The 52,069-nt window shown below is 40.3% G+C and overlaps 2 protein-coding genes across 4 annotated transcripts; both read right to left on the bottom strand.

The window, feature by feature from the left end:
* Nucleotides 1-5,234: 5,234 nt before the first annotated feature.
* On the bottom strand, nt 5,235-7,607 carry LOC148879785 (WRKY transcription factor 22-like). The gene is made up of 3 exons (XM_088961444.1): nt 6,837-7,607; nt 6,604-6,717; nt 5,235-6,490 (listed from the first exon to the last, which is right to left on the bottom strand). Exons 1-3 carry the CDS (start codon nt 7,259-7,261, stop codon nt 5,950-5,952), a joined length of 1,080 nt encoding a protein of 359 aa, XP_088817570.1. The 5' UTR covers nt 7,262-7,607; the 3' UTR covers nt 5,235-5,949.
* A 5,935-nt stretch (nt 7,608-13,542) lies between these two features.
* Nucleotides 13,543-44,094, bottom strand: LOC148879786 (uncharacterized). 3 transcript variants are annotated; one of them, XM_088961456.1, is made up of 10 exons: nt 43,278-44,048; nt 41,292-41,410; nt 40,968-41,062; nt 29,415-29,494; nt 26,829-26,870; nt 26,635-26,762; nt 16,522-16,699; nt 16,164-16,342; nt 14,491-14,736; nt 13,543-14,402 (listed from the first exon to the last, which is right to left on the bottom strand). In XM_088961456.1, the coding sequence occupies exons 3-10, from the start codon at nt 41,047-41,049 to the stop codon at nt 14,096-14,098; spliced, it is 1,242 nt and encodes a 413-aa protein (XP_088817582.1). In that variant the 5' UTR covers nt 41,050-41,062; nt 41,292-41,410; nt 43,278-44,048; the 3' UTR covers nt 13,543-14,095. The 3 variants fall into 3 exon arrangements, with proteins under 3 accessions (XP_088817582.1, XP_088817580.1, XP_088817581.1); XM_088961454.1 differs by lacking the exon at nt 41,292-41,410 and having other exon boundaries at nt 43,278-44,094; XM_088961455.1 differs by lacking the exons at nt 16,164-16,342; nt 16,522-16,699; nt 41,292-41,410 and having other exon boundaries at nt 43,278-44,094.
* Nucleotides 44,095-52,069: the final 7,975 nt, after the last annotated feature.

Genomic DNA, 52,069 nt, shown 5'->3' on the forward strand with positions numbered 1-52,069 from the left:
TGGCCATGATGTTCCACTTGAACTCTTTGTGGGTGATTCCTTTGCACGCTGCAGTGAGACATACTGTTGGGTCAAGGTCTGGTATCTGTAGGCATGTCTCATTGAAGCATTTGATGTAGCTCCGAATTGACTCTCCTTCCCTTCGCACCACGTTTAGAAGGATCTCCTGTGACTTTGGACACTTCTTACTAGTGATGAAATGGGTCGTAAACATATTTACGAACTGCACCCATCTTCTAATGGAACCTAGTGCAAGGTTTATGTACCAGGTCCGAACTACTCCTCTGAATGTGGTGGAGAAAGCCACGCACATACAAGCGTCTACATGATCGTTAGGATCAAAGGACCCATCGTATTTGTCTACAAGCGGCACCTTGAAATCTTTCGCCATCGGGGCCTCTAGGAGCTCGGGTGATATGGGAAGTCTGGCTCAAAAGAATAGGCGTTGTTCCTATGGCCACCAAGCTCACCTCCTTTATTTCTCGACCTTGATCTGCTGGATGGCTGGGATTCGCTGGTGGATAATTCCTTGCTGATGAATGGCAAGTCTTGCGACATCGCCACTGCTGCTTCTTTGGTGGAGCGGCATTTGTGCTGCCGGCCTCTATGTTGTCAAGTGCTTCGATCTTACTCTGAATAGTAGGGCGAGGTGGTTTAGAGATTCTCCTCACCACTTCTTCTTCGTCGCGTGCTCAGTGCTGGCTGTTGTGCGGAACTGAGGGGTCTCTTCTCGAGCCTTGCCTCGGGCCCCGAGCTGACAATCTCCATGAGAAACTTGCTAACTGTGCCTCTCGGGCTGGCTGGGTTCAAGCCTATCCCTTGAGCTCTCTCTTTGAGAAGTAGGGGGAGTACGTCAGTCGCCTATTGTACCCCATAGCGGGCTTCATCCCAAGGGAGGGACCGGTACCTGCAAAGTTCTCTCCCCGCGGGGGGGAGACCGGCGGACGTTCTGGTGAGTCCGGTGTTGATTCTAATTCTGGATTTGCCCTTGATGATGGTTTGTCGGTTGGGTTGGTTGTAGTGGTGGGAACTGATGTTGATATTGTTGGTAAAAATAGTACTGCTGGAACTAGTGGATCTGCATCGTTCGAACGCTCTGGACGAGATCATTGAACTGGGAGTGCCCGACCCCAAGGGGAATCACAGAAGGCTTCGAGAACGTGGCGTTCACCTGGGGGAGCGGGACACTCACCTGTTGGGTAGTGTGCGGCACTAACAGTGATGGGACCCCGGAGGCGGTCGGGGGAATGGTGAACTGGTCGATAGTCACCAAGGACCCTTGGGGAGTGACTATCCACTGCTCTTGCCCCCCAGTAATGTTCATGTTACTCTTTCCGTTGTGGCTGAATGATGCCATTGAGGTTGAAACTGAGTCTGAGACTGTGAATAGAATTGGGATGACCTTTTGATCATTCCCACAGACGACGCCAATTGATGGTGTGTGATTTGGGAGCTCCTAGTTGGAGGATTGCCTGGGCGTACTCGCATGGTGACCTGGATCAAACTATAAAACAAGGATCAAAGTGACTAGGGTGGATGACCCGGGGAGGTCGCTCCGATGCTTAAGTCAATATTCTTGTTGTGGTTGCGAGCTAAAGTTTGAGTGGTAGAGAACTTGAATGTAAGTAATCATGCGTACTTGAACCCTAGAGGGATTGATGCCCTTATATAGTTGAGCTATCGTAGATCTCCCGGAATGGTTCCGGGATCTGCGGCCTAAGTGGATGAGATCCGTTTCTGCTTTAGTCAGGGAGTAACCTATCGGTTAATGAAGTTTATCGTCGCCGCCCGATCTGGGCAAGGAGAGGATAAGGCCTGCCGTTACATAGTGTGATCTTGTGATATTCGAAGTCTGCTGGGAAACTTCTGGAATCAATTACGTGTCACTTCGATTCCTGGGCCCCGAACTTGATTAGGCACCGAGGTGACTCTATGCTGAGTTGTCCTCATGTCAAGGTGACTTTATGCCAAAGTGGCATTATGCCGAGGTGACCTTATGTCGAGGTGGAATTACATCCGAACTCTATAAACTGTTGACTAAGCTCCCCTTGCTGAGTTGTCATTCTACGGGTAAATCGCATCACGTGACCTTTACTTACTAGGTTGTGCCAAATTACACCTCATCAAGACCCAAAGTACAATTAGGGTAGGTGCCAACTAGGAGTTGATGCCAATTCACGGGCAGGCATTTCTGTATAGAGTAAGGGTATTTGAAATTAGGGTTGTCCATAAGAGCGCCCAACCCGACCAAACTGACCAACCCGGACTGACCCAACCCGAGTAGGCCAGGTTTTCATCAGCACGGGTTGGTTTCGGGTTGTGCAAATTCCTAAACCGATGATTCGGGTTGGTTTCAGTTTTCACACAAGAGAACTGAAACCAAGCTGAACTGAACCGACTTAATTCTTAGTTCAAACATGAAGTTCCAAAGCCCATCAAGCCACCTAGTTTTTGAATGGTTGCAAGAAACTTTGGATTAGTGAATAGTGATTAATGAACAACTTTTGTGATTAACTTTTCATTTAAATTTTATCATAGGAGATGGCTGAAATGATGCTCAATTTATGACCGTTTTTAAAATTAGAAAGATTTTATCACAGGGATGAACTTAGAACCGAAACTGACCCAAACCGACCCAACCTGATTCAAATCGACTAGGTCGATTTTGCTTAACACTGGGTCGGTTTCAGTTTCTATGTCAGGTAACCCAAGATAACCCGAACAGGTCGGATCGGTTGAAAAAACTGCAATAATCAATCCAATCCGACCCGTGAATAACCATATTTGACATTTTGAATGTTTATAGGTCTACTAGAATTTAAAAATCTGCATTGAACTATTCATACTTTTTTGCATAAAGGAATTATTTCAATTGGAATCCGAATCACCTGCCAACAAAACATATTCCAACCCTCTACCAAGATAATCTAAGACGGCACATGTCATACATGATGGATCCCAATTTTATAGTAAGATGTGCAATGTTACATCAAATCAAATTAATAGAGAGTATGGAATATGTTTTGTTGGCAAATATGTCAATTCCTTCAATTGAGTATGAATCTCCGATAGGGTGTCCTTATTTTTTACAAATAGTATAACATCACATCATTAACCATTTTTAGCCATTTTGATATTTATACATAATTCCTTTTTTTTTTTTTTTTTTCAAACGGGGCTCTCTACGGTTCTTTACTGGGACAAATCATCCAATATACCAATTGAACCACTCTTAGTTGACAATCCAAAACGTTTATGATGATATGATATGACAAGTATTTGACAATTCATATTTTAACACCAATTTCTATTGATGAACTCCAGATATTTCATGAAGAAACAGTAATGCCACCAAACACATCCCTACTTTGATATCTCCAAAATACGACCCCCAGATAGCTAACAGGCGATGCAAAGGGGAATGCATCCACTGGCTGCATCGCCCCTTTCCTTGACTGAAGCGCCGGAGTCGGTTTTAGTTGGACGGTGTTCCGTGGTTTCAATGGAGAATCGAAGTCAATGATGATTAGACGAATGATTTAAGAGATAGGACACTCAAAACGAATCAGATGTCGGTTTGGACATTTTGACGCAATCCTTTTATACAATTGACACGTGTACAAGCTAACGAGATGGATCCCATCTTCCAATATTTTTTTATTTGTTTTTTCCCCTAAACTGACTAAAGCAGTTATAGATTCTTAAATATTGAAGATGTCGTGCGTCTGGCTATCACCTATGCCTACTCCCGGTCATCACCACATCCATAAAATAAATGAGAAACGAGAAATACAACTATGCTCACGCATTTAAAATATAAAATTAACATTTTACAATTATAAATTAGAATCTCCAAATACCTTCACTGAGATAACCTAGCTAGCTATTTGCATTAATAATTTTATTATTTATTAACCCACACCGGCCATTCTTAAAAGAAAACATCTTGAATTATTCAAATGACCACATGAATATAACAATTTGTATTATTGTTTTGCTTTTTGCACCATCAATTCCTTTTCCTTTTAGAAAACAACACTCCTCAGATTATTCGAATACTCTTCTTACTCATGATTTTTCTTTTTTGTTATGCTGATTCCTCAGCTTATTAAGATATTCTAGGATTTCTATAGGGGATTGATTTCAGCACAACTCATTTTTTTATAAATTGGGTATTTAATCCGTAGTGGAAAGAAAAAAAAAGGACCTATATATCATAAAAGTCAAAATATGGGGATATTTTTGTCTTTTCAAATATATTTCTTTTTAGGGTTGTCGCTGTATTTTAATTTTTAATCGTCCAAAACCCGGTCCAACATCTATTTCGATTTATTTCGAATTCAGATCTTAAATTCTACATCCATTTCAAAATCAGATACATAGTTTTTGGACTGTGTTGATTCAAGCAGTTAGACCGTTCGACATGGAAATTATGGTTTTTAAAACCAAATGGATCGGAGGGCCAGACTGGAAAAATCGGGAATTGGTCACTTGATCAGTTTCATTTTTCCCCAAAATTGATTTTTTTTTCTCAATATCGTTGATTTTGGTCAACAAACCGCTAAACCGGTTGATTAGTTGTTCGAACTGTTCAAACGGTTTTGACCGTTTTTTAATTTTTTTTATTTTTTTTGTCAAAATGAGCCAACTGTTCGAACCAATAACTGGACCCCTGACCGGTTCAATCACCAGGTCAGTTTTAAAAACCATGATGAAAACTGGTCAGGAGATTAGTTTCATTTCGACCCTAAACCTTTTTTTTTTTTGTCAAAAAACTATTGAATTATTTAGTAATGTATGACTAGGCAGCGTAGAACTATTAATCCATTTGCCCTAGACAATAATTTTTTTGTGTGGTTTTTTATTTTAATCAGTTTTTATTTTTTTAATTTATCATGAAGTAATTCATTTTGTCAGATGGCCGAGCCGCTGAATCAAAAGCTGGTGGCCAAAGTGATTCAGTTCCAGATTGTTTTTTAAAATATTGATCAAATAGGATGAATTTGACACCCTCATAAAGATTTAAATACAATTGAAATTTATCATTTTTTTTATTTGACACTTCCATAAGGGTTGTTATTCTTTTAAGTGAATAATACGCATCAATAATTTCTTGTAATAATAAGATTCAAAACCACACCACTGATTTTCGAAAACAAAAAAAAAAAAACCACACCACTGTTGGTAATTCGTCATAGTAACCTTGTCTTACACTTACATTCTTAAGCCTTAAATAATCATCACTCATAAGATTTGTATATACATACATTTATAATTAATAAGTTCAATATTTTATATTTATATTATATATACAAGTTAAAAATCCGATCCGATTCGGGTTGATAGGAAATCCGATCCGATTACAGTCATAGTCATGAATGGGGATATACCCAAAATCCAAATCACTCACAATTGAAAATTCAAATTAAATAATAGTTGACTTTTCACCACTCACAGTACAGTACAGAGTGAGCAGGAACAGTATGGGTGTGCTGGGAGACGTGACAAAGCGACAGAACCGGAGTGGGTGGCGGTCTTGAGCCTCTGAGACGGGTAACCGACAACTGTCACGCATATATAGATAGTTCCAGGTTAACAGTACAGGTTTTTTAATAGAAAAGTAACCGAATAAAAAAATTGGAAAGAGCCAGGCAGTATCTTCGTTGACCTTGGATGTACAGAGAGAGATGATGATCAAAGGAAATATGCTATGCTACTATCTCATCATATTAGTATGAGATTGGGAACATGGAATAACTCTTCTTTTCTAAGACTCGGTAATGGTGGTGTCTATGAAACAAGTGTGGTGGTGGAGAGAGAAGAGATTCTCTTCTATGTTTTCTCTCCTCTCTGTTTGGCGGACAAAAAGAGAAAAAGAAAAATAAAATGGAAAGTTGGGAAATCTAGTATCCAATGTCGGGGCCGGGGGTGCGCATCTTTTCCGGCATGTCAGATGCCACCGGCGGCGGCGGCGGCGTTTTGGGCGTGCCAAGGAACGGGAGAGGGCTCCGATAAATGCTCGGAAAAACAGTCGTCGAAGGCCGGGCCAGTGGAGGGTGTGACACTGGTGGGTCCGGCGAGTTCTTCTAAGCCCATGAAGAAGTCGTCGTTTATCACATCTGGGATGAGTAGCTCGTCTTCGTCGTCGTCCTCCACCATTTCTTCTCCGTCGTCCTCCCGGCTTTCTTGCTTCATCGGTTGTTCGTCTTCAACGGAGGTAGTTGATGGGGTCGTTGGTGAGAGACCACCTGTTGAAGTTGGGGAAGCGCAAGACGGTTTTGTGGTGTTTGTGTCGGGTTCGCCGGTGGTGGGTCGTTGAGGTGTAGGGAACTTGTGTCGGGTGCTGCCGGCGAGGGAGTTCCGGTGGGTTGGGAGGGGATGGTTGTGCTCGGCCGTATAGGTTATGATGAACATCCCAGGGTCGGTGCGGCTCCGCTCGACTTGTTTCCTCGCCAAACATCCTTTTGAGCTGCTACATCTGTAATAGCCCCTGTTTTCCGAACAAGCAATCCATAAGTACACGAGAAATCACAGAATAATTAGCGAAAGTAACAGGAAAGAAGAGAAGAAAAATGCGTGAAACCCTAGAGACTAAAGACCCACCTGGGATAGGGCGAGCCCTTGATTGGCTTCTGGCCGTACTTTCGCCAAGCCCACATGTCGGAAGAGAGGCCTTCGGCGGGCACCTGGCACACAACCCTCTTCTGCTGGTTCTTCCTGTAGAAACAAAATAGAAAATAAAACAGATTAGCTAAAGGAAACGTCTTAAGACATTGGTATCTGCAAAATTTTCAGTTTTAGCTTGTTCGTGACAACAAATCCAGAAAACGACTAACCTTCTCTTGGATCGAGGGGCCTGAAAATGTGCAGTGGTAGTAGTGGCTGCAGCAGCGGGAGCAGTCCCGACGACAGAGCCCTGAGGCTGCTTTCGTTGTTGTTGTTGCTGCAGTTGTGGTTGCTGTTGTTGTTGGTCTTTTAATTCGCCGAGAGGAACTTTGAACGAGGTGGTGAGGTTTTGTGCGGAAAGAGATTGAAGCTTGGGGAAGAAGGGCTTGTACAGTTCCTCTAATTCTTCAATAGCCGTCCGCGATTGAAAGAGATCTGGGGAACGAAGGAGATAATCGTCTTGTTCAAGAGCCAAAGGAGAAAAGCAAGAGAGAGGATCCTCCGTGAAGGAAGTGGTGGCGGTGGTGGTGGTGGTGGTGGTGGCGCCCATGGTGCAGCCTCTCACTACCGCTTGTAGATCCCAGTCGACTTCCATGCCTGTGAAATATCCGGATACGCCTTGAAACTTGCGCGATTGATTATTAACCCCACTAGCTCTGTCTCTGTCCCTGCTTCTGTCGTCGTTGCTGCTGCTCCCGTTTCGGCATAGAAAGAGAGATGAAGGGGAGAAAGGACGGCGCTGACTTTACAAGGAAAGAGGGATATACAGAGAGAGAGAGAGAAAGAGCGATGAGACAGAAAGAGCGATGAGACTTGAGAGGTGAAACTGAGCCGGGGGTTTTATATTATTTGTATGAGAGAGAGAGAGAGAGAGAGAGAGAGCAGAAGAGAGAGTTTGGAGAGAGAACGAGGAAAAGCAGTTTTTGAGAAGCTCTCAAACCGCTTTTGCTTTCGCTTTTCCATTGACTTTTAAAAATGTCAAAGGGGGGGGGGTCTTGTAATTCCAAGCGAAAGGACAACCCCTCGAAGGCTTGGAAAAAGTCCACACGCTCTAATTTCGTTGTCACTTGTGAGTTGTGAGTTGTGACCGGACCCCTCGTCGGTCGAGTTGTTTGGGGAGAGTCGAGTCAGACTACTCGTGAATTATCAGCCCCAAAAGTCCAAAAAGGGAGAGAGAAAGAATAAAATAATCCGGTAAGGGTTCCGTCTTCATGGACGTGAAGAACGTCGTAATCCCAAAATAAGAGCGCGTGAGAACGGGGATGAGCGTGGGCGGGGGAGGGGGGTTGAGAGGGCTGAGGACTGAGGGGACCATCGAACCATGACGAGGCAATGACGCCTTGTTTTAAAAGACAAAGGCAGAAGAAGTTATTGTCTTATTGGTGTTAGGCGCAGTCCACCGTGGCCCGTGGGCACGGGACGGCGACAGATGGTCGGCCGATCGGACTCCCATACTCCAACGGCAGCAGATGGCCGATAATGGCAAATGAGGTCTCGCCTGAAACTGCTGGAATATAGGAGATGAGAGGAGAGCTAAAAGCCTAGATAAGAGACCGCTACCACAGACTACAGTGTCATACTACTACGACTACTATTACTAGTTTACTACCATAAAAAACGATCAACGGAGCAGCTCAGCCGCATCAGCAGCGGCTGGTGGTGGGGCCCACCATTTTGTGGTAAAGAAGAAATTAAAAAAAAATATATATATATATTATATTATTATATTATTATATTATTATATGAAAAAAAGGCTTTTCCTGGCCCGGCCCTGGTTGCCCCGAATCTCCGCTTACTTTTCGCATGCATTGCGATTTAATGCAAAGCAAAGCAAAGCAAAAGGCTTTGGGTGCTGTGCTGTGATTCCCAGTACGGTGTCGGAGGATCCTGAACCGTTGAACAAAAGAATTGGTCAAACATTATTTTATCAGGAAAATCTGCCCTTCTCTGCTACCGACGGTATCTGATTTTGCGTATCACGGACTCACGGTGTGGAGATGGCCTCCCCCACTCGTTTAACCGTCTGTGGCGTGGGGTCCTCTCTATAAAAGTAGGACGATAGGATATTCTCCATTTCTTCCCGGCCGTGTTGGATCGTGTTTTGAATTTCTGGTTTTGATCTGGGGGCCCGAAATGCCCCACAAAGAGGATCTGGATCTCGGCTTTCAACTCTCTCACCGTGAAAATGAACGATCAATCTGACACAAAGAGTTCGACTGACACATTGGATTTGGACCGGTATCAGATCTAATATAAAATAAAAAGGGTTCTATACTTTATTAAATATAAAAATCCTTATAAAGTCCGAAATGCTGCACAAATCATATGATAGCAAAAGTCATTCATCTACCATTAATGATCTTGCTGTAAACCTGTGTAATCTCTCTCCTATGTGGGCCCACCCTTCTTCGATCAGAGAGAGAGAGAGACCCAATTTCTCAATCGTTTGGTTTGGTTTTCAAGTCCAAATCAAGAGAAAAGAAGGGCACACCCAGTTTGGATGACGATAGAAAATGGAAAATGGGATTAACCATAGATCGTTTCGTCCAAGAAACAAAAAGAAAAGCAAACGAAGAAGAAGAAGAGGTGAAGGGGGTGGACCACCAACCACTACTGCAGATCGTTTCTCATTCCATAGCCTACAAAGTGTAGACATGTTGATTGAGGGCTGAAACAGTCTTTTGGTGGGGAGTTTGGCGTGGAAGTTGGCGTGTTGTAGCTTATGGGAGGTGCGGAGATCATTCTATATGGACTGTAAACGTAGTTCAAATCTCCTGGTTGGTCAGTCAAATATTTACACTCCACGCTTTTCCATTTTGATCTTTGATCATACCTGCTCTTTTCCAGTTAAAATTGATGCATGGTTATAACCTGTGTTTTAGGCTCAGTTTGGAAAGAGTATAAGACTATAAATACAAATATACATAGTACAAATGTAAAATAATACAAAACACAGGCATTAAGTTTTAACCAATGTTTTAAATAACAATTCGGATAGGAATCATTTTATTTATTATTTTTGGATTAATAGTTTAAATGGATAGTCCGTTCTGATAAAAAAAATAAAAAATATTTGAAATAAAAACAGCCAAAATTATTGAATAATTGAACAGATCAATGGATTATTGACCAATTCAATGATATTTTTACCGATATCAAGTTTAGAATAAAATGAAACCAATTGCCTGAATGATTTCCGGGCCGAACAGTCCAGCCATCTTGATCAACTGAGGTTTGAAAACCATGGTTTTAACACATGGGTTAACTTAGACATTAACCGATGGAAAGATAAGTGCACAAGGTATGATGTACTGGTTCTAGTGGCTATTGTGCTTATGACATCATCATCAACACAAATATTGTTTATTCTCTTCTTTTTTATTCTTCTTTTCCTTCAGCTTCGTATAAACTCAAGGTTGTTTGATAACGGGTAAATGGCTGAACTGAATGACTTATCACATTGTCTATTGTCTATGATCAAATAATTAAATAACAATTCAAGGATATTGTAATCAACCCAGTTTCAGCTTTAGCCATGAATGAGCTCACCACCCTTATTCTTTATTAACTTATTCAGTGTTCAATAAATCATTCAACTCAACCACTTCTATCAAATTGTTTGAGAGAGAGAGAGATAACAAGTTTAGGTTTATATGAGAGGAGTGTGGATCCCCTACTGCAAATCTCGGCCAATCAAAGTTTTGCACCCTATTTTGTTAGAGGCTTCAGCAGCAAATCCACCTATCACATTACTCCAACAGCAAAAGGTTTAACAAACAATCAATGGTTACAACAAAGAAAACTTTGGCTGTTCATGTTAAGACAGTCACTGCTGTCCCACTGTCCATAAGCTCTCTCTAGAGGTGTAAAGTGGGCTGTGCCGGGCCGGTACACACTTTGTGTGGGCCGTTCCGTGCTGTCCTGCAGGCTATCATGGGATGTGCCGCACTCCCCAATGAAAATTTTGGGGGTCGGCCCGGCACGGCCCACGGCCTAGGCCCATGTGGGCCCGTGGGCCAAGCCTTGGGCCAGGTCGGGCCATGTATCAGTCCAAAGCTATTTAATTTTATATGAATTTTGTGTATAAAATTACTTATATATATGCAATAATTAAATAAATTAATATAATAAAATTAAAAAATATTTATTTTATTAATATATTATATATTATATATTATTATATAATTATAATATATATAAAATATAATATATATATATATAATATAATATAAAATATATGGGTCGTGCCAGGCTATGCTGGGCCGGGCTGTGGGCTGGGCTGTGCTGTGTCGTGCCGACCCGTGGACCTAAAATCCCAGGCCCATTACGACCCGCATGGTCGTGCTGGGCCTGGCACGGCCCACAGACCGTCGTGCCAGGCTGTGGGTGGCACGACCCAATTTACACCTCTAACTATCTTTATGACAAATTAGTCCATAAATCTAGCACTGTTATCTTGCATGGAATTTATAGAGAAAACCTTGGCTGCTTGAAAAAAAAATGTCTGGCCTGTTTCAAAGCTTCTTGCGGATGGCACATTACCCCATCTAGTTCTTCATGCACATGAAGCTTCAAACAGCCCAGGCGGTTCGTTACAAACAGCCAAGCCTTTCCCAAATTTTTTTGGTAGAATGAAAGATGAATGGGCCACACACATAATGGGCGTAGCCCTTCCCCAAGCATCACAAAAACAAATCTAATGGAACTGCCACTCCAAGAGAGTTCGAATCGAAAACTTGAATCCTATGACCCAAGTTAGCAAATCTATCAACTGCAAAATTATCTTAACACATGCATACAAGTCATGCTCAAACAAAATCTTTGGGAAAGGATAGAACACTGCTCCAAAAGTCTTGATACTTCATGAGGGTTATTCAATACCTCTCAGAACATTGATGGCCAGCTTTAAGGCTATGTTTGGTTTGAAGGAAAAGGTAGGAAAACCTAAACAAGCTTTGTAAATGTTTCCCTACCTTCCCCTTTCTTTCCCTACTTTTTCCTCCAAACCAAACACAGCCTAAGTTTCCGGGCTTCATATACCACCCACACATTCTCCATGTTGATCAAACACAAATTCACATCCTTACTTACAACCAAAAGCACCTTAGTGTCACCACCCCTTGCAATCACCCAAACATGTAATCGCATTGGTTCCCATAGACAGAGCACGCCCACAGTACATCCCAACCATGCATTGGGAACATCTCCCCATGACAAGTAGAGAAGATGTTACCAATGCATGCTGAGATGTACTATGGAGCACGTGGGGAGTCAATCCAGGCTCCAACAACACACCTCTCATCCTTTTTTGATGCATCAAAGTTCATTTTGATCTCACCTTCACATGTTCATTTGACAAGAAAGGAATTGTCTATAGAAGGAAATGCAGAAATGAAATAAACTCCAAGAAATTTGATCTAGCTCCTTCAATTACTAGAGAAAGGGACATACTAGAATTATTAAATATCTTATTATTCCTATTTTTCCAAACTTGCCACAAGACCATACCCACATTTTCAAGTAAGAAGTTATTATCCTAATTTAATACTCGCACATTATCCTGAGGTTTGGGGATGTATAGATCCAAAGTTAACCAGACTTGTTCAGCTATAATTAATTAACTTTTAACTCAAGATATGAGAGGGTTTGTCCTTGGCCACACTTCAAGTACAATAAACTTTTGCATGAGAAGACATATTAGAGAATAAAAATCTATTCAAAGACCTTACTCAACAGCTTAAGCTTTTAGGTTGAACAGTTCCTTGTTATTCCTACCTAAATATTTCCTTGAAATTAATATTCTTCCCATTACCATTTCTCCACGCAATCCCTTTCTTTAACAACTCTAGTTAGTGTAAAATACCTTGGAAAGCCTCAAATGTATTAATTGTGGGTGTTTGGCATGGATATCGTTTTCTGAGAAAACAACACCATGGTGCCACATTAGAGAAAGACAAACAACACCCTTTTGTCTAGTACTGCTTTTCTAGAAAAATGTTACTCCAAATCACACATTGAAAATCAGGAAAATATGGTCTAAAGCAATGTCAAATTCAATGTTTTCTGAAAAAATGACGCATTGGTGCCAATGGTGCAATGATGTAGCATCATCCTAGACATTGAATGATATACTTGATTTCCAACACTGATGCCAAATTCAATGTTTTCTGAAAAAACGACACGTTGGATGATGTATATAAGCATGGCCCATTTCTTGATAAAACATTGCTTACAATTCCACATGACTAACACCATTTTTATGAGAAAATGGTACTGCCAAACAGCTATGAGAGAGCATTGGTCAATGGGTAATGCTTGTACAGAGTTGCTTAAAGAATATGTACTTGATAGATACCGTTGCTATCACAAAAGAAATGCCATCTGAAAGCATCTCACCCGCACCTAAAATTCCCTCCTTTTTATCCATCCATCCATCCCAATCTTCAGATATCTTAGTTGAGAGAGAGAGAGAGAGGGGTCACCCCACTTCATAGTGGAATGTGGGGGAATAGAGGTGGAAGTGGTACCACGCTAAACGGATAGAAAGAATGGGAACAGGCATCCTCCCACACTAGCACTAGCGCTATCACCGTCGCCACCACCCCAGTAGCACCACCACCACAACTACGTGTCTCAATCACTTGTCATTTGTAAGTTGATGAATCAGGAACGAACCCTTCCAATTCCAAACATTTACAACCCTCATTTGTGGCCTTATCCATTATCGAGGCTTTTAAAGATAAATATGAACGGAAGGTAACCGTCACATGGGCCATAGTCCCATTAAAGAAAAGTTTCCACGTGGCAAAAAAATTAAACGGAAGAAACAACAGAAAGATCTAAAAAGAAAAAAAAAAGGCCAAAAAGTAAACCTGATTAGACGGCAAAATTCTTGCGTGCACCATTATCATAATATCATCACCTCCTTTTATCGCCTGTCAACTGTCAAAGTAATAAAGAAAGAAGGGATAGTTAATTAAACTCCACTTCTGAAGTATATGAAGTCTGAAACTCTGAACTACCAGATATTTTTTCTGCTTTGCGCCTTTATCGGGAATCAACAATGTACCTAATGACGGACTAGCCCAACCGGTACGCCACATCGGCCTGATACACGGGGCCCATAACCCATTTGCAATCATTCCCAGCACAGTTCCATAATTTGTTATTAATAATTTTTTTATCTTTTTGGTAAGATAAATTACATGCCCCATGAAGAAAATCAGCTCAAAGAAAACGACCTTCGCCGTCTCATAATCAGATTTTACCTCTTCTGAACAGTGACCGGATCAGGGGACAGATTAATAGATGCCTCCACTGCACATCTCGGATGCTGACACGTCTTTGCCGCGTTGAAACGGTGCAATTTACCGAGTCGAATTATCTCCCGCCTACAGAAGAATCGGATTTTCAAACTTTGTGCAGTACATCAACTGTTCCCAGCACGTACCCATCGGGCAGATCCTGTTTTAGCCATGCTGGAGTAGTAATCACCAACATTTGCCACAAAAAGGGGATCCCTATCTTCATTGCAGTGCTCGGTGCTACTGGTACTATTGCTTCTCTGATTGGTCTGTTCCAATTCCCTTGTCAGATCCTCCATTGTCTTCTTTAAACTGGCTCTGCTCATCTGCCCTCCCTCCCCTGTTGAGATTCCAACCATCGTGATCTTCGGGAGAAGAGGGCTCAGTGGCGGTGGTTCTTGCTTAATGCATTCTTGGCTCAAACCCTCCCTTCTGTGAGCAAAGAACAAAAAGGTTAGATTGAAAACCAAGTATCATCTACTCGTAAAATCAAGAAAGGCCATTTATTGGGTGATAGTACCTTGTGTCTGATTCCTTCTGGCTTTTTGGTTTTTGCTGTTTTCTCGACCATGGGTTTTGGAACCAATCTGCAAAAGGAAAGCGAAAATCTGTATGATCTGTTGTTCTCTGGCCTCGAACCGCTTGGTTTCTCTCTAATTTCAGGGAACTCCCAGGTTGCCATTCAAGTCCATCGTTCTCACATCCTCCCTTTGCATCGGAAACAGAATTAGCAGACTCCACGGCCTTCAGAAAAGAAGCTGCACTCCTGCAGTCATCCCTCTTCCTCATGAATATCATAAACAAAATGGACACAACATATATAAGCCACATTGCAAGTTCTTTTTTCATCAAAAATTTCCTATATTTTGTTTATCAATGAAGCCACAATGCAAATTCAACATTTAAGTATCATGAATTTGGAACCACCTCCCCCTAGTTGAAATGAAAATAACACCTCTACTCTGACAGTCATCCACAACACCAGATATACATCTTACTGTTTTCAGTGCTTTGTACAATTAGAGGTTATTTATAGTGAATGGTAAAACCTCGGGCTGGCAAGCATGACAACGTGTGTTTGAGTCTGTAAACGGCCACTTTGTGCATAAAAGTGCCAAGGGTAGACCATCGAGTCTACTCCCAAGATCGCTGGGACCAACCAACATTGGGTAATGGCCTTTTTTTTCCCTTTGTAGTGAAATTAGGCCACTATTACATTAATGGCATTCAGCTCATTTTTACAGTATTTCTGAGCTTATCAATTCAATAGAACGTAAGTTGCAGTGAAGACACAGAATAGTCTCTGCAAAACGACAGAAGACTACGACATAAAATATCAAATCGATTATTTCCTGGCAACAAAATTGCTAGATTATGGAACCATAATACTAGTCACATATCACTAATAAGAGAAGTAGAAGTCCAATGTCGAATTATAGTTTTGATCAATTAACAATGAAAGCTATAATAGTAGAGATGATAACAAATTGTCATTGATAAATGATCCAAGAGGCACCATAACGGGGAAAATAGAAGCCAACTAAACTATCTAAATGGTTGTTCTCAACTTCTCAAACGCCAAATAATTTATATGAAAATTACAACCAAGGACATGGGGATACTGTTATAGGACCAAGTCCTAAAAGAACATGAAGAACAATGGCAAATTGGAGTTGGTTTGCTAGTGATTAAAACATGTCACAGTTGAATTGACTTGCAATGTGGCTTGCAGGTAAAGTTTCTGGCTGGTTGTAGCCAAGACCTGGGATCAAATCTCATGATTTCAAAGAATCAATTCTGATAAACTTTGTGATGCTAAAAGTCATTTTGAGTTTCGAAATTTGATGAGAAAAATTGTTGGACCTAATTCCTTTTTTGGGCCTAAAGACTCATTCTAAGAAATTTTCTTTGGAGTTAATTAGCTTCAGAAGAGAACCATTTTTGGCTCAAAACTCATTCTTCAAATAGTGATTCTTTAGAACAAAATTTTAACCTTACATGTCTGAGACAGGGACCAAATGATGGACTGTTAGCACATGTTGCAGCAAAGATTTGACCACGTGGTTTCGCATTTCAATGTTCTTTTTAGAAGGAAACCTTGTCTTGAAAGTGGGGGCAAAGAATAATAGGGCAGACAAAACGAGATGGCAAATTGCCCTCTCAAATCACGCAGTTAAAGAAGCAGAAGCTTACCTTTCCTCAAAAGAATCGACCATATAAGGAAACTTTGGCTGAATCCCAGTAGCTTTCCTTAACCACCTATTTCCCAAGAGTACTTTGTCAACAGTGTGAAGGAGCTGCATTTCAGCAGCCTTTGAAATAACACTCAAAGGTATCCCAGGATGACCCATCTCATCCAGTACTTCTTGAACCTATTAGGAAATTATTACATACCTGTTAGCAACACAGCAGCCTAGGTTTCCAAGATATGAAGGTTGAATGAAGCAATATCATGCTCCCCTAGGCTCTCTCATTCTCTTCAATCTTTTCCAAATAATAACATGTTAAATCTTTTCCAACCAATAAAATCTGAAAACACGTGTATTTGTACCTCTGGAGGCTCCCATAGGCTCTCTCCACTCTCTTCAACCACTTCTGCCAGATTGTCATCAATAACATCTCGTCTCCGCTGCATGTGTCGATTCTGAATTAACGTGTGGAAATGCTGGTCAACAGATTCTTCAAGAATGTTATCTAGGACGCTTTTATCAAAGAAATATGGTGTATACCTATCAGAAGAAACAGGAAATTCACTAAGACTCAAATGTTCTCAAATTTGAAGCATTAAGCTCCCATCATGTCCAAGGTAGGCTCTTTTTGGCTAAGTGCTCACCTTATAGAAGCATAAGGATGAGAGACAATAATTTGAAGAGAAAACTAGGAAAGAAATCAAAATGCATGTGGTTGTAGGCAAGCATCCTTCTGAGTGTTAGTGCACAATACAAGCAAGGAGCTAAAAAAATCAAAATTCCAACAAGAGAATGAGTGACAGTTGAAAATTATTGAATACCACTGATCATCCTCTAAGCCTTACCCTACTATATGGGGTTGGCCATATGAATCCTATTTCACCAGTCTGTTATGTTTAATGCCATATCCATTGTTAAATTATAAGCACTTAAATCATTTCTTACTAATTCACCAGCCTGTTCTGTTTAATGCCATATCCATTGTTCATTTATGAGCATTTAAGTCATTTCTTACTATCAGAAGAAACAGGAAATTCACTAAGACTGAAATATTCTCAAATTTGAAGCATTAAGCCCCCATCATGTCCAAGGTAGGCTCTTTTTGGCCAAGTGCTCGCCTTATAGAAGCATAAGGATGAAAGAGACGAGACAATAATTTGAAGAGAGAAAACTAGGAAAGAAGTCAAAATGCATGTAGTTGTAGGCAAGCATCCTTCTGAGTGTTAGTGCACAATATAAGCGAGGAGCTAAAAGAAATCAAAGTTCCAACAAGAGGATGAGAGACAGTTGAAAATTATTGAATACCTCTACTCATCCTCTAAGCCTTTCCCAACTATATGGGGCTGGCCATATTTTCATCAGTCTGTTCTGTCTAATCAATGTCATATCCATTGTTAAATTATGAGCACTTCAATCATTTCTTACTAATTCAATCCATGTCCCCCCTCCCTTTTTTTGAGAGAAAATGTAAAGCATTGTATTACTCAAAAACCCACAGAAAGCCAAATCTGCACAAGGGGCTATTCAATGCCTATGTCATTTCTATACATTTTCTATTCTGTGTGCATAGATACAAAAAGAGAACCAAGTTCAAAAAAAAATTACATTTATTTTCAAATAGTCACTTGTTTCTTTCCAACCATATCATCCAAACCACTGTTGCAGGTCCTGCTCCCCATACAACCCTTACTTCTTTTGATAGACCATTCAACTGCCAACACCATAATAAGGCAACTGGATTATTTGAAAAAGAAAATTGTAAATAAACAGCCACATAAACTTTGACCATAAGCTCCTTGCAACTCTACAAATGATTTGAATCTTCTGTAGTTTCCCCACACATTATCCCTAGCCCTTCTAGCCCCTTCAGCTTGAAACAGACAGCTTCTCCTCATGGGTGCCATAGATGCTCTTCTATACATGTGACAAAACCATCTTAGTCTACTTTCTCTCATTTTATCACCTATTGGAGTTATTCATAGGTTCCTCCAAATGATTTCATTTGTTTCTTGACTGTGCAACACTTTGCTCCATACAATTGTTTTAGAATGTTCCTTTTAACCTAAGTAGTATTCACCCATCACACAAAACTCCAGATGCACCCCTCTATTTTGCCCATCATATTTTAATTCTATAAGCAACATCCTCCTCAATCTCTCCCTTGTTATTGAATACCACCAATGAAAGCCAAAACATGACCTTTTCAAGGCATCACAAGATCAAATGTATACTTTGGCTTCATCTTGAAATGGATTGGGTAATGTCTGGAATGAGAATCAATATGCATAAGAGTGAATTAATGGCTCTCGGTGATGGGTGTGATATGAATCATCTGGTGGAGATACTTGGTTGTAAGTTCAGGAAGCTCCCTATTAAGTATCTTGGGTTTACTCATGGGGAAAAGTGCATCTCTAGATCTGTTTGGGAGCCTGATGGGTTACTGCCCATCTCAGCAGCTGCTTCGAGGGCAGCTCTGCCTCCTAAGAAAGAGAAGAGAGGTCTTGGGTTCAAATCTTGATAACAACATTTGTTCTCTGAAAAAGAAAGAAATAAAGGTTGTGGTGCAATGGTTAAAATCTTTGGACATGTTTGATGAGATCTCTTTGTGGATGTTGCTGAATAGCTGGGTGGAGGTAGCAAACTCTGCTCCTGTTCATTCTGTTGTGTGTCCTGTGTGATCTCCACCAGATCTTGGGTTTGTAAGGTTAAATTTTCATGGGAGCAGCGAGAGCAACCCGGGTCCTTCAGGTGTAGGGGGGGGGGGGTTTCAGAGATGAGAATGGGAAGGTGATTGCAATGTATTCAGGTCCTGTTGGGGAGGGGGACTCTCTTTGAGCTGAGGTTCATGCTGTACTGGAGGGTATAAGGAGGGTAAAGGATCTGAATATACAAAAGCTTGTTGTTGAAGGTGATTCTAAGCTGCTTATAGAAGGATAGTGGACTGCAGAAATTTGGTAATGAGAGGAGAGGACTTAAATGGCTAACTAGGGGGCTGGAAATCCAGTTTCAATGGGTGAAGAGAACAGCAAATGCATTTGCAGACACTTTGGCAAAGCAAGGGGTGGGAAGGGATCAAATATTTTGGGCAGTATTGTAATTTTTATTCTGTTCTCTGGGGGAGAGTTTGTTTATTTACCTCTCTCTACAGTGCTGTAATTATTTCTCTAATTAATTAATATAAATTGTTATTGATCAAAAAATAAAATAAAGAGAAGAAGAGAGATAATTCCGAGAAAATGATGCACAATCCACTTCTTTCTATGATTCTAATATTTACAATCATTAGCTCACGTCACACATGGGTTGCTATAACAGACTACTGGCGTGGCTTTCTCACATAAGCAAATCTGACAGTTGATCCAGGCTTGTTGTTAGAGGGAGCTCTCTCAGCTGCTGCTCGAGCTGGGCTGGTTCTAGCTGTTGGAGTCTGGGTGGGCTGATGTCGTTCTCCCCAGGTCTAAACAATTCCTCCCCCCTGGAGATCAACCTTGTCCTCAAGGTTGGAGTGAGGAAACTGCTATTTGAGCCTCTCAAAAATTTCCCAGGTGGCATCTTCTGCTGGGAGTTGATCCCAAACTACCAGAGTTTCTTGGACCACCTTTTTGCCATTCTTAAACCAGCAGAAATCCAAGATCTTGAAAGGATGAATAATCAGTCCTCCTTCATCGGTGAAGGCGGGTAGCGAGGACTGAGTGATGGCTCCTTCCACCAGATGTTTTTTCAGCAAGGAGACATGGAATATGGGATGAAGCCGTACAGTGGCTGGGAGGTCAAGTCGATAAGCGACTTCTCAAATCCTTTCTAAGATGCAAAAGGGCCCAAAGAATCGAGGTGAAGACTTCTGCCATGCTATTTGGGCTACTGATGTCTGTCTGTAAGGCTGTAGTTTGATATACACTAGATCCCCCACCTGATAAGAAATGTCATGATGATTTTTGTCATGCTGGGTCTTCATAGCCTGTATTGCTCTTTCCAAATGGTGCATGAGGGATTGAATAATAGCATCCCTAGCAAGTAGTTGGTCCTCTACCTCAGCTACCTGAGACCCCTTCTCATAGGGTAAGGCTGGCGGTTCCCTCTCATAGAGAGCCTTGAAGGGAGTCATTCCTGTGGAGATATGATAAGTGGTGTTATACCAGTACTCAGCCCATGGCAGCCACTTGACCCACTGCTTTGCCTTTTCTCCTGTGAAACACCTCAAATAAGTCTCCAAACACCAATTCACCACTTCTGACTGTCCATCGGCTTGGGGATGGTAGCTGATGTTGTGGTGTAGGAGAAACCCCTGAACCCAGAAATATTCAGACCAGAATCTGCTCATAAAGGCAGGGCCCCTGTCAGTAGTAATAGACCTTGGTGTGCCATGGAGCTTGGCTACGTCTTGGACAAACACCTTGGCAACCTGGGCTGCTGTATAAGGATGTGCCAATGCTGAAAAGTAGCTGTATTTGGAAAGCCGGTCTACCACCACCAAAAATTACTGTCTTTCCAAATGATGGGGGTAGGCCGGTAATGAAGTCCATAGTTTATATCATCCCACACTTGATTTGGTATAGGCAAGGGTTGGAGAAGGCTGGCTGGAGCTTGAGTTTCATACTTGTAACGCTGGAAAATGGGGCATTTGGCTACAAACTCTTGAACTATCTTCCTCATTCGGGTCCAGATGTAGTGTGAACCAATTCTTCTATAAGATGTTAGGATACCTGAATGTCCACCCGTGGCCGACTCATGGAAGACTCGTATGAGGTCTTGTAACAATGGAGATTGGGCTGGTACCACCATTTTGCTCTTATAGAAGAGCTTTGAATTGACGACTGTATAACCTGGAACCTTGAGGGGATCTGAAACCCACTGGGCCCGAATCTGTTGTAGGTGAGGGTCTATTTGGGCTGCGGCCTTCAATTGTTCCAAGAGAGGGTAAACGAGCCTGGAAATGCCTAGGGAGCTCAATTATGGGCCCTAGACAGGGCATCAATGGCCTTATTAGATGGCGCAGGTTTGTATTCCAGCCTGTAATGGAAGCCTAACAACTTATATAACCACTTCTGTTGTTCAGGAGTGTGAATCTGCTGCTCCAACAAGTATTTTAAGCTGCATTGGTCTGTCCTTATCACAAACTGCCACCCTAGTAAATAGGTTCTCTATTTTTGAACAGAAAGAACCACAGCCATAAGCTCTTTTTCATAGGTGGACTTTGATAATGCTAGGCCTGACAATGCCTTGCTAAAGAAGGTTATGGGATTACCTTGTTGCATCAGCACAGCCCCAATTCCAGATCCACTTGCATTGCATTTGATCATAAATTCCTGAGAGAAATTTGGGAGGGTGAGAGTGGGAGGCAACAAGACTGCCTTCTTAAGTGCCTCGAAGGCAGATTCAGCTTTGATCACATCCCAAGTGTATGCGTTCTTTTTCAAAAGCCATGTAAGTGGGCCAGCTAGGAGGCCATAATTGCGGATGAAGCACTAGTAATAGCCTGTCAGTCCAAGGAATCCCCTTAGGCTGCAAACTGATGAGGGTCTAGGCCAATTTATCATGATAGTCACCTTATCTGGGTCAGTTGTGACCATGCCCTGAGACACTATATGGCCAAGGTATTGCACCTGATTCTGGCCAAATATGCATTCAGCGGATTTGGCAAATAATCAATGCTTCCTAAGAAGTCCCAGAGTGGTGTCTAAGTGCTCAAGATGGCTGGTCCAATCAGAGCTATATATCAAGATATCATCAAAGAAAACCAATGCAAATCAATGCAAAAATGGACGGAAGATGTCATTCATAACCGACTGAAACATGGAAGGGGCATTGGTCAGCCCGAAGGGCATGACCAAAAATTCATAATGTCCATTGTGGGTCTAGAAGGCTGTTTTATGAATGTCAGCTGGGTGGACCCAAATCTGATGGTAGCCCGACCTTAGGTCCAGTTTTGAGAATATAATAGCCATCCTGAGCTCATCAAGTAACTTTTCTATAGTAGGAATCGAAACCGATCCTTGACAGTGATCTGGTTAAGGGCACGAAAATCCACACAAAACCTCCATGTCCTGTCCTTGACAAGGAGAGCTGGGGACGAGTAGGGACTCAAACTAGGTTGAATCAGCCCCTGTTGTAAAAGTTCATTCACTATTTTCTCTATCTCCATTTTCTAGTAGTGTGGATATATGTATGGGTGCACATTCATGGGCCCCTCTCCAGGTTGTATGGGAATTCAGTGATCTTGGGCCCTAGGGGTTGGAAGACCCACAGGATTAGAAAACACATCTTCATAGGCTTTCAAAAGCTGTTGCAGGGCCTGCTCCTGTTCTGGTGAGGGCTGTAAGGCCTCCTTAGTTGTTAGCACCAGCCCACTGAGGTTAGGACCCAACATCATTACAAGGGGGTTCCATGAGCTGGCACTATTTGGCTACGGAGTTATAATCAGCCGACCTGGGTTGTTTAGGCTCCAAACCCTTAAGAGTACACGGTTTTCCATCAACAGTAAACTCCATAGCAAGGTTTTCCCAGTCACATACCACCCGTCCCAATTGGCGTAACCATTGGACACCAAGGACCACATCGGCCCCTCTAAAGTTTAATGGATGCAAATCAACTCTGAACCGGTGCCCCTGAACCAAGAGATCTATGGCTCGACATACCCCATCACATTTGAGCTAGTTTCCATCAACTACATGGACTGAGAAGAATTCGACCGGTTCAACCGGTAAGCCCAACTGGCGAGCCAGCAACCCTGTAATGAAGTTAAGGGTGTAGCCGCTATCGATCAGGACAGAAACTTGACGCCCCTTGACTGTCCCCTTAACTCTCATAGTTCTGGGAGAATCCAAGCCAATCAGGGCCTCTAAGGAAATCTCCGGTTCGTCTGTATCAGCCTCAACTTTTTGTTATCAGTAACGACATAATTTATTAAGAATAAGAAACTTTAATTACAAGAGAGGGGGAGGTAAACTTTCTTAACTCCCCCACTTTAGCAAAATAAAATATACAAGATTAGAAATGAGCCCAAAAGAAGATCCCCTATTCACCCCTTGCTTGGCTAACCCATCAGCAAGTGAGTTAGCAGTTCTCCTTACCCAACTGTATTTCACCTCAATGTTCCTAGTCAGCCACTTAAAATTTTTTCTTTTCATTGCTGTAGTTCCAGATATCAGAGTTATCTTCCTTTAGCCATCTCACCACCACCTCTGAGTCACCTTCAAAAACCACTTTTCTTAGGTTCAGCTCCCTTGCTCTTTGGGCACTTTCCAGAGCCACAAGGATCTCATCCCTAAGAGAGTCTCCTCCAATAGGGCCTGAGAACGTGGCTATAATAAGCCCCTCTTCGTTCCTGAACACTCCCCCTATACCAGAGAGCCCTGGGTTCCTTAAACTACTTCCATCAAAATTCAGCTTCATGAATCCAGGTCGGGAAGAGGTACAAGAGGGAGAAGAAACTGTATTAACCTAGGCAGAATTAGCTATCTCTAACCAATTCCTCATCAAGTCATCCAAGGAAAAAACTGTGAATATGTTCAGAGATTTCAGACAGTGAGCTACCCTTAAATGTATCAACTCCATTACACTCTCAATGGTTCTTTCCTTTTCTGAGAAGGTGCATGAGTTTCTTTCTTCCTAGATAGACCAGCAGACTGCAGCCCTAATACATCTCCACATAATTCTCCCTCTTTTTAAAGGCCAACTAAAGTAAGGAGGAGAGAAGAGGCTTTGCACTTCCAAGGGAGGGGTCCAGCTGCACCCAAAAAGGAAGAAAACCCATTCCCAAATAGTTCTAGCAAATAGGCAAGAAATCAATAGGTGGTAACCAGTTTCCTCTTCAACTTTGCAAAGAATACACCTATATGGGGATAGATAAGAATTGGGTCTCTTTCTTTGAAGCAGGTCACTTGTGTTAATTCTTTCCAGTAATGCTTCCCAACAAAAACTACCAACCCAAGGAGGAATGAGCTTGCTCCAAACCTCTTTAACAGGGAAAGGCAGACCACTAGAGGCAGAAGGCTGAGATAAGGTTTCAAAGAAGGAAGCACAAGAGAAAGTACCAAAGGAGGATGGGGTCCAAATTCTGGTATCTTCCTTAGAGGGATCCAAGAAAACATTCTCAAGAATGGTTAACAAGTTCGAAGTACTCCCAAGGTCTGTGTCCCTAACGGCCCTTCTCAGGCCCAGGTTCCACCCAAACCCAGAAGAGGAGTCTGAAGGCACAAGAAAGAAGAGATGGGTTCATTCTTCAAGTTAGAGCATACAAAGAAGGAAACTGGTCCATCAAATGGGAATCCCCAACCCAAGTTATCTACCAAAACTTTATAAGATTGCCAGAATTCAAATCATACCTAATCATAGGGAGAAGACTAGAAGATCACAGATGGTTTTCCAAGGAGAAGCACCTGTAGTCCTTACTAGAATTCTAGGATCCCAACCATTGTCCTCTAGCCCATGAATGCTAGCCACCATCTTTGTCCACAAATTTTCCCTTTCCAATGGAAACCTCCACAACCACTTTCCCAATAAAGCCATATTTCCTTTCCTGATATTCCCAATCCCAAGACCACCTAGCTTCTTAATCTAGTTACCACCTCCCACCCACCCTATGGTCCATCTTCTCCTCTCCTGGCTCCCACAAAAAATCTATCATTAGCTTCTCCAATTTATTAGAGACTTTTGTGGGAATCTTAAACACTGACAAGAAATACACCGGTAGGTTAGCTAGGGTAGACCTAATCAAAGTGATTCTCCCCCCTAAGGAGAGATAATTTCTCCTCCAAGAAGCAAGTTTTTTCTCAAATCTTTCCACCACCTGGTTCCAAAAGCTTTCATTCTTGGGATTATCTCCTAAGGGGACTCGTCTTCCTCAAGAGTTCCATCAGATCGGAGGAGGAAGAGTTGTTGGCTCTTGCAGCAGTGGCCAGGAGTGAACTTTTCATCGCAATTATAACATAGACCACGCTCCCTACATGATTGTATCTTCGATCAAGTCAATTTTCTTAGGGGAACTGCTGGACCAGCGGGTTTTGGGTTCCCCGGATCCGACCAATGGGGTGAGGTCTTTAAAAGTGGGTCAGGATATTTGTTTATCTTCTTAAACCGATTCAGGCGTTCTTCATGAAGTCTAGCCAGCCTTATGACGGCATCAACAGTAGCAGGGTGAAGGGCCTTCACCTCTATCTTAATGTCTTCATGCAGGCCCCCTACAAAATTTTCAACTAGAGCATTTTCAAGTCATCCATAAACTCTGGCTTCCAAGCGCTCGAACTCTTGCTGATAGCCACGCACAAAGCCAAGCTGCCTTAGTTTAGAGAGTTTCATCCAGTTTTCGTAGCCAGAAGGTCCAAACCTCTGGACCGGACAGTCAGACCAGAAAATCCGGGAACCAGTCAATTGACTGGTTCCGTTTTTCCCCAAAACCGGATTTTTCCCAAAAACCGTTGATTTTGGTCAGCAAACTGCTGACCCAGGTAGTTAACCGTTCAAACGGTTTTGACCGTTTTTTATTATTTTTAAATTTTTTATTTTTTTGTCAGAATGGGCCGATCGTTTGGTTCGAAAGGTCGGACCGTTGACCTGGGAATTGGACCCATGACCAGTTTGTTCTCTGGGTCGGTTTTAAAAACCTTGGTGGAAGGAGATCTATACTATTTCCTTTTACTAAAATACCTTACCTTTAAAAAAAATAGTTAAAATATGAGAGCCATGAAACTATGGCTGCAGTGCTTCATGACAACATAATTTTAGGTTTATTTCATTTGGATAAGAATTTCCTTTTTATTGTTACCAACTTTATTAATTATGAGAAAAGAATGATATATTATAAATGTGCAAAACACCCCAAAATATTTGGAATTGCATGTCCCTTCCATTATATCTATTTCCTTCGTATTTCTAATTATGTCTCCTGGTTTGTGGTTCCCCAATACAACTGATTTGCTTTGCACCCTGTCTAGGTAAAAAACCACTAGACTATTTGCTGACCAGTGAATCTAGGAAAGTGAAGCTCCCAGCTCCCTAATTAGACTTTTACCTCCATTGAGTTCCTATGCTGCAACATTCCTACTTTAACATTATGAAGCCAACTTATAACCACTTTTGAGTCTCCTTCAACTAAGTATTTCTGAACCTTAGCCATTTCCCATTCTCAGTCCTTGCAAAACAGCTAATAATTCTGCCCTGGTTGAATCTCCTTGGCCTGCTTATCCAGAATATATAGCCAATGTATGCCCTTGGTAATTCCTGAAAACTCCTCCACTCCGTGATCTACCTGGATTCCCAAGCTACAATTGTCAAAGTTTGAGTTTTATTTGGGTTGAAAGTGGACGAGCTCACTATTCTAGACTTCTAGTCAATGCAGCAGAACCAAACATTATCATTCAAGTACCATAAAATAAAGCATATACAGACATGAATAAGAGCAGATTGAGGAAGAAGGTTCCACTGGTAGGGAGACATAACATTGAGAAAAAAAACATTAAGACTGTAGAACATCATACCATTTAATTCCATCATTTGTGGCTATTGCAATGTCCAAGTTTTGTGCAGTGAAAACAGGAACACCTTCTACTTTTCTCCTTCCATTTCTCTGTGGGATTTTCTTAAGGAGTTTTTTGGCTGCCTTTACCTGCATGAGCAGCAGACAGTTAGAAAGAAATGACAGCATAAAACAAGAGGTAACTTCTACACATACCTGTTTTTCATTTGGAACAAATTGGAACATATGGGGTTTTTCCTGCATATCCAACATTAAAAGAATGTTGATGCTATAGCCAAGAAAAGGATCACAGATAGACGTAAATGAAACAAAGCATGGGGAAGAAAATAATGCGAGTAAATGTGATAACCAAGGAATTGCAAAGTGAAAACTAAGGCATCTATTGACAACAATTAATTTCTGTAAAACCACAATTAGAAATTGAAGGATGAGTTTTATGCCGAAATTGAAAAGTGTACTCTTTCTTTCTTTCTTTCTTGCTTGCTTGCTTCTTCAAGGGATAAGCTTTAAGCCAAAAAAGAAAATTAATTCTGGTGATTTTCACTCAATGATACATAGGACTATAGGAGCACTAAAACCACTGGAAGCATGTCAACCACCACCTTAGGTGTCACTGTATGTATGATTCATTGTACTTGTGATCGATTATCAAGAAAAGCAGGACAAAAGTAAAAACTAGATTTTCTTTATCAGCAACAACTTGATTTTTATTAATAGGAGTAAAGAATGTATTATGTACAAAGTAGTACCTAACACCCCAGTACAGACCTAGTCCCTACTAGCCACACTCTTACATTACAACACACCAGGATTTTCTTGCATGGTTGAACACCAACATATCTGATTTTTCTGTTCACTCCCTGTTTTGCTAGACCATCTGCCATCCTATTAGCATATGTTGGTATTATTTCAATTGTGTTCTCAGCTGAGCATCCAACATCTCTACTTCCTTCATAATATATCTATATTTCCATGTTCCCACTTTGCTCTAAGCCTCTAACAGAATATTGGTTTATTACTTTTAGGGCCTGTTCGTTTCCCCTTCACTCTAAAGTGGCATTGTACCACTTGCAGAGAGAGAGAGAGTGAGAGATTGTTTGGCATCCACTTTTTATTCAGCCTTATGTTCTGGATGATATCATAAAATCTATTTTACTTTCCAAAAATACCCCCATTTATATATCAAGGTCTAACCCATTCAACCTTAATAGTTGAACGTTGACCTGCAACCCAGAGGCAAAAATGGTACAACCTCTGGATCGGATTTTAATTAATATTTAATTAACTAATAGAAAATTATTTTATTAAAATTTAATTATTTACTAAATACTAAAATATTTAATTATTAATTGATTATCAATCATTACTATATTATTGATTATTTAATTTTAATAATTATTTTATAAAATAATCAATTTAGCAAACATTAAAAATAAATATTTGATTAAAAATTATAAATAATTAAATAATGTTTTTAGTAAATATATATAACTAGAAGTTATTAACAAATAATAAAAATAAATACGTAAAAATTGTTCATTATTAAATAATTAATAATATTTTTTTATGAATGAAATTAATTAATAATAATTGATAGTTAATAAATAATAAATATTTATTGATTATTAACAAAATAATTGAATAATTATTTAATTATAATATATTATTTATAATAAAAATTATTAAATTTTAATAGTTAACTTCAAATAATAATTAATTTTATTAAGTAGGATTATAGTTTGTTTATGTTTAAAAAACCAATTTTATAAAATAATCAATTTTTTAAACATAAACAAACTCAACAACTCTGGTCCTACTTATGCAATGACTCTGAAATTTTAAATATAAACAAACTAGAGACTGACTTCCACGTTCTGTTTGGTTATGTTTATTCGATGATCTTTTATTTGTGCCTAAAATTAGGATTGCATAATGTTTTGTTGCTTTTTTAGGTTGGGAATGAGTAAGAATTGTGATTTCATTGTTATGGGTTCGGGGCAAGGCAGGCTACGTCCTCCCCTGTATTTCAATCTTATTATGAGTTTTCTTAATAAAATTTTTAGGTGGTCGCCCCTCCACCTGGAATAAAGTTTGGGGTTAAAGAAAACACATAAACAAACCATAAATAGACAAGTTAGCCCTATCATTGGACCCCACACAAAAATTGTAAAGTGGCAAAATATCCTCTGCATCCAAAAATATGGAAATAGATAAAATTTCACAAATTTCCAATTTTGACTCTTCAGCTCCTACATCAAAAGTCCTCCAACACACCTCTTAAAGTAATCATTACTGTTTCAGATGTCAAACGTTAGAGGAAACGAACAGGCCCTTAGGATCATGGAATCATGTAGTGATTTCTGGAAATCATGATAAAAGATTTTTAGTAAGCTCAGCCAATTTAGGCTAAAGGAAAACTAGCTTAGAGATATTAGGAAGCTTCTTGATTAAGTTGACTTATAGTAGGAAACTAATTTGCACTAAGGTCAAGTTTTAGTAGGAATTGACTCATGCAATCTATAGAAAAGTATGTACGTAAGGATGTCTGAAATTCTACTACTACAAATAAGCCAAGGTTGATCAATACAACATACAGAGATTGTATGTTCTGCCTAAGCAGACCTATTTGGACCTAGGATCTGTGAATAAAACATATGCATATTCATGCCCAATATAGGGGGAATGGACAAATCTTATTTTGGAAAAAGCACTTGATGAATCAAACAGGATTAATAGACAATTTTCAATAGAAAAGTAATAATAAGCCTGACAGATCCATACCTTAAAATGTTCATATGCTAAATCAAGACGACAAGCACCCACAACGCCAGTTGGAATGTTCAGCCGTTTAACATATGAAACTAAAATAAAACAAAAAGTTATAATATAGAAAATGTCTTGCTGCAATTAAAAATAATATCATAAAACAAAAGCACTGTTGAAATCTGTTAGTTTCCTTATTTAATTAATTAATTCTTTGTTATTTTTCTGTTCTTTAATGCTGCAGGGGCATTCTTGTAATCTTACTTTCTTTTATTATTAGTTGGGATGCCCAAATATAAATACTAACGACTGGCACCGCGAGTCACAACTTTTTGATCCCAGAATTCCCTTCGTCTCTCTTCCTTTCTTCTCCCTTTCTTTTCTGTTTCTCTGATATGTTCAGCCCAGAAAACATGGTATCAGAGCAGGTTTTCTGGGGTTAGAAGCAGAGTGACAAAGTCTTCTTAGTTTCTTCTTCCTCAATCTCTCAGTTCCTCCTCTACTGTGGATCGAATCTGATTAGGGAGTGGATCGAACTGATCTGAAGGGCTTTCTTTTAGGTTCTCTTCCTTTCTTTCTTGGTTGTGTGCCAAGAAAACCCTAAAAGAAGGGAACTCTGATGCTGTGAAGGCAAGTCTTCTTAACCCTGTGGATCGTGTGACCCTTTCTTGTGCCCAGGTAAGTGGGTTTTAGAGGTCTGGATGACCTGCAACCACTGTTTTTTTTTTCTGGAACTGTGGATCGGGTGATCCTATTTCTTGTACCCAGACAACTGGGTGGTGTAGATCTGAATGACCTGTGATTGTGTAACAGTGGTTTGCTAATGTCTCTTGGGGAATTATAGTGGCTGCGTGCTCAAGTAGTTGATGAAGGATTATATATAAGGGCTGCTTAGTTCCTGAATTGCCTCCTTAAATGTGTGTGGTGTTCCTAAGATCTGTTTTTTGACTGAACTAAACTGGGCTTCCCGTGGAACCGTGAACTGAACTCGACTGAACTGTGGCTGAATTGTGGCTGAACTGAACTGTCAAACCAGACCTTATATCATGTCATCTGAGGATTCTAGTGTGTCTAGTGGGCCTTCCAATCAAGGTGGAGTGAGTGGAGGATTTGATATGAGCTTCCCCATGGCTGTAATACCATTTGATGATCTCAATTACCTAGAATGGTCAAGGGGAATTAAATTGTACATAACTGTCAGGGGGAAGGTGAGCTATATTAATGGTAAAACCAAAGAACTGAAGTCTCAGGGTGCAGAGCATGATAGGTGGGATCAGGAAAACAGCATGGTGATGTCATGGCTGCTACTTTCCATGCTGCCTTCGGTCAGGAAGACATTCATGTGAGCTGAAACAACTGTTGAGATAGTTGAAAAACAGTCCTAGAAGTATGGGACTGTGCTAGGAAACCAGATAAACTAACAAGAGAAGATTAGAGAAGATCAGAGAAGATTAGAGAATAAGAGAGAGAGAGAGAGAACTGCGGCAAGGAGAGTTAGAGGATGAGGAGTTTGAACTTAATCTCCCTCTAACACTTTAATACTCTTTTATTAAGTTAATCTTTTAGTAATTACAAGAGAGGTTCTTAGTTGGACAAGAAATTACAAAAACCCATTACAAAGAAGAACATAAAGATAATATACAGTAACAGCCTATGGGCCATTCGGCCCATCTTCTCTACACTCCCCCTCAAGCTGAGCATAGATGTCAATCATGCCCAGCTTGCCAGTGTCATGCTGAAGCCTTGCCTTGTGAAGTCCTTTGGTGAGGAAATCGGCCAATTGTCCTTCATAGGTAATGAATGGAAGACACACTTCACCTGAAGAAACTCTTTCTCAAATAAAGTGTTTATCAACCTCAATATGTTTAGTTCTATCATGTTGTACGGGGTTGTGGGCAATGTTGATGGCAGCCTGATTATCACAGTACAACATCATTGGCTTGTCATAATCAATCCCAAGTTCTTCCATCAATGACCTTAGCCACACAGTTCAGAGACTCCATGTGCCATGGCCCTGTATTCTGCTTCTGTTGAGGATTAGGCCACAACTGATTGTTTCTTGCTCCTCCAAGAGACAACATTACCAGCCACTAAACTGCAATACCCTGAAGTGGATCTTTTGTCATCAATATTTCCAGCCCAGTCAGCATCAGTATAGGCTTCGTGTTTCAGATGTCCATGCTTGGTAAACAGAATCCCTTTTCCCGGAGAGCCTTTCAAATAACACAGAACTCGTTCTGCAGCTGCCATATGTGTATCTCTAGGTGCATGCATGTACTGGCTAATACAGCTAACAGCATATGCAATATCTGGCCGAATCATGCACAGGTACAGAAGCTTCCCAAGAAGTCTCTGAAAAAACCCCTTTGTCTTCCAACAATGTCTCATCTGAAGCAGACAGTTTGTGACTCATATCAATAGGAGTAGTAGCTGGTCTAGCACCCATCTTCCCAGTTTCAGAGAGCAAGTCAAGGACATACTTCCTTTGGGAGATAAGAATCCCATTCTTGGATTTAGCAACTTTTATGCCAAGGAAGTATCTCAATTCCCCCAGATCCTTAATCTCAAATTCTGTACGAAGGAAAGACTTAAGAGCACGAATTCCTGAGGCATCATTACCAGTCACAACAATGTCATCAACATACACAATGAGATAGATTGCCAGGGAATCACTTCTCTTCACAAAGAGAGTATGGTCTGACTGTGTCTGAGTGTAGCCAAATTTAACAAGTGTTGTTCTAAATTTCTCAAACCATGCTCTAGAAGACTGTTTGAGGCCATAAAGAGATTTCTTCAATTTGCATACCTTTCCTTGCATCTCATTTCCATACATTCCTAGAGGGAGAGACATATAGACTTCCTCATGTAAGTCACCATTCAGAAATGCATTCTTTACATCCAACTGATAAAGGGGCCAATCAAAGTGAGCTGCCAGAGATAAGAGAACTCTCACAGATGTCATTCTTCGCAACTGGAGCAAAGGTCTCCAAGTAATCAATCCCATACGTTTGTGTGTACCCTTTGGCAACCAGTCTGGCCTTATACCTCTCAATAGTCCCATCAGCTCGGTATTTAATGGTAAAGACCCATTTGCAACCAGCCGGATCCTTCCCTTCAGGCAAATCCACCACTTCCCAAGTATCATTTTTGTGTAGGGCATCCATCTAAGATTGCATGGCATCTCTCCATTCTAGAATCTCAAGAGCTTCTGACACAGATCTAGGAATAGGGTTAGAAGCAACTGAAGAGAGATAGGCAAAGTATGAAGGAGAAAGTAGGTCATAAGAAAGGTGTTTGGAAATGCAGTGTGCAGTGCACTTCTGTTTTCCTTTCCTAACAGCAATAAGAACATCAAGATCCGGGAAAGATGGTTCCAAAGAGGTTAAAACAACACCTGTTGTCTCATCTGCAATTGGAAGTGTACGAGACTCATCTGCAGCAAGAGAAACAACATGCTCATTCCTAGACCTTTGCCTTTGATACGCCTTGGGATTGTGGGTAGGACGAGGAGGTAAAGAGATAGAAGTACTAGGACAAGAAGAATGAAGTGACTGGTCCCCCCCTGATTCATTTTGTGAGGACACGGGCCCATCAAAAGACTCAACTGGGACAGGGAAAGGAAGATCAAACACTTGTGACAAACTCTCCCCCTGTTGACAATGTCCTTCCTGAGAGGACCCATAAAAAGGAGAAAGTTCATCAAAGGTAACATCCATGGAGACATATCGAGTGCCAGCCTTTGGATCAAAACAACAGTACCCCTTTTGTGTGGGGGAATAACAAAGAAATATGCATTTGTGGGCTTTTGGTTCAAACTTATGTCTCTGGACACTTGGAATGTAAACATAAGAGGTGCAGCCAAACACACGGAGAGGAATAGAGAAGAAATCCTTGTCTGGATGAAGAAGACTGAAGGGGGATTTAAACCCTAGAACCCTGGATGGCATACGGTTTATGAGATAGGTAACAGTGAGAACAACATCACCCCAAAATCTTGTGGGAACATGTGAGGCAAATAAAAGGCTCCTTGCAACTTCAACAATATGCCTATTTTTTCTTTCAGCAACTCCATTCTGTTCAGGGGTTCTAACACAGGAACTTTGATGAACAACTCCCATGTCAGAGAGATACAAGGATAAACTCTTCTCAAAATACTCTTTTGCATTGTCAGATCTGAAAATCTTGATTCTGGTATCAAATTGAGTTAAAACAAATTCATGAAATTACCTCACAAGTCTTAAAACTTCTTCACAAGATTTCATTAGGTATATCCAAGTGAATCTAGAAAAGTCATCAATAAACAGAATGAAATATCTATAGCCCCCCATAGAAGATAAGTGGTAAGGCCCCCACACATCAGAGTGCACAATATTAAAAGGAGAAGAGGATCTTTTATTGCCAAAGGGTAACTGTTTCTACAATGCTTTGATAACTGACAAGACTCACAATTAAGACTGGACACACTGACTCCCTTAAACAGTTCAGGAAATAGATGACTTAAAGTGGAAAAAGACAAATGACCCAAACGACAATGACTCAACATGATTCGACTGACAGACTCTGACAAGGTAGATCCAAAGGCAACATTCTTAGGATGATCAATGCATTGTCCAGGAGTGTCAAGCGGGTATATTCCATTCGCTTCATGGCCACTCCCAATCACCTTCCGAGACTCTAGGTCCTGAAAAACACAATGAGAAGGAAAAAATGTTACACAACAATTCAATGATTTGGTTAAGCTACTTACAGATAACAAATTAGTATTCAATCTAGGTACATGAAGGGTGGAGGATAGGAGTAAGGAGTCCGTAGCCTTGATAGTTCCCTTGCCAGAAATAGGGGCAAGAGAGCCATAAGCTAAGGTGATTTTGTCACGGCCAGGAAGCAAATCATATGAAACAAACAAAGTGGAAAGATTGGTCATGTGATCAGAAGCACTTGAGTCTATGATCCAAGGGATCTTAGGATTACCTGAGGTGGTTGCATGGTTAGCAAAAGCCCTTATACCTGAGTGAGCAAATGCAGTGGTGACTGAATTTTCTGAAGGGTTGGATGATGAGGTCACTCCTTCAAGATGGCCGATCATCTTTCCAAACTTTTCATACTCAGCCTTCACGGCTGCCAATTGTGCACAGGCAGACTCAATTTCAACATCTGTACCCGTGGCTGCATTTGCACTCCCTGTCTTCCTACCATCATTTTTCTTCTGAAATCGAGTAGGAACAAGTCCGAGATGTAATTTCCAGCACTTGTCCTTGGTGTGCTTTGGCTTCTTGCAATACTCGCAGACAACCTCTTTCTTTCCAGTTCCACTGGGAGCCCCTATAACTCCTTTGGGTTTAACCCCCATATTTGCAAATGCATTAGTGCCAACTCCTTGTACCTGTACCTGTCTTCTGCTTTCTTCACTACTGACTAAAGCATATGCTTGCGATAGTGAGACACTTTCCTTGGACAGAATATTTTGTTTTGTGATGTCATATTCAGGGCTTAGCCCAGTTAGGAACTCAAAAACCCTATTCCTTTCAACTAATTTCCGGTAGGTCTCAGCATCATTGGGAGTATCCCATGTCATTGCCTCTATTAGATCCATTTCTTGCCACAGAGATTTCACGGTGGAGAAATATGCTGCAAGGGATTTCTCCCCCTGTCTCAGATTCTTCACATCACTCCTTAGTTGATAGGCTCTGTCTACATTCAGTTTCTGGGAGTACGTTTCTGCAACACTATCCCAGATTTCCTTAGCCGAATTCATCCAGAGATAATATGTGGCTGCATTGAATTCACAAGCCACCCAATCACTATGTAATTCTCTTGCACCCATTTCTCATAAGAGGGATCATCCACTGGGGGAGCTTTCTTGCTCCTAGAGATAAACCCCCACTTCCCTCTGCTGCAAATATGAATTTTTACGGATTGTGACCAAGCCAAATAATTGGTTCCATCCAGTTTAACTGTAGTTACAGCCAACAAGGAATCAGTTGTAGTTCCCGAAGTATGTCCATATTCAGCAGTACTCTTGTTCTCAATTTCTGAGAAGTCCATTATGTAACAACTCCAATTAGGGTTTCGGCAAGCTACCAATAGTATACTGATTTTAAAGAACTCAGATTGAGTTGAATCAAACAAAAAACACAGCAACTCACAAACTCAATTCAGGCCTAACAGCCGTGAGAACCAAGTTCGGTGGCAGCACTTCCAAGAAGAAGGAAGCCTGATTCAGCCTTCAAGGAACAATCAACCGACCTCCAAACACTATGTATTCTTGGTTCCCAACAATATTTTCCCAAAGAGAACAAAAAATATAATCCACAGTACTTAAGAGGCCTTTTTACAAACACTATGTATGCAGCAGTCAACACTCCACTGTTAACAAGTAGGAATCACTTCAAGAACACTCTGTACAGGTCCAAGAAGTAGCTGAACTAAAGTAGAGGCTTGTACCACTTAGTTTAGATCAGTTTTCAGCAGTTTGGAAGTCCAATAACAGCTGAACCACACTTCCAGAATAACCTAGAAATTTCTTAGTAGAATCAGTCCAGCAACAGTGGGCCGAATGGAGGTGTGCTTTGAATGCTTTAACAAACCTTCCAAATAACAAAATAACTCAGCAAAGAACTGAGAAAACAACTTACAGTATCTCTGGTTTGAACTTCAAACCAGGCCGAACACTTTGCTCCATGAGCTAGCTTCGAAATCCCTTTTTCTCTGATTTCAAATCAGGCTGAAAACTTGCTCTTTGATTCTTCCTGGTCACCGAACCCTTCTCCAAGTGTATAGAAACTTGGGCACCTTCCAATGGCCTCCAAAAACCAGGCGAATGACTGTAAACATTCAGCCCTAGAACCTCCTCATACGGTTGGCTGAACTAGAACCACATGAGGGACACGCCAAGTAGTGACCCGCTCTGATACCAAGTTGAAAAACAGTCCTAGAAGTATGGGACTGTGCTAGAAAACCAGAAAAACTAACAAGAGAAGATTAGAGAAGATTAGAGAAGAAGAAGAGAGAGAGAGAGAGAGAGAGAGAGAGAGAGAGAGCTGCGATAAGGAGAGTTAGAGGATGAGGAGTTCGAACTTAACCTCCCTCTAACACTCTAATACTTTTTTATTAAGTTAATCTTTTAGTAATTACAAGAGAGGTCCTTAGTTGGACAAGAAATTACAAAAAAATGAACATAGAAGAGTATGGGCCCAGAATAAGGCCCATTACAGAGAAGAACATAAAGATAATATACAGTAACAGCCTATGGGCCATTCGGCCCATCTTCTATATAGAGATTTAGGAGCAGGCAAAATCTACTTATTCAGAGTAACGGCACTATGCCAAAATATACTAGTTGCAAGCTGCCTCCTCTACTTGTAAGCAAGGGGAAAGGAGTTTCTCATCATATTACTCAGATTTGACCTTGTTATGGAACAACTAGACCACTATCAGAACATAGACAGAAAGTGTGATGTTGATGCTAAGGCCTACAAGTCTCTAGTTTCCCAGCAACAAGTCTTTGTCTTAGAGTTCATATACTGGGGCTGAACCCAGTATATGAGTCTCTTAGAGTTCAGATATTAGGAAGTAAAGATCTTCCTCCAATACAAGAAGTGTATGCCCTAGTACAATTCGAAGAGAGCAAATGGAATGTGATGAATAACTCAGAGGGGGAGCAAATTTCCTTAGTGGCAAAAGGGAGTGTGGATGTAGGAGGTAGCAATTCTTTTAAGAAGAGCGACTTTCAGAAGAAAGTGGATGATAAGGATAAGTTATGGTGTACTCATTGTTAAAAGGCTAGACATACCAGGAATACATGTTGGGACCTCCATGGGAAGCCAAAGTGGGCTCAGGAGTCAAATAAGAAATCGAATCAGAATAGGAAGCCGGTACAGCAAGGTCAAAAAATGTTCAATACAGCAAACTTAGCCTCTCAGGAGTCTCAGCAATCTACCACTACCAGCCTTCCTGGAACCAATCCCCAGGAAGATATCATTAACACTTTCCGTGACCATTTGGAGCTATATAGGAGGGCAACTTGCCAGATGGGTTCTACTCCTCTTGCCTCAACTTCCTTTGCATCTACTTCAGGTAATGGTAACTCTGCCACATCCTTCCATTTGTCCTCTCATTCATCAGATTTCCCTTGGATAATTGACTCTAGAGCCTCAAATCATATGACGGGTAAGTTAAATTGTTTTCAATCCTATCACCTTTTATCTGGTAGGGACAAAGTGAGTTTAGCTTATGGCTCTTTTTCCACCATTGCTAGTCAAGCCAATGTATCCCTTCCGCTTGGACTTACCCTTTCTAATGTGTTACATGTTCCACAATTGCCTATAAATTTTTTCTGTCAATAGCATAACAAACTCATTAAACTATTTAGTGACCTTTTTTCCCTTCTTGTGTACTACAAGATTTGGACTCGGGGAAGATGATTGGTAGAGGTTGTATGGTGGATGGTCTTTACACACTAGAGAATAAAGCTAATCTTGCGGTTATTGAGTCTACGAGTCATTCTAGTAAGAGTCAAGTCTATTTATGGCATAGTCGTTTGGGTCATTTATCTTTTGAGTCACTAAAGGTCTTGCTTCCAAATTTGTTTAAAGCAGTGCCAGTATCTGAATTTAAATGTCAAAACTTGTCAGTTGAGCAAACACTGTAGAAATCATATTTCTTCAAGAAATAATAAATCTAATTTCCCTTTCCATATTGTTTACTCTAATGTTTGGGGCCCTGTTACCTTACCATCTGAGCTTGGCTATAAATACTTCATTACACTTATTGATGACTACTCCAAATATACATGGGTGTATCCCATGCCATCCAGAGATGAAGTGCCAAAAAATGTAAAAGATTTCCAACGCATGATATTTACTCAGTTTCAGACAGAGATTCGAATTTTCCAATTTGACAATGCGAAAGAGTACTTCCACAGTGACCTCATTGAGTTCTTTGCTTCGTGTGGGTCTATCCATCGTAGCTCTTGTGCCAAAACTCCTCAACGAAATGGTGTTGCAGAAAGGAAAAACCGCCATCTCCTTGAAGTGGCTCGTGGGTTACTTATCCGCACGAATGTTCCAAAACGTTTTTGGTTAGATGTTGTGTTATGTGATGCCTATCTCATCAACTGCATGCCATCTTGCTTGTTAGGGTACAAGGCCCTTCATCATCTCCTTTTCCCTAACGCTCCTCTTTTCTATCTCCCATTTTGTCTCATATGAGAACATCCCACCCTCCTTTCATGCTTTCCTCTCTTCCACTGATAGCGTCTCTATACCTAAAATGTGGCAAAGGCTCTTTTAGTACCTGAGTGGACAAATGCAATGAAAGAAGAGATAAATTCCTTACATAAAAACAATACATGGGAGTTAGTGGATCTTCCTGTGGATAAGGAACCGATTGGATGGCATTGTAGAAAGGTATAAAGCCCGATTGGTGGCAAAAGGGTTTACTTAGGGGTATGAAGTAGACTATGCAGAGACATTTGCTCTAGTAGCTAAGATGAATTCTATCAGGGTTCTTTTCTCTCTTACTACTAACCTTGATTGGGATCTCCACCAGTTAAATATTAAAAATGCCATCCTGAATGATGATCTTGAAGAAGAGGTGTACATGGTGCAACTCCTGGTTTCTATGCCCAAGGCCAAGAGCAGAAAGTGTGCATGTTAAAGAAGCCCTTGTATGGACTAAAGCAGTCACCAAGAGCTTGGTTTAGCAAGTTTCATCTAGTGGTGCAACAGATTGGCTACAAATAGTGTCAGGTTGATCATACATTGTTTTTGAAAAAAGGAAAAGGGAAAATTGTAACATTGATAGTGTATGTTGATGACATTAGTGATCACAGGTGACTGAAAGGTGGAAATTTAGAGACTAAAGGAATTCCTAACCACTCAATTTGAGGTGAAGGATCTAGGTCCCTTACCGTATTTTCTTGGAATTGAAGTGGCCCGTTCACAAAAGGGTATCTTCATTTCTCAAAGAAAATACATCCTAGACTTGTTACAGAATATAGGAAAACTTGGAGTTAAGCCCGTTCACTCTCACATTGATCCAAACCACAGACTATGTGATTGCCAAGGTGAGATTATCAAGGATGTAAAGCAATTCTAGAGACTTGTGGGTAAGCTATCATAATTGTCCATGACCTAGCCAGACATTGCTTATGTTTTGGGGGTTCTTAGTCAATTCATGCATGCCCCCAAGACCATACACTTAGAGGCGGCCAATAGAATCTTCAGGTATCTAAAGAAGTTTCCGGGGGCTGATTTACTATTCCAAATAAATGAATACTTGAAGGTTGAGGTATATACAGATACTGACTGAGCCGGATCAATTGATGATAGAAAGTCCACTAGTGGGTACTGTACCGTTGTGGGAGGGAACCTAGTCACATGGAGAAGCAAGAAACAGAATGTTGTGGCAAGGTCCAGTGCTGAAGCAGAGTATAGAGCAATGTTTCATGGAGTGGATAAAGAACTTTATGGGTGAACTGGGATTTCCTGTTGACGACCCCATGTCCTTGTATTGTGATAACAAGGCTGCTATTAACATTGCAACCAACCCAGTTCTTCATGATAAAACTAAACATAATGAGGTCAACAAGCATTCTATCCGGGAAAAAATTGTAAATAGGGAAGTGTGCACTCCATATGTCAGTTCCACAAATCAACTTGCAAACATCTTTACCAAGGGATTATATCATCTGCAACACAATGATTTATGTGACAAGTTGGGCATGATTGACATCTCTGTCCCAACTTGAGAGGGAGTGTTGAAATTTGTTAGTTAGTTAGTTTCCTTATTTAATTAATTAATTCTTTGTTATTTTCCTGTTCTTTAGTGCTGCAGGGGCATTCTTGTAATCTTACTTTCTTTTATTATTAGTTGGGACACCCTAATATAAATACTAATGACTGGCGCCGCCAGTCACAACTTTTTGATCCCAGAATTCTCTTCGTCTCTCTTCTCCTTTCTCTCTTCCTTTCTTCTCCCTTTCTTTTCTGTTTCTCTGATATGTTCAACCCAGAAAACAAGAGCCAAATTACAACCAGGATCAAAATGATACTATAACTGACACTGAAAGTCATGAGACTTGAGGAATAACAGCTTAAGTGTCTGAAATGAAAGACTAATTGCAATGTATTTCCAGCAGATCTAATTCCACCATATACACAGGGATTTCAATATAGTGGCTCATGCAATTGCCAAGAACGTCATTACAAGTTCAATGAACTTTTGCATGAGCAATGAGTCCTATCCTTGGGTGCAAGCTTTCTTTGGTTCCTTCTATGAGGCAATGTGTTTCCTCCCTAGATACTGTGTGCTCCCTTTATACTTTTTTTATTAGTTTGCACTCCCCTTTTACTTGAATAAATACATTCTAATACCAAAAAAATCAACCCAACATGATGTTCAGTAAAAGTCTTTAAGCTCACCCACTTCAAACATTATCAAACAGCACCTAAGGAAGTTGTATCTTATCGGTATATAAAGGTCTATCATATTCAATTACATGGAAAATGCCATGAAGGTTATGGTATAAAATTAAAAAAAAAAAAGAAAATAAAAAATAGAGAGAAATACCTGCATCACCTAAATCCATGAAAAATCGGAATACAGGGCCATTCTTCCCACTTTTGGTAACCATGGAAAATATTTTCTTCATCCACTCTGGTGTTCTGCAGACAGAAGACAGGGAAGTCAATGAAACACAATTTTAAAAATATTGCAAGTGGATTATGAACTTATCCAACCACTAGCAAGGTGCAACAAAAGCACAAGGGCCTTTAAGCACCAAAGGCACAAGGTAAGGTGTGCACCTTTTTGAAGCAAAGTGCAAATTTTTAAAAAATAAAAAATGAACAATAGAACATAAGAAATGCAAACATGATTTTTAAAAGAAATTACCAGCTGATGGTAGCTCAGTTGGTTAGGTCTCGGCTGGTTGTAGTGGAGACTTGGAATCAAATCCAACTTCACTATGGTGGGGGGAGGAGAGGTATGAGAAGGGCTACCCCTACCCGGCTCTGTAGCACAATGAATTGAAAAAACAGAAGAAAAACAACTTTTAAAAAGTATATTGGTTTAAATTATAAATACAAAAAAAAAAAAAGCAAACATATGTGGACTGTACGAAAGTTCTTCAAGCCCTCAACAATTCAAGCATGTGAAACTTTCAATTTATTTATTTTTTATCTCCTAGTTGCATTACTTCAAGTGGCTAGTGTGATGTTAAGCATCTTGAGTTCCTAACCCTAGGAGATTCGACACTTAGCCTTCCTAAAAGCCCCTTGAGTTCCCTTGACCTAAATTTTTGGCCCAGATGGCCGGACCTAAAATAGGCATATGATTGGGCTGAGGCACAAGGCGCACTGGCCATGCACCTTTTAAAATGGAATGCTCCAGCATTCAGGCAAGATTCAAATATTGGCTAGTCTATATGTTTCTGGATGGCTGTTACTGAACAAGAATCTCAAAATGCAACATCAGACTTTGAGTCTAATATCCTCCAACTGTGAATGACAGTCGAGGAATAATTTCACTTGAGGTTCCATGGAGAGCTGAAACATGATCTTCTCTGGGTGGATTGTAACAGTGAAAACAAGGAGAAGAAATTCTACCTTTTAGCATAGACTTAGGTGTGCTCATCTAAGCATAAAGGAAGGGCTGGTATTTGTTCTTAAGACTAAGGAACAACACTCTTATGTAAGTGGTTGTGGAGGTATGGGTGGAAAGAGAGAATCAATAGAGACACATGATCAGGCACAAGTATGGCAATTCAAAATTTAATTGGGAAACTACAAAGTTCAGATGGCTGATGGTATATAGAAAAAGCATCTACAAAGGCATCATGAAACATGGAGATTTGTTTTCTTAGCAAATCAGAATTGCTCTGGGAATGGGTGACCATATACATTTCTGGAATGATACATGGTTTAGTGAGAGACCACTTAGTTGGAGTTTCCTCCCCCATTCACTCTGGTGTGCCAAAAGGATGCCACAGTCGAGGAGTATTACAAAATAATTGACAGAAAGATTATGTGGTGCCTAGGTTATGTCAGAACATTAACAACTGGGAGGCTGAAACCCTGGAAAACTTGTTAGATATCCTCAGTAGGTTGCAAACACAAGCAGAAGCCCAATATGTGAGATTATGGAAGGCTAGTAGATTGGATGTTTTCTCTGTTAAATCCTTTATGAGGTCTTGGGGGTGCCTGTCTAAGTGTAGTTTCCTTGGATAAAGATTTGAAAACAAGTGTGGCTTCTAAAACTCCTTCATGTGGACTACCACCATGGACATGATACCATCAACCATCTCATTTCCAAAGGAATGGTCTTTTATGATTTATGTTGTTTATGTGTGCTAGAGGCAGAATCAGTCCATCTTTTGATCTACTGCTCTTCCTATACAATAGTATGATCCCATTTCATCCAGTTGTCCAGGAGACAGTGAGTCACACCTCAGGATTTGCCTAAGCTGATTTCATCTTTGCCAGAGGGCTATAGCAATTGGGATAAAATCTTATGGAACCTACTTCCTTTTTGGTCTGTTGGGTTGATTGAAAGGAGAAGAAATGACAGGATTTTCGAAAAGAAAGAATCTTCCCTAGAGGCTGTCCTTGGGAAGGTTGAATATTTGCATTTTCAGAAATAAGGCGGTAAATGCAATTATTTCTTCCCCTTATGGGAATTTCTCTCGTATTCTTCCACTTATTCCACTCTGAAAATATTACTTACATAAAGAAACTACAATCTAGAACTTATGAACGAGGTACTTGAGCAAAAGAGAAGCTCTAAGTATCATCAATTAGGAAAAATGGGATGCAGGGTAATGATAGAAGAAATAGATACAAAAGCAAATTACAGAGGAGGAAAGAGCTTAAGGAAGCAGACCTTTTAGAAAGGAAAGGAATCTCGATATGAGTAGAGACAGCCATGAGGCCAGTGCCGGAGAGATCGCACATACTGAAAACCTGGCCTACAAAGGCAGGGCCACCGCCCTTGGCACTTGAGTTGAGACCGGCAATTCTGACAGTGGAAGGGAAACTCGATCCCCCGGAAGTCATGCCCTTGATTTCCGAAGCAGAAGATAAGGAATTGCTCTCGTTCGGATGCGACGGGGAGGAGGAAACGGTCGTTGTAGATAGAGAAAGTATTGGCGACGGTAGCGCCTCAGCGAACAGGAATGGCAGACATATGGATGGTGAAGTCGAAGACGAAAACGAGGACGGACATGATGAGGTACAAAGGGGACTGGACGCTGTTGAGGTCATCGTCTTGGCATTATAGGTTCTATTGTTGTTGTTATTGAAGGGGAAGAGAGCAAATAAATTGGAGGAGGCAGATTTTACAAAACTAGCAAAGTTGTTGCTATCGCTCTGTAGAAGCTTGTTCCTGCTGCTGCTTTTATGGTGAATTGAGGCCATGGAGCTTGACTGATTTGCTTCACGTACCACTGACCAAAATAGGGATATATCACAGGTGGACCTGTGCGATATATGTGTAAATTCTCTCCAATCGTCTCCTCGAGCACAAAGGGATTCACATTTGGAATGGAGTTATACGACCTCCCAAACTAATCTTCGCCTGAGAATTGAGGAGGGTAGAAGACTAGAATCTTCCGTTTCCTCGAACCAGTCACCACTCACCAGACACCAGAGAGAGAGAGAGAGCGAATAATATGTTTTATGATTTTATCCTTTTCCTTTTCAAAGTCTGTTAGCCAACGGCAGACAATATAAGCATTAATCGGTGATTATTTATATTTTATTATTTTTGGGGTACTGATTAGTAATCAACTAGTGAGTTGTGACCGTTAATCAAAAATCATGCGATGCATATAAATAGGGACTGAGCTACAACTTGGACGGGCCTGCTTCCTACCCAATCTGTCCTTTTTCTGGGCTCTAACTTTTGGGCTGAGATCATCAGCCCAAGCCTGAAATGGGAGTATAATCCCAAATTCCCAAGTGATCCGATTTATATTCCTCCTCACACGAGCACGTTAAGTCGCACATTAGAAACATCTCCTAATGTTTTCATTTATGGAGAAATAAATTAAAAATATAGAAGTATGAAACATTTGAATATAAAGATATTCTACTTCTACCATAAAAAGACATTTAGGCCCGCCTAAGTTTGTATCATTGTATGAGGCCTAACTCAGGCCCATATAATTTGTACTCGGCTTAGATTAGCTATAAGTTAGGCTTAGGTTGACAAGTTTGGAACTTTGACCTCAGGTCGTACCAAGCCGAATCTGAAGTCTATGTTTAGGGGTGTTCACAGGTCGGGTTGAGTCGGTTTATTGGGGTTTTTCTAATTGACCCGATTTGGTCGGGTTACCTAAGGTGGAAATCAAAACCGACCCACTGATAGGGCAAACTGACCTGGTCGGTTTGAGTCGGGTTGGGTCAGTTTCGGTTGATTTCGGTTTTGCTCTTGTACAAAAGGACACCTAATTGAATTCTAATTGTAATTGCCTAATGGGTTGCCTATTTGGTGTAAAAGATTATAGAAAGTTAGAAACTAAGATAGTTTGCCTATTCTAATTGTAATTGCCTAATGGGCCTTCTAGTTCTAGTAGAAGATTAGTTATAGTTAAGTAGGAAACTACTCAAACTAGGAACTCTACTAGTTCGGTTCGGGTCGGGTTGGTTTCGGTTTTCACACAAGAAAACCAAAACCGACCCGATATATCGGTTTATATATTTGCCCAACCCAAAACCGATCGGTACTGATGAAAACCCGACCGACTCGGATTGGATCGGTCCGGGTTGGTCGGTTTGGTCGGGTTGGGCATTCTTATGAACAGCCCTATCTATGTTTAGGCTTTTTTTTTTCTTTTATTATTTTGATGATTTTTTTGTGAGAGAATGACAATTCAGCCCAGGGTCAGAATTTGTAGGCTCAAAGTACTGTTGGGTAGCTGCGAGCTCGGAATTAATGCCAATTTATGGGCGAGTGTTGGTGCATAGAGTGAATTGTTGACATTTTGAATGTTTATAGCTCTGCAGTGAAAATCAGAAATCTGCATTGAATCTGTCCGTACTTTTTCATATATATTTTTTTTTAATTTGATGCCATGCACCACTAATAAGTAACCCCCTCCCTCTTTTTCGTTTCAAATGTTGGAGGGAACTAACTAATATATCAACAGAGTCACTCCTCGATTGGTGTGATGAATTTGGGGGTTTACATCTGCACCCCACAATGCCCGACATCACATCCCGACCTTGTATTGGGAACATCTTCCAATGATAAATATGAGAGATGATAAAACATCATTGGCAGATGTTCCAAATATAAGGTCGGGATGTAGTATGGGGCATTGTGGGCGCAGATGTGAACTTGAATTTGGGTTTAGGCCCAATTGAACTCAAACCTCACCCAACTCAGCCTATACAAGCATAATCGCATTCTTCACACCTTGCCTGATTTCAATTTAGTAATGCTGAAACGGCTTGAATATATAAATAGTTTAAATTTGATCGGTTTATATTCTAATTTGAATCAAATCTTAATTGGATTCATATGAGATTTTAGTTGAAATTCGGATTACAAAAATTACAATGGATATTGAATGGTATAAATAAATTAAATTAAAAATAATCAAATTAATAAAATGAACTAAAAATAGCTTTGATTTTATATTATACTATAAACCTATTAATGGCCAGGCCATGAAAATCTTTGCAAAATCTAAGCCTGAGCCTGGCTCAAGAAGAGGTCTATTCTTGAGGGTATGTGTAATGCGTGTAATGCATGTAAAAATGTAAGGATAGAGATAATAAACATTATATAATCAATTTTAATTTCTCCAACCTGCACTGAAATTAAGGCAAGTATCCGTTTTATAATAGTAAAAATAATCAAAATTAACAAAAAAACTAAAGAGACAACACTCATATCAACTTTACTAATAGATAAATGAAATAAAATTATATGAGATTTGGATAAAAGGTGGATCCATAATATATGCATGTGAAATCAAATGCACAATACTATAGGCCTGAGCCCTTTAGCTTAGCATACTGACCCCACACAGGACCCAAAAAGCGTATCATAATTGGAGCGCCAAATTTTCCAATTTACGTTTTGATACCGCGGAACCGCTTTCAATTCATAGGGCAAGCTCCTATCAATAAACCATTGCCACCTTGTCACGATTGATTTCTTCACCACGTCATCTAAGTGTCATTGTGTCTTGGGTACGTGGGATTATGTATACATTTTGTATGTGGGGATTAATATCAATATTGTAATTTTTAGCATGGTTTTCAAAATTGGACCGGATCGGACAGTCGGACCAGAAAAACTGGGAATCGGTCAAATGACCGGTTTTGGTTTTTCCCAAAACTGGATTTTTTTTAAACCATTGATTTTGGTCAGCAAACCGCTGATCCGAGCAATTAATCGTTCGAACAGTTTTGACCATTTTTTTTTGTTAGAATGAGTCGATTGCTCGGTTTGAATGATCGAACCATTTGACCCGATAATCGGACCCCTAACCAGTTCGGTCTCTTGGTCGGTTTTAAAAACCATGATTATTAGTATGACTTTTTCACCATTTTAATTTATTCTTTTGTCAAACCTTCAAAATTTTATTAGTAGGCGGGAAGTAGGTAGTTAGAAGAGAACTAAGGTTAAAGGTTAAGCATGGGGACCCCTTGACACATAAACTATGAACTTGTACTTACCTTGCTATGCGATATAAAGTGTCTTTTTTACAACTCTGTGCATCTTCTTTATTGCCTTTTGTATGTTGTTGCGTGCTAATAGGCTTACTTAACCCCTTTTGAGTACCGCATGAGGCCTCAACAATTATCCTCAAGTTAAGCATGGGGACCCCTTAACACATAAATTGTGTACTTGTGCTTACCTTGTTATACAATATAAAGTGTCCTTTTACTACTTTGTGTATCTTTTTTATTGCCTTTTGTATGTTGTTGCTTGCTTCTGTAGGCTTACTTAACCCCTTTTGAGTATCACATGAGGCCTCGACAATTATCCTCATGACAATTGGTATGAGAATAGGTTCATTGACACATTACGCCCCTAGCGACACTAGTGGTGGTACACACAATCAATACGTTGTATATGAGATATTGCATGGGATTTTCCAAGCCCATGAGACCAATGAGGCATCAGACGATGAAACCATCAAAGATAAAGGCCTAAAGGGTCACACATCCAAATTGAGCAAGAACAAAAAGTTAATTGACAAGCTTGCCACCTTTGATACACACATCCTCCGATGTTGGGGAGATGCATGATCGAGTGGAAGAGATCCACCTCAATGTTGAAGCCATTGAGAGTTCTGTAGTGGAAATGGAATCCCGCTTAAATGGCATCTTGAATGAGGTTCGAGACATCTTGAATGGAACCCTTAAAGAATCTCTTGGCAACTCCAAATCCATCATACAAGACTAGGTTGACGAGATGAGAGCCAAATAATGTGGAAGAGAGCCATGCCCACCCCCACTTCTATTTGAGGTTAACTAGAAGAAATCAGGAGAGAATGGATGGCCATGAAAGCTACAATGGCCGCTCCCACCAACATCCAAGTATAATTCGACAAGATGAAAAGGAAAATGTCAATTCTGAAGAAAGCAATGGTTAGCACTCCTAGCCCCTCAACAATGCTAGCCCTTACCTACATAAATATTTGGGAATCTACACCTTATATCGACAATCAAGATGCTCAAGAGCTTGACAACTTCCTATGGCAAATGGAACAATACTACACTATTGTTGGCATTGACAATGACAAGACTCAAGTTCGCACCACAACTACATATTTAACCAACATTGCTATGTTATTGTGGCGTAGGCGATGCCAAAACATTTATTAGGGCACTTATAACATCAACGCAAAGGCTAATTGCAAGTGAGAGCTAAAGCGGCAATTCTATCCAAAGAACGTGGAGTACTGAGCTAGAGCTTTAATGCCACAACGTACAAGACCTTACCACAACAATGATAGTGAGAAAACAACTTACTAAGACAAGACTATCAAATGATGAAACCCATAAGCCACTCAACCCACATGCCTCGAACTTGAGTGGGGGCGAGAACCAATCATGCTCATCTCAAGACAACTCTAACTTCAACAAGCCAATAAAACATTGTGTTGGGAAGAAACCACCAGGAGAACAAGGCTCTTAGTACAAGTACAAGTATCCACTAGTCCTCCACATTCTTACTTTATTTTATGGTGATAGGCATTTGGTTCATGATTTCCCAATGAAGAAGAATTATTGCCCTTTTTACCAAGCCTAATGATGACAAGCAAAGTAACGAGGTGAAGTAGGCACCAAGAGCAATGTTTTGAAAACCGACCCAAAGGCTGAACCATTTTTGCCTCTAGGTCACAGGTCAGACCATGCCATGTTAGTAATACCTAAATTCTATATAATATATATATATATATATATATATATATATATATATATATTACACACACTAAGTTGCCCATCATAGGACTAGGTCGACCATCACAGGACCAAGTTGCCCATCGTAGGACCAAGTTGCTTATCAGAGGACCAAGTCGGCCATCACAAGACCAAATTGCCCATCATAGGACCAGGTTGCCTATCGCAGGACCAAGTCAGCCATCATAGGATTAGGTCACTCATTGTGGGACTAGGTCAGCCATTTCAGGACCAGGTCGTCCATTGTAGCATCGAGCTAGGGACCTCAGCATGAGGGGCGACCTCTCTCCGTCAACTTGGCTGGAGCATAGTTGGTGACATGTAGGATGTGGTGGCTGACTCCCATCATGAGTGGGCTATTGTCTCTGAATCCTTCAGAATCATGCCCCGTTGATAAAGCTAACTACCGCCCTGCCCACTTTGGGTGGGACCGGATAAGCACTTCCCACTTAGGTGGAGTCCATCTATGGACGTGAAACCGCCTCCAAATTAGACAAGTTGTAGATATCGGATGCACTTCGTGGAGATCACAACAGTTGACCTATATAAAGTCATCCCCTTCCTTAGAAAAGGTACGCACGATTTAACCCTCTAAGCACTCTATCTCTCTCACTTTTAAACTTACAAACTCAGCTTGCTAACTTAAGCATCTGAGTGCCCACCTTCAGTAAAGCAACCCAAACACTCTGATCACTTATCTCTTGCAATTAGGCCATGCGACCTACCCAACCCGATGTCTGAATTGTCTGCTAGCAAGGAGTGCTAGATCCTGCTATGTCAAAAAGTAAGTATCAACATTGCAACTCTCCAATGAGTAAGCCTACTAAGCCATGTTCAAAGCCATCAGTGAGTATATAATAGAGAAGATCTTTGTCCGCATTGTCATAGTTGACAACTTCAAGCTAGACCAAAACACCAACATGAAGTAGCTACCCAACAAGCAGTTGAGACCTAAAACCATCTCCAATAATAACCACATCTATTGCCACACTTATCAGGGAAAATGAGTGTAGCCTAGACCAAGTAGGGATCACTTCCACACATTGCCTCGAACCAACCAACTTATTGCCTTGTGAGGAGCCATTCTTGGGAAAATTCTCATGAGAACTAATACCCAAATAATTCAAAATACCCTTTTGATCCAAACCTGGCCTTAATTTACTTACCTTCAAAATAAAAGTTCCAATGTCATACCTTGATAACCAAAAAAATGACTTAAACTAAGACTTAGGCTTACTCTCTCTCTCTCTCTCTCTCTCATAGTTAGGCCATGTTTGGGAGTGCTTAAAAATAAATGCTTATTGGTTGAGACCACACCATTAAGCATTGGTGTTTGAGAAATAAGCCCAAAATAAGTGCTTATTTTAAAAATAAGAGCTTATTTTTTAAGCCCAAATTTTCAGCTTTTTTAAGTGCTCATTCAATTTTTTCTCACAGAATTGTCCTTGATAAATTTTTAGAATACCAATTTTACCCTTTCAATATTGTTACTTTTAGCAACATTGTTACTTTTGTGAAAACAAAACACTTTTACAAAAGCAATTTTATGAAAGTACTCTTACATGAAACCACTTATACGAAAGTACTTTTTTAAAAGCACTTTTATCAAAGTAACTTTATGAAAGCACTTCTACAAAAGTATCTTTACGAAAGCACTTTTATGAAAGTACTATAAAATTACTTTTTGTTAAAGTACTTTTACGAAATCACTTTTACAAAGGTACTTCTATAAAAACACACTTTTCTGAAAGTATTTTTATAAAAGCACTTCTATGAAAGTACTTTTACAAAAATAATTTTACGAAAGTACTTTTACAAAAACACTTTTACGGAAGTACTTTTATGAAAACACTTTTACGAAAGCACTTTAACGAAATCAACTCTATCTAAGTGCTTTTATTCATTCACTTTGGATTGGATATTTTAAAAATGTGAAAGAAAATCAATGTCAAAAGAATCACAAGTGCTTATTGGAGAAAAAGACCACAAAACGTCCACTATAAAGTAAGTGATTATTTTTTACAATAAACAATTAAAGAAACTGGATGCCAAATATAAAAAAAGTGATTATTCGAATAAGCACTTGTTTTTAAGTGCTTATTCAACAAACACTTATTTTTAACATACACTCCCAAACATGGCCTTAATCAATATTTGTAATTGCAAGTTTTACGCAAAACGGAGCTGCAAGGGAAAGGGTTTTTGCGAGGTAACGATGGTTTATTGGGTAGTTGTGTGCAGCACATCTGGACCAACAAGTGTTGCTAGGTTGTTAAATGATCCGGACCAACAAACTTTTGTACGTTATTTCTTGTTTTCATAGGCTTACTCGATCCTTTTTCAAGCGCTGCACGAGGCCTTGATGATTTTTTTTATTGGAAACAGTGACTTTCATTAAGGATATCAAATTACATCTTGTACTGTCAACCACTCAAAACAAAGAGTGTTGACCCCAAACATGACATAAAAAATTATAGTATAACCCAAAAAAAGTTTTCCCTGAAGATCCCCTGTTTTGCCCAGCTATCTGCCACAGAATTTGCTGATCTCCTTGCCCATTTGAAAGTCACTCCAACTTCCCTTGCCAAGCAGATTATTTCCCTTATTTGTTGTCTGAACTTCCATACACCCAAACTCTTTGTTTGCAACCACCCTATTATCAATTTAGAGTCCCCTTCCACCTCCAAGTTCTGAAATTCCCATTGTTTTGCAAATCTCAGACCTTGTAGTAGAGCCAAAGTTTCAACTCTCATAGTCTCCCACTCCTATGGGACTAGAATATAGTGCCACCATTCTGCCCTCCCCATCCCTAAAGACTCCCCCAACTCCTGAAGGTCCAGGGTTACCCATGGAGTTTCCATCAAAATTTAATTTAACCCTTTGTTGTGATGTAGGTGTCCAAGAAGGCTGAGGGACAGGCTGTTTAGTTGAAGAGTTTGCCACTGCTTACCATCCCCTTTGTAAATCATCCACTAAAAAGTCTTTAAATAAGTCACTTACTTTCAGCCAGTGTATGACTTTAATGGCTATGCAGTCAATAATTTGTTTTGTTGATATTTGTGCCCCTTAGAATATTATATTATTCCTTTCTTCCCATAAAGAATAGAGAATGGCTGCTCTTGTTGCCCTCCACATCACTCTTCCCCTTTTCTTTGATAGGAGGAAGAAGCTTGGGTTGAAAAGACTTGTCACATTTGGAGGAGAGGTCCACTTGCAACTAAATAAGGAAGAGAACCAATTTCACACACAAGA

This window comes from Nelumbo lutea, chromosome 1 (assembly GCF_056320005.1).
Source record: "Nelumbo lutea isolate HS-2025 chromosome 1, American lotus-T2T, whole genome shotgun sequence".
Taxonomy (NCBI): domain Eukaryota; kingdom Viridiplantae; phylum Streptophyta; class Magnoliopsida; order Proteales; family Nelumbonaceae; genus Nelumbo; species Nelumbo lutea.

Excerpts from the sequence above, each read along its gene's own strand:
- LOC148879785 (XM_088961444.1), bottom strand. The coding sequence starts at position 7,261 with ATGGAAGTCGACTGGGATCTACAAGCGGTAGTGAGAGGCTGCACCATG. Across the intron at positions 6,718-6,836 it reads GCCCCTCGATCCAAGAGAAG|GAAGAACCAGCAGAAGAGGG; the intron begins GTTAGTCGTTTT and ends TTGTTTCTACAG. Across the intron at positions 6,491-6,603 it reads AAGGGCTCGCCCTATCCCAG|GGGCTATTACAGATGTAGCA; the intron begins GTGGGTCTTTAG and ends TTCGGAAAACAG.
- LOC148879786 (XM_088961454.1), bottom strand. The coding sequence starts at position 43,810 with ATGGCCTCAATTCACCATAAAAGCAGCAGCAGGAACAAGCTTCTACAG. Across the intron at positions 41,063-43,277 it reads ATTCCTTTCCTTTCTAAAAG|AACACCAGAGTGGATGAAGA; the intron begins GTCTGCTTCCTT and ends TTCTGTCTGCAG. Across the intron at positions 16,700-26,634 it reads ACAAATGATGGAATTAAATG|GTATACACCATATTTCTTTG; the intron begins GTATGATGTTCT and ends TTCTTCTGATAG.